The 64317-nt window shown below is 36.0% G+C and overlaps 2 protein-coding genes across 2 annotated transcripts in view; one reads left to right on the forward strand and one right to left on the reverse strand.

The window, feature by feature from the left end:
• The window catches only part of GUCY1B3 (guanylate cyclase 1, soluble, beta 3), a 44029-nt gene extending 40449 nt beyond the window's left edge, over nucleotides 1–3580 (forward strand). The window contains exons 11-13 of the mRNA XM_011970531.1: nucleotides 532–686; nucleotides 1041–1167; nucleotides 2335–3580. Of these exons, the coding sequence (XP_011825921.1) occupies nucleotides 532–686; nucleotides 1041–1167; nucleotides 2335–2358 (306 nt within the window). The 3' untranslated portion in view covers nucleotides 2359–3580. The remainder of the gene's footprint in view (nucleotides 1–531; nucleotides 687–1040; nucleotides 1168–2334) is intronic.
• A 20279-nt stretch (nucleotides 3581–23859) lies between these two features.
• ASIC5 (acid sensing (proton gated) ion channel family member 5) lies at nucleotides 23860–60188 on the reverse strand. The gene is made up of 10 exons (XM_011970492.1): nucleotides 60102–60188; nucleotides 57369–57675; nucleotides 48031–48268; nucleotides 46194–46319; nucleotides 37680–37829; nucleotides 36200–36347; nucleotides 32908–32964; nucleotides 30828–30996; nucleotides 25974–26065; nucleotides 23860–24182 (listed from the first exon to the last, which is right to left on the reverse strand). The coding sequence occupies exons 1-10, from the start codon at nucleotides 60139–60141 to the stop codon at nucleotides 23992–23994; spliced, it is 1518 nt and encodes a 505-aa protein (XP_011825882.1). The 5' UTR covers nucleotides 60142–60188; the 3' UTR covers nucleotides 23860–23991.
• Between the last annotated feature and the right edge of the window lie 4129 nt (nucleotides 60189–64317).

The following is a 64317-nucleotide window of genomic DNA, read 5'->3' on the forward strand; positions in this document are numbered from 1 at the left end:
AGATTCGTATCTTTGAAATCTTCAGATTTCAAATGTTTCTCTTGAGACAGGATATTTCTCTGGGGAGACAGATTTCGTGGAGGGCTTTTGAAGTTGTCGGTAATATGCTTGAAATTCTTATAGAGATCTCTTATGATGTTATATGATGACTCTACATTATTCTGTAATATAAAGTAAGCAAAACTTCATGTGTTACAGGAACAGAAAACCAAACACCGCATGTTCTCACTCATAAATTGGAGCTGAACAATGAGAACACATGGACACAGGGAGGGGAACATCACACACCGGGGCCTGTTGGGGGGTTGGGGGCAAGGCGAGGGAGAGCATTAGGACAAATACCTAATGCATGTGGGGCTTAAAACCTAGATAATGGGTTGATAGGCACAACAAACCACCATGGCACATATATACCTGTGTAACAAACCTGCACGTTCTGCACATGTATGCTAGAACTTAAAGTAAAGTTAAAAAAAAAAAATTCATGTGTTAGTGATGAAAGTGATTGAAGCAAAGCTTGCTTTTTTGCAGATAACAATAGGGATACACACTGGAGAGGTAGTTACAGGTGTCATAGGACAGCGGATGCCTCGATACTGTCTTTTTGGAAATACCGTCAACCTCACAAGCCGAACAGAAACCACAGGAGAAAAGGGAAAAATAAATGTGTCTGAATATACATACAGGTGAGAGAAAATGTCTTGGTATTTACTGATTTGCAAAGAAAATGTGTCTTTACATGTGGTTTAATTCTCTAAGAGATTTTATTGCTTTAACAGAGTTATCACCACCACTCTTCCCTACCACTTGTAGAGTTGTTTATTTTTTATTTGAGAAGATTGTGCATTATTTCCATTTTATATGATTTCACATCATCTTAGGAAATCCTGATATGATCATTGCTTCTAAAACTTCGAGTTACCTTTCAGTACAACTTCAGCATTTGTTCTTGCCATCTCAGTTTATAACATGGTACCTGTCACCTTCTCCATCAAACTTTTGTATGCTTCTCTCTCTACTCCCCTTCCCTTGTCTTTTAGATGTCTTATGTCTCCAGAAAATTCAGATCCACAATTCCATTTGGAGCACAGAGGCCCAGTGTCCATGAAGGGCAAAAAAGAACCAATGCAAGTTTGGTTTCTATCCAGAAAAAATACAGGAACAGAGGTATGAATAATCAAAGTGTAATTTGTGTACTTAAGACACAGTATAAGTATGGAAAACTAAAGCGTAATCACTGAAAATGTATTTCATTTGAAAATAATTCTTGCTAACAGAAATTAACTTTTAAGTAAAGCAGGGGACATAACTGAACATTAACGAGCTGGTTACAATGATAAGTACTTTTTAGGGGATACTTTAGTGACTTTTGTCCTCTAATGAAATTAACCCAATGGACTGGATTGAGAAGGCTGCTTTTTTTCTTGCTGTTGTGGTTGTTTTGCTCTTCCTCTGTAGTCTGGCTCAAAGGTAAGTGGGCTGTGAGGGGCTCCCCTGACCCTTCTTTTCCTCAGCTCTCTAAGTTGGCTCTGAGATCACCAGCATCATTAAATAACGGCTGTAGTTCATGGGAGGTTTCCTAACCATGAAGCTTAAGATCCTTTTAAGGGCCAGGCTATCTTTCTATGGAGTGATTGGGGAATTTTGGAAATCTTAGTCCCTCATGTGTGTTTCTCCTAGATGGATGAGTGATTTTTAACTTTCTAGAATCCGGTTACTTCCTTATGGAAGATTTAAGTTCTTTCTAGTACTGTGGTTATACTCCAGGCAGAGCCCATGTGCTGGAATGGACTTCAGAACAGTGGCACATCCAAAGTGGAATCACACCTCTCATAGAGGCCTTGCACACACTAAGATCATGGCTAGCCTCTTCCTAGCCTTTTGTAAAGTGTGGCATCAGAAGGAGGTTTGATACTTTGTTACCCTGTTGATGTGTTGTTTCTTCATGGGGGATAAGACTACATGCTCATGTTTCTCTTTTGGTATGTATACATTCTCTAAAAATGCTTTTAGAGCATAGCAACTTCTAAAGGGAATAGAACGCCAGGGTTGGAAATATTTATCTTCTTTCACCTGGTTTAACATTAAATCATTTTCCTATGAGGTGGAAATGCTTATTGATGTTCTTCTGATAAACTAAACCGTAACTACCTCAAACATTGGTCATCTTAGTCGTGTGGTCCTGTTTTCCCCAGAATTATGGTGGGAATGATTTACAGAAACTGTAGATGTGAACGTGGATCACGCTCTCATAAAGAGAAAAATATATTTAATTGATTTTATAAACTTCATTTTCACTGTAAATCAATCCCTCTTTTCTTCTGCCTTTTTAAGGAAACAAAGCAGGATGATGACTGAATCTTGGATTATGGGGTGAAGAGGAGCGCAGACTAGGTTCCAGTTTTCTCCTAACACATGCCAAGCCCAGGAGCAGTTCTTCCCTACGGATACAGATTTTCTTTTGTCCTTGTCAATTACCCCAAGCCTTTCTTCTAGGTGTATCTCTCACTATCCATTATTCAACTTTAGCTCTGCTTTTTATTATTTTTTTAGGCTTTAATATATTATCTAAAGTTTGACTTTTGATGTGGCTGATGTGAGCTTCATGTGTCTTAAAATCTACTACAAGCATTACCTAGCATGGTGATCTGCAAGTAGTGGGCACCCAATGAATATTTGTTGAATTTAGTTAAATGAAACTGAACAGTATTTGACCATGTGTATATTTATATCATGGTTTACCAAATCTGTTTAGTGCTCCATATATATGTATATGTATATTTTAATGACTATAATATGTAATAAAGTTTATATCATGTTGGTGTATATCATTATAGAAATCATTTTCTAAAGGAGTGAATTCTAAGTTTTAGGGGAAAAATGCAATTTATTTTCAGACTCCCAAAGTGAGAATTAATATATCATGCCAAGAAAATAGTGACTATTTTGAAGTATGCTACTTTCCTTTTGGAAATATAGAATACCCGTTTCTGTTATTAAAGTATTTGGTTACTAATTCAAATCATGTGGCAATTATAATTCTTCTAAAATGCTATCATTTGTAACTGTATCCCGTGTATTAAATCTCATTAACCATAGGCGGCTGTTACAGAAAGCTGCATTGTTTCACATTGAGCTGTTACATTAGTTCAGGCTAAATGTTGGGAGCTCCAACCACATGCAAGAATAAATCTGGAAACATACTGTGGGGATACTGCTGTTAGAGCCCTTCTTGGTTTTGTATTCCCAGAAATGAGCTCCCTTTCTTTAGCTTAGAAGAATGTGATTATATCCAGGATATCATGTTCAGAAAATTTTAGTTTAATATCAGCATAGAATGCATTACTATTGGAATAATTGGCCTCTAGTTCTTAAATGTCTCAGATAACTTATTATCTTTATAAAATAGACTGCAACTACTTTTATGTAAAAATGTTTGCCTTTAAATTTAGTATTTCATATCAGCACCTCGATATATGTATAAATGTTCCATGTTAATGTGTAAAAGAATCTGCAATAAATTATTTTTTTCACTTGTCTCTATACACTTTTTATTTCAATAAAAATGATATTAACATTATTTTTCATTTTATTAATGCCACTATTTTGTAAATACATTTTACAATTTTGCCTGTTTGCTACCATTATAAATTTTCACTGACTCCTCATAGACAGCATATTCTTAAATGCGATATTTCTTTTTAATACCAACAAAGTGACAGGAAATAAAGACTGGACATGGAAGGGGAAACAGTTAAATACTGAATGTCATCAGCTTACTTAAAGAGCTCTGAATCATTCAGGGATGATAGACATATATACAAGTAATGAAAATATGCGATGTTCATAATGAAGAAATATATTCAAATACAGAAATAATACTTAGAGAAAGAGTAACTTGAAAGAAAAGGGGTAAGTGGGGACAGTTATTATGCCTATTTTGGGGGGAGATTTAGGAATACTCAGAAACTACAATGACACTGACATCTTCCCAGAATCCTACATATATTTATTTAGCATCTACTTTTGGTCAGCACTGCTCAAGATGTTTGAGATGTGTCATTGAACAAAACATCTCTGCGTTTGCATACCTCATATTTCAGTTTTTACATCTTGCAATTCTTAAATCTCGACTTTATGCTGCCGACACTCTCCTAAGTCCAGACACTCATCATGTGTAACCTGAACAATTGCAAGATCTTCCCTATAAATCTGGCTACTTCCTATCTTTGCCACCTCTATTCCACACTCAAATTGCTGGCAGAGTGGTCTTTTACAAATCCAAATTTCTTTCCTGCCTACCATCATTTAAATGCTACTCATTGTCTGTACACCTTAGCAAAGCATGCAAACGTTGTGACCTTAACCAGCCTTATCTGCTAATTGTTACCTTTGTAATTCTATGCTTTGCTCTGTCTGAATACCCTCTACCCACACCCTGCTGCAAACTCATTTCTTGCTAAGACTCAGCTCAATATCCTCTTATTGGAAATGTCCCTTTTAGGCAAGTTTAGCTTCCCCTATTGTCCCAGGATCTTTACAATGGTTCACACATAATCTGTTTATGTATAAGATTCCTTATTAGGCTTTAAGTTTCTTATGGTTAAAATAGTTCCTCTTTCCCCAGATATTCCTTGAACCTTCCACAAAATAGTCACTTGACAATTGAACAAAGAAATGGAGGGAGCAGCCTCTTCGAGCAGTGGGGCTGGAAGCCAGATTTGAAGGGAGTGAGGAATAATAAATGAGACTGTAGAAAAGAGGAGGCACAAAAATGGCACTGCTAAATTTGTGCTTAGAGAAAATCATGCTGACGTTGGTGCAGGGGTTGATTTAGAGGGAAAAAGCCTGGTTTAAGGGTGGTATTAGGGGGCTACTGTACTTCATGCATAGGCTTGCTTTAAGGTGATGGCAGGACAGGAGACTAATTGAAGAGCAGTCAAGATTCACATTAAAAGTGCGTAATAACGCACAGGCCAAAGGGGATGAGAAGAAGGTTAGGGCCAAGTAGAAAGCTTCTGGCTTGCTTAGTGGGTAGTTTTATGATTCCATTACATGTGGTGGAGGATATAGAAAGGTAACTGAGCTTAGAGGAAAGGCGTCTAATATTAGGCATGGCTTTGGCGCTGTGACGAACACATTTTTAAGAAACAATTATTTTCAAGTAGCATTAATGTGTGGAGAGAATAGAACTTCGTTTTTTCAAGTTGGGCCAAACTGCTTTGAGTTTCCAAACAACCTGTTACTAGCTCCATGATATTGGTAAAGTCATTTAACCTTTGTGTAACCTGGTTAGGTCATTGTAAAAACAGAGATTATAATAACCACTCACTAGAGTTGTTGGCAGATCTAATCGAAATACAAAGAAATCAGAGGAGTTGGAACTTTGGCTTGCCATTTCAGGAAGACTAAAAGGTAATCTAAGAAATGCAAATTTACAAATCATTGATAATAGATATTGTTATAGTTGAATCATGGACAGCACATGTCATGAAAAAACAGGAGGGTCAACAAGAAAAATCAATGAACACATTTATCTTTGCCAATTATTGAAACAAACCCAATGAAAACCATGAAAAAATTAGAACCAAATGTGAAACGATAACAGTTTATCAGTCTGAACTGAATTGTTTTAAACTTTAACAATTAAATGCCAATTTAAACATATATATTTTTAATTATATAAGTTATATACTATATATTTATGTATTTATTATATAGTATATATTTATTATATTGTAGATTATATATATTATATGTATTTCAGTACTAATTCACTGTTTCATTTGGTTTAAATCTGTATTTGATTCACCAAATGATATGTTCTATTTCCTTTGTCATTGAAGGGAAAAATAATTTGCTTACCTTCCTCATAGGTTTCTTTCTTTCTTTTTTTTTTTTTTGGTACCACCCTCACTAATGGCTTATAGAACCTCTAGAGGGCAGCAGAGAATGCTGTTTGTAATTGAAATCTGAAAAAGAATTGAAAGGACACAGATTCTCTCACCGGAGAGAGTTCATCTTGTCTCCCAACAGTCACTTCCTGTGTGCAACCTTGAATTCACTCCTTCTACTCTTTCTCAAGTTCAAAGGAATATAATAAAAGTAATTATTTCTACTCATTGTGACCATTCGTATAGCATGAAATCTATCCACACGTATCTTGTTCTGAAATGTCATCCAAGTATTTCCTGCTAATTCTGCAGGAAGGTAAAACATTTGCTAAAACAAGCAATTTATAATAGAATAATAGTTTTGTACAATATTTTTAGGAGCAAACTAAGTTGCTTGTAGCTCATGTTAAAAGTTATTAAATACAAATAGCATACTATTTACTTATAAGGATAAAATTGGAAGAAAAATTTATTTTACATTAATAAAAAATGCTTTTGTGATTCTTCCTTGCTACTTATACCATATCAGAGAGGAGAAATATAGTGCAAATTAATAAAACAAAATTTAACAAAAAACAAAACACTGTACAGAGAATCAAGAGCCTGAGTCCAATTCTGGTAAGGAAATATTGCGGCCTTTACAAGTCACTTAACTTTACAACTCAGTTACCTCATCTGAAAAAAAGGTGCTGGTTAAAGTGATATCCAAAGCATATTATTGCTCCAAAATTCCATCATTTTGTTGGTAAGAATTCCAGGGTTTTTGTGTCAGAAGCATTCTAACCAAAGGGACTCCATCTTTACACAGGGTAGGTAAAATGAGGCTGAGACCTGCTGGGCTGCATTCCCAGAACGTTGGGCATTCTTAGTCACAGAATGTCTACAGTGAAGAGAATAGGTTAATAATGTTTACCGAACAGACCCAGGACTTAACAGACCCAGGAAATGTCCATGTGTCCCAATATCTTAGGAACAAATGTATTTTTAATCTACGAATATATTTTGCTTTAAAGATAATAATGCAGATTCTTGTAGAACAGTAGTTAAGCAAATACTCAGCTGATAAAACACCACGCAGTAAAGAAGCAGGCCGAAACCCACCAAACCAAGAGGACAGTGAAAGCCACCTCTGGTCATCTTCACTGCTCATTATATGCCAATTATAATAAATTAGCAGCTTAAAAGACGCTCCCACTAGCCCCATGGCAGTTTACAAATGCCATGGCATCATCAGAAGTTACTCTATCTTGTCTGAAAGGGGGAGTAACTCTCAGTCCTTGGAATTCTCCACTCCTTTCCTGGAAAACTCATGACTATTCCACCCCTTGTTTAGCATTTAATCAAGAGATAACCATAAGTTTACTCAGTCCAGCAGTCATGCCACTGCTATGGAGTAGCCATTCTTTTACTCTTTTACTTTCTTAATAAACTTGTTTTCAATGTACTCTGTGGACTCACCTCAGATTCTTTCTTGGACAATATCCAAGAACTCTCTCTTATGGTCTGGATCAGTCCCCTTTTCCAGTAACTCTTGTGCTAGGACTTTGGCCTGAACCTTTTGGGAATACAAGCTAAAGTTTTGACAATCTAGTAGTGTTGAGTAGATCGACTGAAAGACTGGAAAGCTAACTTCCAAGAAATAAACAAATCTGAGGTAAACACCTGCTGAGGACTTCTGAATCCAAGCTAAATTCAAAATGACTAAGGTCCTGATTAGTTTATGAGAGTATTAACGTATGTATTTCTACTAAAAGTGTGCCCTATAATATTTAATTACATTAGCTAAATTTAAGTGTTTAATACACAGTTACATTTTTGATGACCTGAAAACAAGGAGAGAATATATGTCGCTATTTCAATTGTATGTCTTCACACAATTGCTGTAGTACAGTCTATCCCAAATAGGACTTAAATATAGGAGCCGGGCATGGTGGCTCACGTCCGTAAACCAGCACTTTAGGAGGCCAAGGCAGGTGAATCACTTGAGGTCGGGAGTTTGAGACCAGCCTAGCCAACATGGTGAAAACCTGTCTCTAATGAAAATACAAAAATTAGCTGGGTGTTGTGGTGGGCACCTGTAATCCCAGATACTCGGGAGGCTGAGGCAGGAGAATCAATTGAGCCTGGGAGGCGGAGGTGCAGTGAGCCAAGATCACCACTGCACCCCAGCCTGGGCGTCAGAGCAAGAATCTGTCTCCAAAAAAAAATACAGATAGGAAGTGTCAGTGAGTATTATATATAGGTTGAGGTTTTTAAAATGTTATTATTATGAAATATATTTCTCAATTATGTAAAGTAGTGACCACAATTGCCTACCAAACACTTTTAGATCATTAGGGGGAAAGGAGTCACATAAAAATAAAGTATTAACTTGGAAAACACTTTAAACTGTTGTAAATACTGCCCCTTTTGTGGTTTTCTGCATCATATGCATAAATTCCAGTATATTAATAATTTTTATATACCCATGAATATAATACCATCATATCATTCTGGACAGAAACAGCACTTAATCTGACACTGTGACTACATATAGTTTTGGATCTACTAGTACAAATAACGAAATCAAAGACATTTTGTTTATTTTTATGTAAAAATCATTACAGTCTAAGGCAGGCATGAGTGAAACCAGCCACTGGGTCCTCTGCTCCCGGGCAACTGGGCTCTGAGGAGGAGAGGCCAGGGGAATCTCTGAGAAGTCTGTGTCCTGGAATCCGAGACAAGGTGAGGGCAGCACCTAAAGAAAATACAAGTCTCAGGGAATATGTAGATTTCAAATTGATCTGACAAAAAACCCTAGTGGTCTGTCCAAAGAAGCCAGTAGCCAGAAGAAGGATTACAGGAGGAAGCATTTTGAAGTAAATTGTGTCTGGCATTGAAAGCCTTTTGCACAGTGCTAGTTCGTATGTGCAGTGATGCTGTTGGCACCTGTTTAATAATTGTATATCCTCAATTGTAAGTATTGGACAGAATATTGAATAATGCGTAGTTGCAGTTCCTTAATATATTAGTATAACCATTTTTTCCTCTAAAGCACGGTGTTTTTAAGTCTGTTTAGAAAACTGCCAGGTGTGGTGGCTCATGCCTGTAATCCCAGCACTTTGGGAGGCGAAGGCAGGCAGATCACAAGGTCAGGAGTTTGAGACCAGCCTGACCGACACGGTGAAACCCCGTCTACACTAAAAATACAAAAATTAGCCGAGCGTGGTGGCACACACCTGTAATCCAAGCTACTCAGGAGGCTGAGGCAGGAGAATCGCTTGAACCCCAGAGATGGAGATTGCAGTGAGCTGAGATCGCGCCACTGCATTCCAGGCTGGGCGACAGACTGAGACTCCATCTCAAAAAAAACAAAAACAAAAACAAAAACAAAAAAACTGCAAGGGTTGTGTCTAACAGCATGGTCTAATGGGAATACAATGTGAGACCCAAATGTAAGTCACATACGACATGTGAATTTTTAAATTTAAAAATTTCTAGGAGCTACGCTTCAAAAAGTAGAAAGAAACCAGTGAAATTGACTTTAATAATATGTTTTATTTAACCCAGTATAAGCAAAATATTATCATTTCAACATGTAATACATTTAAAATCATTAATAAATATTTAAAATCAGTGTGTATTTTAAAATCAGTGTGTATTTATACACTTTAAAATCAGTGTATATTTTAAAATAAGTGTGTATTTATACACTTTAAAATCAGAGTGTATCTTACATTTTGCAGACCAGACACATTTCAAGTGCCCAGTGGTCTCATGAAGCTAGCGGCAACCATAATGGACAGTGCAGGTCTAGATATGCAGGTTATTGATTGGATCTTTCATCCAAAACAATCACCTTAGATACTTGATTGTTTTGTTTCCTTCTTACCAGAAAATTGGATCAACCTTGTTATTTATAAAAACAAAACAAATAGCTAAGGAGTTGAGGTGGTCATTAAATTCAGGAAAAAGAGTATAGGCAGGTTTATACTTTTTCCTCTGATTTACAAGATGTAGTTTTGAATAGATGTTTCTTTTGAACTTTAACATTCTACATAATACAACATAATATAAATAGTGATAAAAAGAGTAATAAAGGAAAATGAGTTCTATATGAGGTATTTCTCGAATAACATTTACAGAAAAGAAAGTGTACTATTTTATAAGTTGTACTATTTTATAAGTTGCTAACATTAGCAACTTCACGATTTGAGATGATTAAGGATCTTACATTTTCACCTGACAATTCTTTTGCAGTCTGTTAATAAGAAGCAATTATAAAGCACTAAGAAGTACCTATTATCTTTTGACAAAGTTAAGGCTCTTTATAAAGATCTAGTTCATCAGTCAGTTACCACCCACATCATATTTCTTTTTTTCATTTGTATTCCTGTTAAAAGTTGTTCTTTCCCTGTCAACCCAACTTACTCTTTTTGCACTTGACAGTAATGTTACCAAAGTATTAACTGAAAGAGAATTATGCAAAGATGACTACCAAAAGATTTGTACCCTTGAATACACATGAACAATTTTTACTTGATTCGTGCTCAGTGAAGTGTATCGGAACGTTCAGGACCCTTCAGACCTCAGGAGGAACAAATGTTCCTGTCACACTGACCATATGTCCTTTTGTGAATTTACCAAAAGTTCTTCCTGATTCCTGAATGTTTGAAATTCAAAACTCATTGCATACAGCTTGTTGGATTTCTTGACATGTAAAGCACTTTCAAAAAGAGTTCTTTTAAAGATAGTGCTAATACTATAATAAAAGTTTTAAAATTTGTTTTTTAAAAGTATATTTCTTTAAATATTGTGCTGTATTACAACTGACCATCAAACAACAGACACGAGAGTTCAGTGATGAACAGATCCCTGCTGCCCCTCAGGCTCACAACTACCAGCATGGCAATCAGGGAGCAATCCCACAGTCACTACAATTCAATGGTGATTTGAACGTTTTACGTGTTTAATCCTTGTAGCAGTTTATTAAGTATATACTCTTATTATCAACTCCATTTCACTCATGAGGAAACTGGAGCACATAAAGTTTGGGGAACTGCCCAAATGTTAAACAGAGAGTGAGTGGGTAAAGCCAGTATCCATACCCAGACAAATGGATTCCAGAACCCAAGCTTCCAACCAGGATGCTCTGATGCATCTCACAACACAATAAGCTAGCAGCTGGCAAGTGGTGTACATCTGGTGGGAGTTTTAACACCAGGTGAGTGTGTGCCAGGTAACAAAGTTCTAGTCAGGCAAGCAGGCAAGGAGTGTGAAGAAGATATGGCAGGTGGTATTGGCCTTAAACTTTATGACTAACTCTGAAGAACAGGAGGTGGAAGGCTGGGGCACAAGCAGTGGGGACTGAAGCAGGAAGGGCGAACATGTTCCACTAAAGATGGATCACAAGACAGCAATGATAAAGGCTAGACTAGGAGAATCCATATGCTGTGCAGGAGGAAAGTCATCTTGATACTTATTTGCCCCTCTATGTATAAAAGGTTTACATTCTTCTGCCTGAAACCCAGATCGGTTCTAGAGTTTACAGATGTGGGGACTGATGAACTCCAACAGCAAACCCTGATGAACTGTAAAAGTAGGAAAAGAATGTCATTGACTGTATCCTTCCATTAGGGCATCTGCTAAGAGAGCAGGCTTGCTGGATGTGGAGGGAATCCTCCATGAAAGTAGACAGACTTAGTCTTCCTCACTCTGCCACCATGACTAGCACTTTAATCTTATTTGTATGGGCTTCTGACAAGGGAAATTTGGGGCAGGGAGAGGGCTCTTTCTAAGCCTTGTAACAGGTTCTTCCAGAAACATAGAAGACATTTTTCAGCTTTCCCAATCTAAGTTAGGTCCGTGCTTCCATAGTATCTGAGTAGAAGACCATTGCTATTCTTCTCTCTTACAATTTTAATGATTTACTACTGTCTTCTTGTCAAATAGACTGTGGGAGAAATCAGGTCAGAGACTGCACATCCCCTCATGAGCCCCAGCAGCCAGTTCCGGAGCCTTGTCACACAGTAGGGATTCAGAATTGTCAGGAGTCCTTCCTCCAAATACTGGAGAACAGTTGGTGAGGAAGAATGGCATTTGTACAATTTGTAAAGTATCTGTGTTTTCCACTTGATGGTCTGTTTTTCACATTGGCTCTAGATTTATTTACTGGAATGGCCTTCCCATCACATACATGTACACACCCATGGCTGATACCATGTTGTAGTTTTTAACAAAGCATTGTTGAACATTTGAAGGATAATATCAGAAGGGAATAGTTGCTCAGAGTATAAAACACTCAAGATTAGAAATTCTTCTGCCTGTAATCCCAGCACTTTGGGAGGCCGAGGTGGGCAAATCATAAGGTCAAGAAATGGAGGCCATCCTGGCCAACATGGTGAAACCCCATCTCTACTAAAAATGCAAAAATTAGCTGGGCATGGTGGCTGGTGCCTGCAGTCCCAGCTAGTTGAGAGGCTGAGGCAGGAGAATCACTTGAACCTGGGAGGCAGAGGTTGTAGTGAGCTGAGATCGTGCTACTGCACTCCAGCCTGGGAACAGAGCGCAGTCTCAAAAAAAAAAAAAAAAAAAATTATTCTTCCTTCTCAAGTTTCTAAATTCCCCTGGCTATATTCAATCACATGGCATCCCAGTGCCATCCAAAAGATGCCTCAGCGAGGAATCTTTTCTATCTTCACTCTTCACCAAGTCCCAGTGCCTCTAAATCTCTCTTGGCCTACCTAGAGGTTTGGTCAGTTTTCTTGCATTATTGATGTCTAGAACTTAACACAATTTATTATGAAGTTAAGGGAATAATTTTTAAATTGTTAGCAATTATCATTACTATCACATAATAAAACATTGTTGATATATGTGAAGACATCCCAGCATTCAAGCATTATGGATGCACTTTCTTCTAAATGGTGCCATAAGAAAGAACGTGATTTGCAGATATTTGCCAAAAGCAACAACCACTCTAAGTGAAAAGAAAAAGTATCTTGCCCCTCTGGTTTTCATTTAGTAATTTAGAAATTACACATTATTTATGTGGGATTGTATATGTTTATCCACATTTTAATGACTAGATTTAAATTGTTTTTAAATTACTATGAATATATTATGTTAATCATTAAAACATCAGTATATCATTAAAAAATCATTTGGAAAGTTTTGCTCCTTTTAAAACTAAAGCATGAATTAAGCTGAATAACAACAAAGTATCAATATTTTACCATCACTAACACCACTGAATAATACTGTTTTCATGACCAAAAATTACCATTTTTCCAAGCATAAGTTATTTATGCTGCCAAATTATACTAAAAACAAATATCAAATGTCACCAAAATATAAAATCTTCATCCATTTTTCTATATGAAATGGCGAGAGAAGAAAGAACCTGATTTGCTCAGTGATTCATATGAATCTGATTTGAGCAGTAAAATTAATAATGACAGTATTGGATTATAGCCCATATAGTTAAGAATACTTCCTGAACTCATAATTATGTAAGTAAATGACTGAAATAATAAATAAATGAAGGAAAAAGGTCAACTCTTCATTACAGAATGATTTCAATAAAAATAATTATGAATAGAGCAGTACTTGGGGTGAGGGAAGGACAGAATTTGGAGAGTTGGAGTAATGGATCTAACATGGAGTGAAATTAATCAACAGGTACCTAGAACGAAACTATTGTATATCTTTGTGAGATTCCCTTTACCATAAAAAGTGGTTTGTGTACTTAAAAATGGTTCTCTGTTACACCATCCTTAGTATAATAGAAAAGTTGGTTTTTTTTTTTTCTCAAAGTATTCTTAGGGAATAACCCCATGCTTATAGTTACAGTATTTTCCTAGTTTTTTTATTTTTTGTAAAAGATTACTCAGTATTGGGTCTTTTTTCACTCAATATCATAGTTAAGCATTTTTCCACATCTTAAGAGATTTCATAGACTGAGTATATCATGTTCACATAAAATTTCATCCTGTAGCTGGACCATGATTTTCTCAACCATTTTAGAATAGTCAGACATTGACACTCAGAAGCTGAGGATGGATTGGGTAGTGAGGCACAGCCCAGTTTTCTTGTGCATTTCAGTTGCCTACATGGTACAGCCCTAATACACTGAAGCAAGACCTACCAGTTCATTCAGCACATATTAATTGAGCTCCCACAATGTGCTAGACTCTGGTCTAAGAGCATGGGTTAGACTGATGGTAAACAAAGCTCCTTGCCCTTAGAGGGCTTACCTTCTAGCAGAGGGGGACAGAAAATACACCATAAATGTATTAGGTTGGGTCAAAAGTAATTGTGTTTTTGACATTAAAAGTAAGTTGCACCAGCCTAATAATATAACGGTAAATTAAATGATAGAGGATGATGTATTCTATGGGGAAAAAATTAAGCACAGAGGAAGGGAGATCAGGAGTGCAAGGATGCGGTGAGGCTACTTGCAATTTGGAAATTAGGAGTTGGGAATGGCCTCGATGAAGAGTGAAGGTGATGAGTGAGTAAACACTGGAATGCTGTGAGGTAGGTATTGCAACTATTTGACAGGAAAGAAGCTCAGGGAGAGACTGCCAGTATTCGGGCTCATGACAGGTTCAAGTTGCTTGTGTTCCAGAAACCAAAGGAGAGTGTACCAGGAGCAACCAAGCCTTTTAGTATCTACGAGTTTAATTATAAGAAAGAAAATATATGTCCCAGGGAAGCTGAGACAGTTCATAATTATCCTTTGATCCAATGTAATAGGGAGATATTTGAAATATCCTGCATGCATTGCTATTCTCACTCATGAAACCTTTTTATGCCTTTTGCTGTTGTCTTCTCCCTGCTTCCTGGTAATGGTTTTTGATGACTATGTATTATTTCATCATATAGCTTATCCACAATTTTTTCGTAACTCTTCTTTTGTTAGATATTTGGATTAATTCCAATTTTCAATTATTATAAGCAATGCTACAGTGATATCCTTGCTAATATAAATTATTTTTAAAGAATATAAAAATAATAACTGGCCAGATGTGATGACTCATGCCTGTAATCCTAGCAATTTGGAAGGCTGGGGCAGAGGGTCACTTGAGCCCACAAGTTCAAGGCTGCAGTGAGCTAGTGAGCTATGACTACACCACTGCACTCCAGCCTGGCTGACAGAAACAGACTCTGTCTCTAAATAAAACCAAAAACTCTCTTTGCAGTTCACAAGTTGACAGTACAGGAAAATGGACATACTCCTAAACTACTAATTTGTCTTTAACTGTGTGAAGAGTAATTTGGAAATACATAAAAAACAGGTTAAACATTATCAAGAAATCCTTGAAATTTGTTCTCTGAAAACAATATGAAATGGGCAAAACATTTTGTGATTAAGAATGTTCATTGAAGTATGATTTGTAATGATTAAAAATGAAAATAAATTTAACTTATAAAAACTGTTAAATTAATGATATATCTATATGTTGAATTATATGGAAAAAGCTCATAGGTAGCACATTGTATATACAATATTGTAAACACATTGTATATTATGATTTTTATAGCCTATTTGTATTTTTTGGTGTCTGGTGGTGGGATGTTTGTTTTTATAAACACTATGAAACACACTTTTGTTTGTTTGGTTTTTTTTTTGAGACGGAGTCTTTGCTCTGTCACCCAGGCTGGAGTGCAGTGGCGTGATCTCCGCTCACTGCAAGCTCCGCCTCCCGAGTTTACGCCATTCTCCTGCCTCAGCCTCCCGAGTAGCTAGGACTACAGGCGCCCGCTACCACACCCGGCTACTTTTTTGTATTTTTAGTAGAGACGGGGTTTCACCATGTTAGCCAGGATGGTCTCGATCTGCTGACCTTGTGATCCGCCCGTCTCGGCCTCCCAAAGTGCTGGGATTACAGGCGTGAGCCACCGCGCCCGGCGAAACACACTTTTAATAGAGATAAAAGTATTCTATTAATGTACACAGCATTTTTTTATTCCTTTATTTCCATTTCTTTTGTAATGTTTCTTGGGGTTGAGCATTTACTAATGAAACGGTGTCCTGAGGGGATTTTTCTTCTTTGTCTTGTAGACTTTTTGACCACCTCTGACCAAATAGACTCATCTATTCTGTGTATTAGAGGTATTTGTGCATGTAATGCTTTGTCCCCAGCATGCCCAGATCACCAAGCTTGATTTTTTTTCTACATTTGTCCATATCATACCTATAAGACCATGCATCATGCAACTGTGTGTCTTTCCCTTCTCTAAATCATGTTAATAATAAGTGTTTATAGACACCTTTAAAAGAATCATTCATGAGACAACAATCATGCAATTTCCAGTGTAGTAGCAGCTACTTGGTTTTCTTCCTTCCTCTCTTTCTCTCTCTTTGTATCTCTCTCTTTCTCTTGTTTTTTCTTTTTTTTTTTTTATCGTTATCTTTCCCTTGTTTGCTGTATATTTTCATATCTCCATGTTATTTTAATACAAATTTTGTGGCTTAAAATAGCATATTCATCTGAGTGCTGCTTCTGTTCCATATAGCCTTGGCTAGAGTCACTCATTCAGCTATACTTAGCTGGCAACTGTCCAAGAAGACTTTAGCCGTTTGTTACACATCTCAATACTCCTCCATAGGACCTTTATAACTGTATGTGACCTAAACATGGCAGCTGGGACAAGTTTCAAAGGGATAAGTCCCTAAAGGCAAGCACTTAATGATCCTCTACATTACATTTGACCCATTTGGTCAAAATGAATCACAATGCCAAGCCCAATGTGGAAGATTCCCAAAGGGTATGAATACTGGGAGGTATGGGTGTCATCAATGTAACAGTCTACAGAGTAACACTTTTTACTAATGGATCCCAGAATGTGCCCAACTTCCAATCTTGAGATGTATGTGTCTCTTCATGTTTTTATGTGATAATTCCTGCTAGAGAGATGTTATATACATATATACATGGTACACACACACACATACACACACAGGTACACCCATACCCACATGCACACATTCTCCAAGAGTAAAATTACTGGGTCCTAATTATGTTTATATTTAATTTGCCTTAAGTACTATCACAGTGATCTCCAGAATTGCTGTACCTGTGGACATTACCATCACCAGTACATGAGAATTCTCATATTCCTATATTCCTTGCCAACATTTGGCACTGTACTGCCTATTTTCCTTTCTGGCCCTAACCACAATCTGACCCACCTCATTCAGGAAACTGCAGTAGCTCTTTCTAAATTTGTGGTAGGGTGAAGATCTTGGATAAGAATTCAAAATCCCCATCTATTGGTATTTAGAATACTCTTTCCCCAGTAACTATGACATTTACTGCGATTATCTTTTCACACCACAACAAAACAAACAACCTAAGAAGCTGCTCAATATCTGTATTAGATAGATTAGCCAATACCTACCTGAAAGTCATGCAATACACCCTCCATCATGTTACAGGGGATAAAATTTAAGTGTGACTGTTCATTCACCCTGTTGACTCTTTTGGTGTCACAATTTCTGTAGCAGGTTTACTATCTTCTGAATCCAGTCAAAATTACACAGATACCTAGTCATCTTTCAGCTGCAGCTTCTTCCTACTTGTCCATGATTTCTTGTTCTCCAGGACATCTCAAATTCCATCTGCCCTTCAATGCCTACTGAGCTCTTATAGCAAAAAATTAATGCTCACAAATTAGTTTGGAGAAATCTTTATCACAAGGTAATGGTGGATTTCTGAATTTTTATGTGCTACTGTTGGTTGTATAAATCGGTACAGTTATGTCAGGGAGCAATTTGACAATATGAAGTCAAGGTAAAGATGCATATACCAAAAAATTTTATCAATTTCACTTCCAGGTACATACTAAAAGGAAATGTATACAGAATTTCATTGCAGTATCTTTGTTATAAGTGGAAATTTGGAACTATGTAAATATGCATTCATAGGGGAAAATCAATCAACCATAATATATGTATGGATGTAATTTTGTGCAATAATTTAATAAACCAGATCTTTACTTGTTAACATGAACATACTTTAAACAGGTAAAATTGAAATTATGTTTCAGGCTAATGTACATAGCATGATTTCATACACAGAAAATAGGATGGAAATACGTCAAAATATATTGTTGGTTAAATCTGAATAGTGCTAGCTATGTCCAAAAATTTCACAGGTTTTTTCTGGCAATTCTTTACCACTTAAACTACATACTTCCTTCCTTTATCCATTATTTGCCTGCCTTTGAGTAGGTTTTGCTAGGGATATTTAACTGCAGATACAACTTTTCCAAACTTAAATTTATTTTTTCCTTGGCATTCAATCTCCATGGATATGACATCAACAAGATTTTCAGGTATTTCCTTCCACAAACACATCTCCATTCTAGGATTATTGTCTACTCCTTTCATTTATATTTAGGTCTATAAGTAAAACTATAAATCTTTTATTATAACATATAACTTCAGTGGAGAGATTAAATTTTTGCTTTATATACCACACCTCAGTTGATGTTATCATGTTATTTCCTAAACCTTCCGGCACAGATTTTCTATATAAGATGCATTTCCTGCTACTATGGTAGTTACCAGAGGCTCATGAAACTTCAGGTTCCATCTGCAATAGGGGGAGCTTAACCATAACTCAGCCTTCAAGAATCAAATTTTTTCAACAACATAAGATTCCAGGTGTATTAGTCCGTTTTCACGCTGCTGATAAAGACATAGCCAAGACTGGGAAGAAAAAAAGACTTAATTGGACTTACAGTTTCACGTGGCTGCGGAGGACTCAGAATCATGGCGGGAGGCAAAAGACACTTCTTACATGCTGTCGGCAAGAGAAAAAATGAGGGAGATGCAAAAGCAAAATGCCTTGATAAAACCATCACATCTTGTGAGACTTACTCACTACCACGAGAACAGTATGGGGGAAACGGTCTCCATGATTCAAATTATCTCCCACTGGACCCCTCCCAATAACACATGGGAATTATTAGAGTACAATTCAAGATGAGATTTGGGTGGGGACACAGAGTCAAATCATATTACCAGGTATCATTATGAAGCACTGACCATCTACCTCCCAACCAATTGAATGTACAATGGGAAAATTCCTTTTTCATTTGCAGCACTGTGGCCAGGAAATAGTAATGTTACATGAGTGTTCTTACCAGAGAATCATTGACATTGGCTTAGTCTGTACATAATATTCCTACAAATGTACTCCTGTAGCTTCAATCTTTATCATCTTGAGCCACTGCCTCCCCACTTTTAAATACACTTTTTTTTTTTTTGATGGAGTCTCACTCTGTTGCCCAGGCTGGAAGGCAGCAGTGCAATCTTGGCTCACAGCAACCTCCACCTCCCAGATTCAAGCAATTCTCCTGCTTCAGCCTACCAAGTAGCTGGGATTACAGGTGCCTGCCACCACACCTGACTAATTTTTTTTTATTTTTAGTAGAGATGGGGTTTCATAATGTTGGTGAGGCTGGTCTAGAACTCCTGACCTCAGGTGATCTGCCCACTTTGGCCTCCCAAACTGCTGGGATTACAGGCGTGAGCCACTGCACCTGGCCTAAATACACTTTTAAAAGCAGTTTTAGGTTTATACACACACACACACACCCCCACACACACACACAACTGAGTAAAAAATACAGAGCTCCCATATACCCCCTCAACCCACCATCCCCAGTTTCCCCTATTATTAACATCTTGTATGATTGTGGTACTTTTGTTGTAATCGATGAGCCAATATTAATGCCTTATTACTAACTGAAGTCCATAGTTTACGTTGGGATTCACTCCTTGTGTTGTACATTCTATGGATTTTGACAAATGCATAATGACATGTATCTAACATTACAGTATCATACGGACTAGTTTCACTGCCCTAAAAATCCCGTGTGCTCCATCTATTCACTTTTCCCTCCTTCCCTCAAGCTCCCATCAATCACTGGTATTTCTAAATTCTTTATGGTTTCCATAGTTTTATCTTCCCCGGCATGCTATATCAGTGGAATCCTGCGGTATGTAGCCTTTTCAGATTGGTATCTTTCACTTAGTAATATGCCTTTAATGTTCTTTCATGTCTTTTCATGGATTGATAGCTCATTTATTTTTATGTTGCTGCCCTATTATTGCAATCAAGATCTTATCAAATCCTTCCTGACTAAGGATATGTGCTCTTTCCCAGGATGTTTGGGAAGTGGATGCTCCATTAGTGTAGAAATATCTATTGTCCCTTGTATCTCTACATTATCTTTTCAGGCAGCTTCCAGTAATGCCAGGTCCCCTAGGTGCTTTATGGATATTCTGTGAGTAGATCACCAGTGATAAATGAATATACAGAAGTATGAACATGATCAACATAATTTGAGGAAAGAAAATCCCAAATTATGATTCCAACTTGCTCTTCTTTTAGGCAGGTCATCAAGGGATACTGATTGATATACTTTTTCAAATAACTCAAACAGAGTTGTTGGGTTAACATCAGAGTTTGCCTTCAGGTCACTTCTCCACTTCCGGGGAAAAGCAAATCCAGGGGTTGTCTCAGCATGGATCCTGACCCATACCCCACCTTGAGAGAACTAAGAGTCTTAATTATCTTGCTCTGAGTCTCTCTCTCAGGAAAAGAATAATAGCATCCTTTCCCATTTGTCATTAACGTGCTCTCTTCCCATCTCTTACAGTTTCTCCCTTTCCATTTTCACCTGTCTCATCTCAGACTTGTCCTCTTCAGGTGAGATTTTTCTCATTCAGTCATTCTACCATCTACAGACAAGTAGCAGAAACAGCCTTCCTTGAACATCCCCTTTTGTCCATTTTCAAGAAGAAATACCGTTAGAAAGGCAAGGATTATAGGACTATCCCTACCAGAGGCAGTGGGTCAGCATTTCCAGTCAGCCCTCCGTTAGTCACATGATATGGAGTCCTCACTCGATCTATCTGTTCCCTTAGGTATATTTATACTTTCTGAAGAATCGGCATAATATTTGCGTGGTCATTCTTCCCAGGATGCAGGGCACACAAATGTAATCCCAGATCTGGTACAACTCGATGCAGTAAAATAAGAAAAATGTTTTTGAGGTGAGAAAGTCAGAGAGTATCCTTGAACCTTCATCCTCATCCCCATATCCCAGAAACCGTTTCAAAGGTGTTCCTCCTCCACTATCCCTCATATTCAGATAAGGTATTTACTCAGGAGTCAGCTCAGCTCTTCATGTCTCTAGCACATCCTTCCCACATTTTAGTAAGGTGTTTTGATTCCAGTTTGAGGATGGTAGGGGATATAATAAGATACAATGTTAAGCTTCTTATCTCATGTAGGTACATACTAATAACAGTGGCATGTCACCTTGTAAATAAAATGTATTTGGTAGAAACCAAACTGATCAACAATCTGTTTTTCCAAACCTTTAAGGAGGCCTAAATTTTAATAATCTCTGTTCTCAGCTAGTTAGCTCTTCCATGACATCAACCCCATATTATCTCTTTCAAGCAAAATACAGTTGCCCCTTGAACAACGTGGGTTTGAACTCCACTGGTCCACTTATACATGGATTTTCTTCCACCTCTGCCACCCCTGAGATGGCAAGACCAACCCTTGTCCTGTCTCCCCCTCCTCAGCCTACTCAACATGAAGAAGACAGGATGGAGAGCTTCATAATGATCCACTTCCACTTAATGAATAGCAAATGTGTTTTCTCTTCTTCATGATTTTCTTAATAACATTTTCTTTTTTCTTGTTCACTTTATTTTAAGAATACAGTGTATAGGCCGGGTGCAGTGGCTCATGCCTGTAATCCCAGCACTTTGGGAGGCCGAGGCTGGAGGATCACCAGGTCAGGAGATTGAGACCATCCTGGCTAACATGGTGAAATCCTATCTGTACTAAATTAGCCGGACGTTGTGGCGGGCACCTGTAATCCCAACTACTCGGAAGGCCAAGGCAGGAGAATGGAGTGAACTTGGGAAACGGAGCTTGCAGTGAGCCAAGATCCCACCACTGCACTCTGGCCTGGGTGACAGAGCGAGACACTGTCTCAAAAAAAAAAAAAAAAAAAAAAAAAGAATACAATGTATGATTCATATAGCAAATGAAATATGTGTTAATTAATTGTTGGTGTTATTGGTAAGGCTTCCGGTCAACAGGAGGCTATTAGTAGTTAACTTTTGGATGAGTCTATAATGATATGTGGACTTTTCACTGCACAGGGACTTGGTGCTCCCAACCCTTGTATTGTTCAAGGGTCAACCGCATATGTATTTGTCGTTTTCTTACCACTGGAGAATTGGAAGATAAATTAGTGAGCTATATGTGATACTTAATACTTCCTAAAACATAGACTTCCTCAAGTTCACAAAATAGCATTTTCTCAATTGTATTCTGCTACTTGACCCATTTTATGTTAGACACAACAAAATTTGTGGAATCCTTCTATGAATCACTCAAAATACAAATTGTTTCAATATTTTTCAATATATTGAAAACAAGGGGAAAGAATAGTATCTTCTAGCTTAATTTTTAAGAGGTCTCCAACCTCTTGACTTCCCTGGGCATCACTATATTCAAGAAAATAGAATTTTCTTGGGCCACACACAAAATACACTAACACTAATGATAGCTGATGAACTGGAAAAAAAAGATCCATGCATAATTTTCATGATATCCACCAACACAGATAAGCAAAAAAGTTATTGCATTCAAAGAGTTGCACATGGCTATAATTAGAACCAATATTTGGATAAGTAGGCTGGGTCTGGAGGTTCATGCCTATAATCCCAACATGTTGGGAGGCTGAGGTGGGTGAATCACTTGAGGTCAGGAGTTCGAGACCAGCCTAGCCAACATGGTGAAACCCCATCTCTACTAAAAATACAAAAATTAACCAGGTGTGGTGGCAGGTACCTGTAATCCCAGCTACTTGGGAGGCTGAGGTAGGAGAATCGCTTGAACCCTGGAGGCAGAGGTTGCAGCGTAGGTTGCAGTGGCTGAGATCACACCACTACACTCTAGCCCAGGTGAAAGAGCACGACCCCATCTCAAAAAAAAAAAAAAAAAAAAAGGATAAGTAGAAGAATTGCAATAAAGTCAGAAGCTGCATGCCACATCGGTGGGAGAATTTCTCCAGAGTATTTACCCATTTACCCAAGATTGGGATTTCTGAGTTATGCGATATTCATATTCCTAATGTTAGTACCATCAAATTGCACTGGTCTCATTCTCACGGAACTAGTACTTGCTTATCATTAAGCTGGAAAACAATATCAAGACTTTCAGGAGTTATTCTCTTACATCTGGAAGAAATTGCAATACCATCGAGAATAAATTAGGGGATAGATTCTTTGACTTATTATTATTTCTTAAATATGTTTGAGAATTCATCTAAAAGTCACCTTTAATTGAATATTCTGAGAGACCGAAAGTAGATCTATTACCCGAAGGGGAGAGAGAACACCGAAACTCCTGAATTTCCCTCTGGACTAAATATGTAAATAGAAGTACTTGGGAAAAAAATGAGAAAATGCCATGTATTTTCAAGATAGCATACACATAACTTTATTTTCAATTAGATAGATGTTAAGTACCACCGGTATGGGAAACACAGATTTCTGTCCCTCCAAAAGTCACTTACAATAGAACACTCCACATAAAATAGAAAAAAAAAAAGTATGTTGAATCTTAATGAAAATAAAAATTCTTTAAAACTTTATAAAGCATAAATTATACATACCATTTCTTGAATAAAGAAATATTTTGTTTCCTCATGTATAGTTTATTGGGTCTAGTTTGCATATTTAGTCATAAATAATGTCTTTTTTTCACTATACCAATATTCTTTCATTGAAAAACATTTATGAGATGTCTTTTATATAATTTTTACTGTTCTAGGTGCAGGGAACACAAAGGTGAAAAACATAGTTCCTATTTCTTTATTTCATATATATATACACACGCACACACATATATGCAGATAAAGACAAATAGAAATATTTATGAAGAGATATATATCTTTAATGGCTTTTATTGAACTCTCGAAACTATGGCAAAGTGATATAACAATGAATTAGTCATGATAAATCTGAAGGTATCATGAAGAGAAAAACAAATTATTTTATTCTAAATGACCATTAACACTCCTCTATCCTATTTTTATTTCCCAGATGATTCTGAGGTGGAGGAGTCCACTGGGTCATTTCAGGTATCTTCAGCAAAAAGAAAATGCATATCCAGTAGAAATTGGTGAATAGATACTCAATAATCTCTATGATCGTGATCAGACTGGCCCCACAAAATAGACCCAACTGACCACCAAGATCTGCTGTAATAAAACCAGTAAAGATTCAATGTCATTATTTTTCATAAAAAACAAATATTATCAGAAGTTAAATTAGTTGAAGCAAAATATCATCATAACTGAGATGAAGATTGGTTAATTGTATTTTAGCATTTGATATGAATAAGTTAATAGCAATTGGTAATATCAAAGCAATATTCCTACAAATCACCATAAAAAGCAGAGAAGAAAAGCAAACATAAAATCTGATTCCAAACATATAACTCTAAGACTTTGGAGGATATAAAATCTAGGTAAATTCATTAGAGATTCTAGATAATTACAAACTCACTTCTAGGTGTGAAATGAAGAGCAGAAAAGTGTCATCCAGATGGCACTACTGGATGATGATGTTTTCCAGAAAATTAATTTCCAAGCAAGTTTTGACATCAAGTGTCAAAACTGTATTTCTTTTTATGCATTCATAATATTGGTTTTAACCAAAATATATTAACACAACATTGCCTTTTTTGATATTTTAAAATTGATACTTATATTTACTGTTTGTGCTTTTTTATTGTGATAAAATATATAAAATATAAAAACTACCATACTAACCACAGTATACAGTACTGTGGCATTAAGTACGTTCACATTGTTATGCAGCCATTCCATCATCTTTATCTATTTCCAGGATGTTTTCATCTTCCCTAACTGAAACTGTATGCATTAAACTTTAACTCCTCATTCTTCCTCTTCTCGGCCCATGGCAACAACTCTTTTACTTTTCTGTCTCTGAATCTGACTACTCCAGCACCACTTTCATAAATAGATTACATTATTAGCCATTATCTCATTGCCCTAGGCCATTCTTAGGACCATTCTGTTTTTGTAAAGTGCAATAATGAAATATAGGCTTCTCCAAGAGCTTTGGCGAATTGACATATTTCCTCCATATTCAGGGTCTCAGCTGCAATGTCTGACTGCTGTCACTTTTGCCTGAGTCTAAGCCCTTCTTCTGTCTCCCACACGGCTTCCTCTAAGATGCGGTGAGATCTAGAAAATCAGCCACTATGTTTATTAGGGACTGTGTGGAGAAGGCAAGCGAGCAGACAGTGGTTGTAAACGAAACGCCTAATTTTGCTTTCTCAGGTTCTTCTTTTTAAGCCACTGTGGGATAGAGCCCTGTGTGGAGGTATACGGTGGCTGACATTTACCCAGGTGTAGGATAGATGAAACATTCTACAAGAGTCACTTGATGAGGGATCTAATGGTAAAGTTTGATGTGAGTGGAGATGAAACACCACCAGCCTTTTCTTTATAAAAGTCCATGTGAGGTTGTACAGTGTTTTCTAGGGAGTGGAAATATGACAGATTTAAATAGCAGCTGAATGACAAGTTTAATTGAATTCTTGTCCTCCATTGATAAGCTAAATCTTAAATATGAAAGAAAAAAACTGATAAAAATTTTAAAAAATAAGGAGCAATTAGGCCAGGCGCAATGGCTCACGCCTGTAATCCCAGCACTTTGGGAAGCTGAGGCAGGTGGATCACGAGGTGGGCAGATCATGAGGTCAGGAGATCGAGACCACCCTGGCTAACATGGTGACATCCCGTCTCCACTAAAAATACAAAAAATTAGCTGGTCTTGGTGGCGGGCGCCTGTAGCCCCAGCTACTCTGGAGTCTGAGGCAGGAGAATGGCGTGAACCCAGGAGGCAGAGCTTGCAGTGAGCCGAGATCGCGCCACTGCACTCCAGCCTGGGCGACAGAGCGAGACTCTGTATCAATAAATAATAATAATAATAATGATAAGGAGCAATTAAATAACACTTACCAAGTAACTCAGGCACACTCACTGCCTTTTGCTGCTGGGTTATCTTATAGTTTAGGTCACTATAGTTAATTTCAATTTTTACAAGATTCTCTCTAGGGATAAAAAATAGAGTTAATATAGCTTAAGATTGTCAGCATTACGTTTAATTCCCATCTAATAAAAGTAATATTCATTTTTGTTTTATACGCTATTTCATGTTAAACTGGACACAGGATTGTTTTTAATAGTAAGCACCATTAGCAGGATGTAGAAGGCATTTTGTCATGTTGGTTTTTAAGAAAAAATAATTTTCCCCAATAATTTTTCTGTACCTCATTCCTGAGAAACTAGAAAAAGGCATTAAATGTAAATATCTACTGAATAAAGTATTTACAAACATTTAAATGTGTGTTTGATTTTCATTCAAATCTTGGTTCTGTCTTTTGTTACTTACATGACCTTCAAGAAATCACATTGTATTTTCTGAATCATGGTTTCCTCATGAGTAGTCAGGATTTTAGAGTTGCGCTCACAGAGTGGTAGTGAGGTGAAATTAAATTATGTATATGCAAAATTGACACAGAGCCTGAAGTATATTGGGTGTTCAATGAATACTAATTATTAACTATATGTCATTAGTATACTTAGGCAAAGACTCTGTTTTCTTAATGTCTGTTTGAAATCTTTATACGTGACCAGAGTGGCTAAACATCTTTTAAAATGATATTAATAGCTCGTTACATGCTCTTGGAAGCCCTCACTTTCTCTCTCTCTAGCCCAGACCCCTACCTTGAACTTCAATAATATATTCAGTTCATTCTTATATTTCTACTTGGATGTCCAATAGATGTTCCAACTTTAGCATGTTCCAAGTCAAATCCTTCACATTTCCCTTATTTATAGCGTAAATTTTCACACTCCATAGCCAGTCCATCAGGAAATCCCATTTTTTGTGTTACCTTCAAAATATATCTGGACTCCTACGACCTCTCACCCCATTCAAAGCTACCACCTTTGCCCAAGCTTTCATGACCTCTCACCTGGATTTTTGCAATAGCTTGCTAACTGGTCTTTCTGTTTCCAACTTTAATGCACCCCCACTTCAACAAGTATTGTCAGGAAGGACTTTCATGACAATAATCCACAGACCTGAGAACAACCCTCCCTGACCCTGGCTTCCCCAGACTGCTTTTCTGCTGCCACTGCCTCACAGTGCTTTATACCATCCGACAAGACTACATACAGTGATCACCCATTTCCATCCCAGTGGACAGAAGCGCAGCAAGGCAGGATTTTTGTCTGTTGTACACTGAGGTATCCCTAATGCTTAGACTACTCCTGAATCTTAACAAATAATAGGTTGTTCCTTAGGTATATGTAAAATGGACAAATAAGGGAGCAAATTAAAGATGAAAACCAATAAATGAATGGATCAATATTACCCTCTCAGTGTTATAAGCTGAATCTGAAACCAAGCACCTTCTGATTTTAAAATGTCAATAATAATAATAGTATCCATTAAGAATGGATACTATCAGCAGGGTTTCCTAAATTATGTGGTGATCTTTAACACACCTAAAGAACATGGCTGTAAATCACTCTCCTTCATGTTTACAATTTTTGAAATCAATAATTACAAATATACTTAATTCAAAATATATCATTAATATGTTTACTTAATTTTCACTGGTTTAACCCTGAGTAACAGGAGAATGTACTATGTTTAAGTAGATAATCAGGGACTGAAGTAATATTTACAAATGATAAACCAGTTCCCAAAGTAATGGAAATAATAAAGTTGTCTAGGAGGTCCAGAAATTTTAGTAATATTCCAATCTCTTTGACCTCCACTGTGCTCCTAATTTGCATGTGCACTGATAATATTGTTTAATTTCCCAAGCACAACATTCATAATCATTTCCAAGCATTATCCACCTGCAATTTTGAGAGAAGATAAATTATTCCCCTGCAAAAATATTGTGATATTTGTTCAACTTCTCTCAGGCAGTTGTTTTGTCCAATCGTTTGTGTCTCACTGAATCTGTGCCTCATGGCAATAGTGAAGTTGTTCAAGATTTAACAGGATTTAACTCCAAAAATATTTGTTTGTGTCAGGAGAGGCACAATTATAAAATAAAAACTAAATTTTTTATTCTATCACAAGATAGTTTTTAAAGAGCTTCCAGATGCTTGAACGGGAGTGCTACATTAGAGGAATTAATTAATTTGGCATAAAGGAAATAATTTTATACAATTTTATTTCAAACTTTGTTAAGTTCAAACAGAACAATTTTAAAAATTCACTTGTTTTACTGATGAGGTTGGCCTAACTTCAGACACAATTTACCCTTATCTTCAACGGTAAACTCCACACTGCCTGCTAGGGTGAAGCTAAGCCTCTCAACATTTTGAGGTCCAGCAGCAGCCTCGTGAGGCCCTGGATTGACCATGAAGTAGCATTTATTTCTGTCCCAGGAAGACACACATGCAGCTTCATGATTAAGTTAGGGGTTGCTTCTTTTAAAATGACTGCTGCTAATATTTCACATTTGCCGTCCTGACAAACTGCATTTCTGTTTTCTGATTTGCCAGTCTCTGATTTCCAGTACCTTTGCACAAACCAGTTATTTAATTATATGTGTGACTTCTAACTGTCTCTATGTAGGAGCTGAACAATCCCTGAATCCAGCCACCTTTGTTCAGCTGCTCACCTTAGTCTTCCTGGTAATGGCCTCCACTATTTAAAACCATGTAAGGTCCCTACATGTACATTATGTGATAAGATTAATTGGAGAACTATTCATAATTATATGGACAGGAAACAGAAAAATACTGGGTAGAAGAGGGCAGTTCCCTAGCAAAGGCCCACCCTCAGGCCTGGATAAGGTGGCTCTAAATGAGAACAGGCATTTCTGGTTTTGCACCCAAAAAGTTGCCTTTTGGCCTACTACACCCCTTGTCTTGCCTCCATATGAAACCCAAATCCCAAGCTCCAGAAGATACCAGCAGACCAGCAGATCAACAAACCAGTGATGGCAAAATGATGCAGCAGAGAAAGAGAGAAGAGGAGGCACATCTGAACACCAAGGGGAATTCAGCCGGGGGTGTAGAGAGAAGAGTCTAGCCATAGGCTGCCTGCTTCCACGCAAAGATCGCAATCCCACTCCATCCCTCCTTCTGGCTCCTGATCCATCTCAATGAGAGCCACCTCCACTACACAATAAAATCTTGCCCTCATCCTTCGAGCCCGTGTGTAATCCGATTCTTCTGGGACACTGGGCAAGAACTTGGGATACAGAAGGCTGTCCCACTGGCCCTTGCCTTTACGATAAGGCAGAGGGTCCATTGAGTTGATTAAACCTCCAGCCATCTGTAGACAGCAAAGCTGAAAGAGATTTGCAACCCTAGGGTTGCAGGCACCCACCCCTAGACACTGTCATGGGGCAGGAGCCCAAAGCGCTCCCCCGGCCTCTGCACCTGCCCCTCTGCATGCTCTCCATAGGAGTTTGAGCTGAGAGGACACCGAACAGGCAAGCCACACCCCTTCTGCACATTCTGCAAGGGGAAATCAGAGAACTCTCCTGTTTCAAGAATAATTTGAGTTTTTGGGGGGGAAAAAAGAAAAAAACAGCATTCCCTAAGATCCTCTTGTTTCATACATGGCTTTCTTTTCTGATTCACCAGTATGTCTCCAAAATCGTGCCTACTTTCTCTGCATATTAAATAATTATGAAACTCAGGAGATTTCCATCAACCAAAAGACACAGGAAATGTTCTTCTAAGTCATATTTAAATATATCAGGAGCAATATTAAAAGCAAATCAGTTTCCCACATTAAAACAAAATATATAAATAGATGTCTGTGCTGGAGTTGGAAGTGTAAACAAACATAATTGTACATTTTACAGCTGTTTATCATTTTATCTGCTGTTTGGAATCACTCCATTAGCCCTGTTTTGATGAAAATCCTTTTTCTTTCTGATCTGTAAAGACCACTTTATTATCTTGGTGTTTACATGGGAATTTTTTTTTTATTTTATTAAAGTAAGTACAAGGCTAACATTGGAATCAAAGCATGCTTTCCAAATTATGTACACATCTATGAAAAGGTACATCAACCTTAGTTAACATATTTTTATTTTAATAGATATAACTACAAACACCAGTATACTATATATATTGCTGCTTCATGTCCTAGTCCTAAAACTACAAAGAAGAAACACAGAGAAATGCTAAAGTTGCTTCCCTGTTAAAAAACAAAGAGTTATTTATGAAGTTTGATTTGTAATTTTTAAGACGCAGTATGGTATAGCAGAAAGAGGACTAATTTAATTCTCAGTTAATCAGGGAACATGGAATCATGTATCTGGGTTGCAAAGACATGGGGACCAGCATCAAAGTTCTCGGGCATAACTTGTTTCTGGGCCCCTGACTACCTTCACAGAACCATTTAAAATACGATGTCCTTCAGTTATCTCTTCTGTAAAAATAGAATATTAATTTCTGTTTCATCTACCTTGTACAGTTATTAGAAGACTCAAAGTGTATAACGTACAGGTAGGAAATTTTCACATTTTAAGGCATCCGTTGTTATCAGTCAACATTATTATTTTCCCCAGTTTGGACAATAAAGGTTTGATCATGAGCAAATTACTCACACAAGCATCATTTTCCTCTTCACACAATTAAAGTAAGGAGTTGAACGATATGATCTTATCTACTTTTAAAATTCTATGGTTTCATTGTTAGTTCAGTGAAAAAAGCTATTGCCTCCCTTGATTGATCAGAATTTCATTTCCTAAGTCTTTGAGGGTTTTCAATAAAGAAAAAAAAACTATGTTAATTATCAGTAGTTTAAAAAGCTAGTAAGATTACCTGATGCATTTCCAGCTTTGATTCAACTTCTTGGAAAGATATTTCAAAGCTTTTTGACTTGGAAAAGAGGAATAAGAAATAGTGGCAGGGTATTCTGTTTCTTCACAAGAAACAGGGCAGCTAGAGTTATGTGTTCCCACTGTACATAACTCCTTAAGTTCAATGTGGTCTGAAATGAAAATCAGGACAGGGAATTCAGAGAAGAGAAATATTTCATCATGGGTAGGATAGTTTTATAAAGTTTATCATTTCACTTTCAATGGTAAAAAAAAGTGGTTACCAACAACAAATGGTGTTTATATGTTACTCTGAATGTAGCAGAGGAGACACAATATAAGGCCTGGAAGTTTTTATCTTTGAATTCATTGAGTCACTGGATTGGGATCTTTACTGGATTTAAGAAATTATTTTCAGGAAGTATCTGGGTCTATTTCTGTAAAATATCAGATATTTGGACAGAAGAAAGATGGAAAGTGTGTGACACCATGTCACTTTGAGAGGGACAGTCAAACAACCCTGCAAACCAAAGTCTCAGGTTTACACTAAACATCTTCAGATTTCTCTCAACACACAGTGGTATGAAATGTGCTCCTGGGTATTTGCAGTCTCTTATTTCTGTTGGCCCGGTCACTTCCAAATCAACCCCCGAGGTTCTCCATTCAGTGTTCTCTCTTGGCTCCTTCAGAGCAACCAGGCTATCCATGCAAACGCATACTGGAAAAAAGTCCCTGCAGCAGGTAGTGTTTGTCTCCAGCTTCCCTTTGGACCACCTCCCAGTGCCCATTCTCACTGCTCCTCATCCAAGCTAGATACTCAGGTTCTTGTTTTTCCTTTGGTTTTGATACTAAAACCCTTTGTTCTCATGAACCAGTTGTTTACCAAGACCTCCCGGTAACTGACAAACTTTGGGTTTGTTTTTCAGACTCTAACTTTGACTTCTCTGGGAGATAACTTTTGCATGCATCTGCTAGTTCTTTAGCACTGCTGGTAAAGACCACCACTCTTCCCCTACACTCACATGCACTCACACAATCCCATACACACATAAGCTCACACACACATACACACACACACACTTACATACATATACTCTCATGTACATAATACTCTCTCACACACACAAACACACACACTCTTCTGACCCCCTTATCCCACAACAGTCCCTGCTGAACTGCATGCATGTTTTTTTCTCCAAGCTCTCCCTCCAGCCTCCAACAGGGATAAGGAATCAGAAGAAATCTGGCAACATCATTTCAAGTCTATTGGTTAGTAATATGGCTTTTGCATGTTCAGTCTGTGGTCTACATAAAAAAAGATTCCTTCTACCTATAGCCATACCTTGAAATATTTTACAACCATTGAAAAGAACCTTTTCAATCTATTCCTGCTATCCTGGAGATATTTCCACAATGGGTTAGAAAAGCACGTTGTGTAGAAGGGTATATACTGGGATTCTGTTTTAATAAAACAACCCATGACTTCAAGTGATATGGAGATGTGTATGTGGAGAAAGTGATGGTAGGATATACTAAAGTGCTAGCAATTGCTCCAGGTTAAGGTAAAAACAAAAAAAAAAAAAGAGTCGGCTCTTTAATAACAACTTGCCCCCAATAAATATGGCATGCACAGTTATAATTACATTTATGAAAAAATTTTATATGTCATGTACATACAATGAAATGAATGAATAAAAGATTACTCCCAAACAGTGAGAGGAATTCTCAGTAATAAAATTTCTACTTATTTTTACGTGATTTCCTTTCTATTCTGTAGTATTTTAACTATTCACAATAAACATGTTTTATTTGTGGAACAATAAAAAAACAACTAGGATATTTTGATTATAAAAAAGAACAAAATTTGAAAATTCAGATGTGTCTTAGTATCAGAGGGTTTTTGTTTGTTTGTGTGTACTGCCTGTGTTTGTTAGCTACTATTTAAGAACATTTACAAAAAGATCTTCTCGTATTTACTATATTCTGTTTAATTTCTGGGCTATCCATAGTTTGACTTAATGTCTTGTATTACTTTGAGCAACTTTAATATAAATCCTGAAAACAAAAGTAAATTAAGCACTTACCAAGTACAGGAGAAACACAGTTGAAGTACTTTTGTAGGTCGCATTCTATCCCATTTCCTTAAAAATAATAAGTGTAACATATAGAGACTTTACATTTTGTAAAATAAGTGATCTAATGACAAAAATACCTTTCTTACCTACATCTGTCCATCCATTCATCCACCCACCCATTCATCTATATGAGCATTTATTCTTTCATAAACAAAACTATGGAATCAAGTTAGTATTCAGTGAAAATATGTGTTGGGAGGAAGAATAATGCTTTCGTTTCTTTCCATACCTCTTTCCGTCTGTCTACATTATTCTAAAATCTTCAAGTGGGAATAATAATTTTAAAATGTGAGTAGTTTCCAAATTTAAAATTATGTTCACAGTTGTCATCTCATTTGACGCTGTTCACAATCCTGCGATATGAGAATCTTCATTTTACAGATAAAGAAACTAAGCCTCAGAAAGTGGCTTGCTCAAGACCACACAGTTAGGGGAACCTTGGCACATTCTGTATATCTTCCATCCTGCTCCCTCTATCCATTTACACACACACACACGCACACACACACACACACACACATTCCTGATAGACTGCCATTCCAGAGGTAGGATGCGAGGGGGGCAGGTAAGTACCAATATTTGTTAAGCACCTATTATAGATTGTCAGATTGTCAGATACGTAGTAAAATCACTATGTATCAGAGCTGGGTTTACTCCTAGGGCTGATTCTAAAGCCTTAGTCGCTTAGCCTTAACACAATATTTGTCTATTGCTATAGTCCATGTGGCTCAGCAGTTAGCCACAATGTTTAGTCAGTAATCTTAAAAATAACCAAACGAGATTGTCCACTTACAGTGTGTGGACAATTTGTGGAATGTTTAACTAACAATAAGGAAGTGCTCTTTATGAATAAAATAAAATAAGTTTAAAAAATCTACCTCCAACACTGAGTTAGGAAAAAGCCTCATTTTTCTGAATTATTTCTTGCTCTGGCAATAATATTTCTTCCATTATAAAGAACAATTCAGAAAAAAAAAAAAAAACAAAGATGGCAGATGGAACACAAAAAAGAAAACAAAAAGAACAAACAAAAAGAGCAATGAAATTTTGGAAATAACCAATATCTGAAAAGCTATTTTGGAGATTGCGTCCTCAAATTGTTAGTGGAATTACCTCAGTGAATTCATTTAACGTTTAGAATCTTCCATTTATTCATATATCAGTAGACTTAAAGGTATGTGTGAGAATCTAACCAAATAAGATCATATTCCTGAATGCATTTGATATATATCTTAAAGATCATACAGATATCATTCTTTGTGTTTTATGTAGCACCTTGCCTAGTTTCTGGTCCACATTAGCCAGTAGGCTTTTGTTTAATAATAATAAATTTTAAAATTGTAAACCTTATTCTGCGTGAAACAATTCAGACTTCTTTCCAGTAACTTTGCCAGTAAATTAGGAAGGAGAAATCAAAGCCAGAGCCAGCAGTTTTACATAGAACAGCAGTTTTTGGAGGGGCCAGAGATCAATAATCTGGATACTAGAAAGAAGGATGTGATGATTCTGGAAACCTCTGAAAAATAATGAAACCACGTTTGCAAAATTTATATCTCAAACAATGATTACAGTGAAAGAGATTTGACGTAACTGACTCCATCTTGTTTCTAACCTCCAACCTGTCCTTGTTCATTCTTGGGCGTTAGCTGAACTTTGGGAGGAACTTAGTTTTTTATGGTTTAGCTCTGAAACAGACAATAACAGCCCTTTCCCAAAACAAACCCTCTTCCTGCCTGGGGACTAGACTGCCTTTGTAGGGCTAACAAATTAGTCACAAGATTAGAAATTATGTTTAGGAGTCATGCAGCTGGAGGGTGAAAGATTCTAAACCTCCCCAAATGCTTCTAGTGGTAACATTACTATTATAAAAGCTAAGATCAGTGCTTGACATATGTTGCAGACCCTGCCTCCAATGATCAGCTGGAACCACTCAGATAAAAAATCCGGCCCATCTGGTTTTGTGACCCCTACCCAGGAATTGACTCAGTGCAAAAAGACAGCTTCAACTCCATGTTATTTCACCTCTGATCTGACCAATCAGAATCCCTGATTCACTGGTTCACTGGTCCCCTTCCCACCAAATTATCCTTAAAACTCTGATCTCAGAATACTCAGGGAGACTGATTTGAGTCATAATAAAACTCCAGCCTCCCGCACGCAGCTCTGCATGAATTAGTTTTTCTCTATTGCAATTCCTTTGTCTTGATAAATCAGTTCTGTCTAGGCAGCAGGCAAAGTGAGCCCGTTGGGCAGTTACAATATTTTGGCAGGTAGATTGTGTTACAATATATCTTTCTAGATGTGCTGTGGGAGGGGGATGTAAGAGACCTGAATAAAAATATCTGACATTTATATAGACTGTATTCTGTGCCAGGCACTATTTGAACCACTTACATACCCCTTTCATTCTTACAGCAACCCTATAAGATGGAATTATTATCCTCTCCTCCATTTGACAGCAGAGTAGAGAGGTTAGGTCACTTGTTCAAGATCACCTAGGGGAGAAATTGTGGAGCTGGCATGAGCGGCCTAGTTGAGATCTGGCTCTTATTCACCCTGCTCGATTGCTTCCTTGAATGCTTGCCTCTCACCCATGGTTCTGGAAAAGCTGCAAATTGTATGAAAAGGAGGCCCCGGAAGGTAAGTTTACAGTCACAAAGGAAACAACATTGCAACAGTGAAATCTTCAGGCTTGGTAAGACATATCCATGATCTAATTTTTCTTTCAAAATTAAGAAAAACTTGGTGTGCTGTTTTAGATATTTGAGACCATCAAATTTTAGCCTTTGGGAGTAAGTATTGGGGCCCCACCCTGATAAAACAATTTTCTTTTCCAGAAATCTCTGCTATGATTTTATAATGTAAAACTTGTCAGTCGAAGTTGTACTTGGCAAGTGGATAATTTTCCAGTGTAGAATTTCATAAGAGTGGAAAACAATTTAGTGACATGTTGATTTGCTATGTTTCAAATTAAGTAAATATAAACATAAAATTCAAAGAAATTTAGGACTGAACTTCTGATGACTTTGTCACTAGTTGTCATTTTAGGCTGCAAAGAGAAGGAACAGGCTTAAGAATATAATAATTTTCTGTGAATGGGTTAGCAGCATCTGTAATTACATTTAATAATACTTAATATTCCATTTGTATTTCAATACTCTATTCCTCCCAGACCCTTTGTAACCCTGTAAGAAACACTTAACTGTCTAGTTAAGTAAGGGGGCAGTTAGTCTTTATTTACCAGGAAGAAGAAAAGGCACACATCCACATTGCTTTTTTATGTGCTGAGCTTTGCATTCCTTCAAGCAACCGGAAGTGCTGTAGTTGCTAAAATTCTGCAGCTTGATGTTAGGATTGCATTCTCCCCAAGGGTATTCTTGATGAACTGTCTTAAGATAAGATAAATACTTGGTTCAGGAGATTTATTTACATCCATTTTCCATCAAGAAGCTGATACACATTTTTATTTTACTCTCAGAGCTCTTGGATTTCCAAAACCAAAACTGGTTACATTTGTCTATTTTGCCTACTCTATTGACCTGAAATTCCCTGAAGCTAAGTATAATAGTGATCCTTAAACATATATCCCAAATGTGAATTAATAAAGTCAGACACATTGAGTATTCTAAAAATCAACTCATATAAGGAAAAAAAGATCACTTACGTAAATGTTATATTAGTGTAGTTATCAGCTCACCTACAAAACAGCAACCAAAATCACATTTTAAAAAGATCCTTTAACAAGCAACTATTATGTGCCAGGCAACATGGTGTTGCAGAACTTTCTCCTTAGTTCAGCTAAAACTGAGCTCTTGTCACATGACCAGGAAACATGAGGCTCGCAGACACATAGAAGGGTAAGGAAATGGAATTTATTGGTTAAAAAGGAAAAAAAAAAATGACTCTCAGCTAAGTGAGAGAGAGTCTTGCTGGTAGGTTTCCCACCTCACAGATTGAATCTCAGGTCACCACACAGATACAGGAGAGGCCAGGCTCCTCCCCACTGCAAACAATGTAAACTTCCCAAGGCTCCACCCCTTCCTCCCAATGTGCAGATGGGCATTTTTCAGAAAGAATCAGGTGGGAAAGGGCAGACTTCATCTGAGACAAGCAGTCTAGTTTTTCAGCCTTCAGACTGTTTTAGACTTGAAGGTGGAGTTTCACCAGGGGCCGTTGGCTGTCTCTTGTGTCTATCAATGATAAGTGCTTTCTTTGCAGTACTTCACTTAAACTTCCTTACTATGAAAGGAAAATATTACCCCTGTCCCATTTGTGCAGAAAGGAGATGCAAATTCAGGAAGAAAGTTAAAGAAAGTTACTGAGCAAGTAAGTGGTTGGCAAACAGAAACCTACCAGACCAGCCTGACTCCAAGATTCCTGCTTTTCCCACTAGTTTTCTTCTTCCCAGATAGTCTCATTGAAGAATCATGGCTCAGCAACTTAGGTACCTTTTTATACTTAATGACCCTTTCCATTTCTAATGAAATGTAAAGTTACTTTGGATTTGATAGGCTTCCCAGCTTTCACTTATATAGTTTCTGTTTCCACTAATCATGTACCTTCAGATAAAGGAAAAGGATCTGAAATGAAATTTTGGAATTTCTAATGGTGTTTTACAGGTATGGGAGAAAGGAATTTCTAGTGAAAAGCATTACTTATGTGTTTGATGCATTCACTACCCCACCTAATTTCCTCAGACTCAACTTCTCTGCAGTATTTACCTTCACTTGGCGGATGGTTACCCTTGTGTGCATTCCCACAGGTGACAACAAGCCTAACCCATCAAACTGTGGCACCGTCTTTGGTGAATGGATAGCAAAGATGATCCCAGCATCAACGAAACCAAGGGCTGGGTTATCAGTGAATGTCTCCTGAAACAAAAATAAGTTTTTGCCCAAATTGCAAATTGACTATATCAGTTCTATACAAGTTTAGGATTTCGTTTTATCATCTCATGATAGCATTTGACTAATCCTAAATATTTTATGTTATATTTCAACCTCTTTTTGTCTAAAGTGTGTGAAAATTAAACATCTAAGACATATTTTAGTGGTTGAATCTGTGAAAGGAAAATATCTTGGGTACCTTCAAGCTGGGGTCTACTCAGGGCAGTCCTGAAATAATTGAGGCTTGTCTCATTATTTTTCTTGATTGACATCTGGTAACCACAAAGGGATCCTGAGTGAAGGCAACCTAGCCCGCAGCAGCTAGCCTATCGGTGCTTGGTACCAGCTTGGGTACCTTATAGCCCAAACCAATAGGATGATTGCTGAAGTCCAGGAATTCTTTCCTCCAGGGATCCCTGATCATCCATTGTTTTTCATTTGGGGGTCTGAGGTTCACTCGCTGTTCAAAAAAAAAAAAAAATCCTTTTGTTGTGGGAGTTTCCACTCGCTTCCATCAAGGAAAGTGAACCTGTTGGCTTCTGCATCGGCAGAGAGCAGTTTTCAGCTTGGTCCCCATCACTAGGTGAGAAAACTGGTTTGGGATTCTTTCTTGCAAATTCTTTTTAAAGAACTAAAGTTAGCATTAACAACCAGCTGGTATTAATTTCTGCTTAAACTTAGAGCGCTCAGAAATCATACAATTTGTGTTATCATTGTTAGTTTTGCTTAACTGTTTTGTTGTTTGTTTCTGTCTTGTTGGGTTCGTGTATGTGTTTTAGTTCTTCCTCTCATTGGATTTGACCAACTCAGAATCCTCTAACTCATGAGTATGGAATTTTCCACTCCAAAGAAATAGAGCACCTTGCTCCCCTAAGCCTTTTGGGGCATTCTCAGGTGACTGAGAATCACATGGGGGTGTCTGGGAGGAATGCTCCCTAAAATGTGTAGTGGCTCTAAATAAGTATCCCCCTTAGAAGAATATACTTAGGGTCTAATCTCAGCTGGCAGGTGCATAGTAGGAGCCGACCCCTCCTACATCTTGAGCCCCTGACACACTGTGCCAGGGAGCTGCAACACAAGAGGACCAATCTGGTTCAGGGGGTAACAGCCCTGAAAAGCTAGGTCTGTTAGCAGCACATTTTGGGTCCAACGCACGTCTCAACTTGGTTAAATCCAAAGGGGAACTCTAAATTATGGGGAACAAGACCTCTGAAGTGGAAAGAAAATAGCAATCAAAAGGGAAAAAAAAAAGGAAAGATTTTTGATTTTGACTACTAAAGGGGCTTTATTTAAATAACAAAGTCACCTTTTTATCAGCCAGACCAAACTGAAAGAGCAATGGCTGTACTTCTGAAATAGCAGCATTTTGTCCTAGCTGAAATATGGTAATGAGATCTAAAAAGAATTTTTTAAAGGAGGTCAATGGTTCAAAGTCAACTAAATTAAAGGTTAACATCCAAGATGTGTGTGTGTATGTGTGCATGGGTGCATGTTTGTATTTAAAAGACCTTCAGGTTTTTGGGTTTTTTTGTTTTTCTCTCCTAAGACTTTGTCTATTTTTTTGAGCAAAAGTTTTTTTTTTTGTTTTTGTTTTTTTTTCCTTCAGTTGACTGAATTCTGTTTTCATCTGACCTTTTGACTAAAATAGTTATTGCAACAGAGGCTTCTCTTGGGTTTTTAAGGAAGAATGTAATTAGACACTCAGAAATGTCTTTGTTAAAAAAAAATAAGCACACTGTAAAAGCATCACATGGTCTAACCTCAAAATAATTCTACCTTTTTTTGGAGACCCAGGATTCAATGTGAGCTCTGCTCAGAGCTTAGAGAGCCAGTTAAAATATAGGTAGTCCTTATCTAAATAAAACTGGTCTCGTTATACAATACTATGGTAGAGTTCTATAAGTTTAGGTTAGATTTGGCTCAAAGAAAATTAAAAGCATCTCCCTCTAGCACCAACAGACTTTTTCTCTCTGTACCTTATGATACAAAGTTTGCTATTTTATTTTCAACTGAGTTGTTTCATTTAATAAGCAAATTTAAGGCTATTTAGCTAAAAACTGCCTAGGGTTGCAAAACAGGTTATCAAGAATCTGAAAGTCTAAGATAGGAAAAAAATAATAAAAGGATCTTTATGTATCTATAAAATGTACCTTTATTGGCATACCTAACATGTCTATGTATTTATATGTCATGTACACAGTGTTTCACTACAGAAAATATATAAAAGGGCTCTAATTAACTGGCTTAAAGAAAAATAAAAGTGTTTAAATCAAATATTTTATCAGGAAAAAAGAAAAGAATAGTCGAATTATTTTTCAAGTTTATGTAACTTAAGTAAAATCTTTAATAAAAAAAAAACTAGCTTTAAAATTACTGGTAAAGTAATATCAGAAATGTCTTAAGAATTGCCAGCATACTTTTTTTGTTTATATTTATTAATCAGGCAATTTCAACTTATCCCTGCCAAACACTATAAAATGTCAAAATTTGGCAGAGAGTTTACAAAACTATAAACCTAGCCCCAAACAGAATGATTGCTGCTTATGCAGTTTTTAATAAATAAGATACTGATATTGGTTTAATGAAAATAGCTGCAGCTTAAATTTTCTAAGATTACCATAACTTCCAATCTTGTAACTTTAGGCAGCCTATTCCACAGGCAGTAAGGAGGTTTGTTGTGGAAAGGACTGCTATTGTCTTTGTTTCAAAGCTAAACAATAAACTAAGTTCCTCCCAAAGTCCAGGAATGAACAAGGACAGCTTGGAGGTTAGAAGCAAGATGCAGTCAGTTAGGTCCTATCTTTTTTACTGCCTCAGTTATATTTTTGCAATGGCAGTTTCATAACTTTAAATCATGACTGTTGCAGTTTTCATAAATAATCTAGGTGAACAATTAAAATAAAATAGGTAAGGGATAAATACTTGTAGAAAAGTTATCATAATTTAGAATATAAAGTTATGTTAATTTAATAATAGATATGTCATTATGTGGGTATTTTCCAATAAATATATATTATAGAAAAACAGTCTTGTTAAAAAAAAAGGGTGTCCTTTTTAAATAAAGATAAACAAATCTTGTCTAATTTAAAGCTTATCTAAAGGTTATGTATAACACAATTTAAAAAGAACAAGGAAACAAAAAGGGATGTAAAGAAAATTATAAAAATAAAGAGGTTTTTTTGTGGTAAGACAGCTTAAAGAGAAATAATATGGTAAATTTAGTCCTAAAATAAAATGACTGGTTGTTTAAGAAAGGAGAGGTGTTCAGGACAAGCCAGAAAGTCCAAGCATGTCATTAATAGTCAGTGGAAGTCACAATAAAGATTTAATTTTTTAAAAAACCAAAAACTTTAATATGTTCAGTTGTCACATTATTATTAAGTTTTGGTTTGCTTAAGAAAAACACTGAGATAATTTTTTTTTAAATTAAGGTTATTACATCCATGTATCTTCCTGTATGTGCTTTTATAATCCTTGTGACATTAAGTTACAGGGCTTTGACTCCAGGGTCTAAAACGGACACCAAGTCCTACTAAATCTTAAACACTAACAGCAATTAAAGCCTCAACTTCAGGCCCCATAGCAGACTCCAATCAAAATAAAATGCATTCCTGGCCAGCACAGGAACTCACATCTGTAATCCCAGCACCTTGGGAGGCTGAGCAGGTGGTTCACCTGAGGTCAGGAGTTCCAGACCAGCCTGGCCAACATGGTGAAGCCTCATCTCTACTAAAAACACAAAAAATTAGCTGAGCATGGTGGTGCATGCCTGTAGTCCCAGCTACTTGGGAAGCTGAGGCATGAGAATCACTTGAACCCATTCAGCAGAAGCTGCAGTGAGCCAAGATCATGCCACTGCACTCCAGCACTCCAGTTGGGGTGATAGAGTGAAACTCTGTCTCAATAAAAAATAAATAAATAAATAAATAAAATGCATTTTTGAGACACAGGGCCAGAAATTAAAGTCATTCAACTCCTCAAGGCCATGTGCCTATTGAGGAAGAAGTGGGCATGTGAGATTGCAATGGATGACATTAAGAGACAAAATAAGTTCCGTTTCTCTATAAATTAATCATGAACATCAAAGGCACAATGATTCAAGACCAGCATATTGACTCCTGTGTCAGATTAACAAGGTTTTCTTGAAGCATTAACTAACTACTTAATAAAGGTCATAAAGGTTACAAAAGGCTTATGGAAGTTATATTTTATGGTCAAGATTAAATTTTATAGATTGTTTACAAAATTTTGAAAAACAAATTTAATGGCTTCATGCTGTTTTTATTAAGGCTTCTTATTTGGAAAATTAAGTCTCCTCTCTCAAAGAATGAAGCTTTTTTCTTTTTTAAAAAAAAATTCTTGAGTTATCACTTTGGTTAAATGAATGACTTTACAATGACCTGTAATCCTATTTCATAATATCAAGTGTTTTAAACTTTTGATATTTGATGATCTTTCTAAAATCAAATAATAAATGTCTTTTTCTGACCTAATTAATCCTTTAAGATATTAGTTTCCCTAAAGTCCAAAAATGACATAATTTGGCTTACTTGGTATAAAAATTACACAGGAAGCATTATCAAATATGAAATTGTGTTTAGTTTTCATTGGGCTGTATATAAATGTTATTGGTATGTGTTCCAGAATTAATGGAAAGGCCTGTAATTCTGATATGACTTCGTGTACATTATCAATAATAATCATAATCGTTATGCTAAAATTATTGTTTACCACCAAGGTAACAAATTTCCTTGTCAATTGTGTCTTTGACTATGTCTGCTCTAGAAACTTTTTTCATCCAAGGACAATTGTTCTCATGTTTTGGTCCTTGTTAGAAGGTGTTTTTATAATCAGCTATAAAACTCTAACAGGTGCCCTTAAATGCAGGTTTCTTTGGAGGTTGTAACATCAGAGAAGAGGAAAAACTTTCAGTACTCATGGAGAGCTAAAATGTTCACGAGTATTAAGCAGAACAGGAATGAACTGCATGGACTCAAATAATCTTTTTGACTTTTTACTTAAAATGTTTGCTGATCCTTTGTTTTGTTTTTCAGAGTCTTAAAACTTTTATTTTGAGCTACTGACAGCTTTTAACAATTTAGTATACTCCTATGAACAAAATGTGGAGCATAGTTAATTCTCTCGGCCTGATTTCTCTAGAATTTGGAAACTATTTGTGAGTATTCTTAACTTGTGCTGATACAGTTATTTGCATAAGTGCAATTTGAATCTGTTTTCATTTGTAACAGGACACAGTTGGGGAAATTGGTTATTTTACCAAGGCTTTTACTGGAATGGTGTGCTTTCCTTTAAGGACTCAAACTTGGCTTATGAAACCAATAATGTCCTTGGAAAAACTGACCTCATATTTTGTGTACAGAGTCTCTGTACAGGGTTTCTGACCTGTGGTAAGTAAAGAATGTCACTTTCTGACAGGCCCAGAAGCTCCAAGTTTATCTTGGAACCTCAAGTGGAGAGGAAATTCACCCAACTCATAGATACTTGATGGCAAAAATCCATGGCTGGACTCGGCTTTTAAAAAGTCTTATCTGAGATTCCTTCTATGGAACAAATTTCCACCAAAGGCAATTTAAAAGCCTATGTAAAAAATAACTATTCTTGCTGAACTGTATACAAATAATTTGGCAAAATAAAATAAAGTAAACTAGTCTTAACATGATTTGTCTTTAGCAAAAATGTGAAACTTTATGTCCTAATTAATCCTTTAATTAGGATTAGAGAAGACAGAAAAATTATGTTTCCAAAACTGTAGTACACCTGTTGTTAGATTCTAGTCTTGCCCAGTGTTTTTCAGTTTTTATTGTTTTCTACAGTATGGACCAAATAATTTTTCTTGGCTACAAGCCTTCAAAATAGTGTTTTCAATTTTTTTCTTTCTTCCCCCCATTTTTCCTAATTTGGAGTCCCTGAAAACTAAACTGTACTTTCTTAACGTCCTGCAAACTGAAGCCTGTCAACTTAAACTTTAGAAGAAAGTAACAGCAATCTATTTACATACATAGCCACTTTTCATACCTAGCTACTGATGTACAGACTTCAAAGTAATGTGGACTATATTAATTTTTCCAGGATTGTTCTTTTGTTTGTTGTTGTTTTTCTCCCTTCCTCCCCCTATTTTCTCTTCATAGAACATGAGACTTTGTAATCTTCTAAAAATAAACTTTTGGGACCTACCCATCTAGTAATAAACCATCCTAACCATGAGAAAATCAGATGAAAACTGAGACCAGAGACTCATGTTCTCCTAAAATGCTTTCTCCTGAAGATTTTTTTTAAAGGGAGTGGTTTAATGGGAAAGGAGATTATCTTGGGCCCTTTGAAACTGGGAGCTGCCTCCCATTCTATTCAAAGTTATTCCTTTGCTCACTGAGACAGATGCTTAGTCTGATTGCCTCCTTTGGAAAAGCCAATCAGAAACTCAAAAAAAAAAAAAAATGCAACCATTTGTCTCTCACCTACCTATGATCTTGAAGCCTCTTCCCTGCTTCGAGTTGTCCCCACCTTTCTGGATGGAACCAATGTACATCTTAGATATAATTGATGTCTCATGTCTTCCTAAAATGTATAAAATCAAGCTGTGCCCTGACTACCTTGGACTACCTCAGGACTTCCTGAGGCTATGTCACTGGTGCCTGTTCTTAGCTTTGGCAAATAAACCTCCTAAAATGATTGAGACTTGTCTCATCGTTTTTCTCGATTGACAATCATTGCTCAAGACCTCTATAGGTTTCCATGGATCACATTTCATCTTAGATAGGTGCAGGTAAGTATTTACAATTACTGTTAATGATCTTGTTTCCTCTGGCCTTATCTTCACCTAGTTGCCTTTTGGTTGCTTCCTTCTTGGCTGCTTTCTTTGACTCATTTGCATAGAAAATCGTTTGGCCCTCTTCATTTTGCAATCAAAATCCCTGCCTTTATGTAAAATTCAAATCGAAAGTGAAGATTTACACTATTTCTTTAACACTAATGTTCTTTTTAATAAATCTTAGGTCAGATGAAGAAATTTAAGACTAAACTTCTGGTGACTTTGTCATTAGTTGTAATTTTAGGCTATAAGGAGAAGGAACAGGCTTAAGAGTATAAAGAATATAGTCTATGAATGAGTCAACTGCATATGTAGTTACATATAATAAACATACTATTCTATTTGTAATTCAAAAGTCTATTTCTCCTGGCCCTTTTGTAACCCTCTAAGAAACACTTAAATATCTAGTCTGGAGAAATATCTCAATGTTATTTACTTATGGAACATTGCATTGAATTTATAGATTTTCATTGAATTCTAAAAATATTTGGAAAATTCTAGTTTGTAAAAATTGATAATATAATGTTCGAACTGACCTTATGGCTAATATTTGAATGACTCGAAAGTATTAATCAAATACATTACAACTATAGGTAGGTACATGCATTAAAGTTTTCAATGTTATGTTTGGATATAAAGAAAAATATCTTGAATGGGATACAAAAGGAAGCTATGAAGAGTACATTACTGGAAATTCTTTAAAAGTAGCCAATGGCATGATTCACTTGGATTGGGAGGTGAATGCAGGAACACCAAGTTTGTTTTTCATCTTTGTCATTAATTGTATGATTTTTGGATACTTAATTTATCAGCATTTTAGAATCCTCTTTTATAAAACCATCATAATGAAGTAGAATGCCTTTAAATGTGTAATACTAGAAGTGGTTATGTAAGACAAAAGGTCAGAATTAACTAATCTTGGGTGGGAGCTATACCAGGAAACCTTGAAGGAAAACACACTGCATTTCTTAGGTGTTTGAACATCTGCCTCCCAGAGCTAAACACTTAGAACTTATTAGGTCAATTACAACTTTCCAAAAGCTGGGCTCGGACAAAATCTATTTACATAATATTCCTTATATAACCAGGATGTTTTCCATCACTTTTCCAGATGTACATCCTATAGTTTGTTAAATGTGTATGTAGAGTTTCTTTCTAAAACATGTTGTCATATTTACAATAACATATTTCTAAAATTATTGTTAAATGCAAAGAGTTCTCTTAAAATAGCTACATACATTGCAACTTAGAATCTCTGGGTTTCATTATTTTGTGGCATGAACATTCCCTGGAGTCAAAAATTTAAGTCAATAAAAATCTCCAGTTTATGCCTCAAAATTTTACCTGTTTAATTTCTAAGCCAATAGTTATATAAAATTCATAGGAGTCTAGACTAAATTAACAAAAACTGAAATAATATCCAATGTATGGGAGCTATCTGATATGGACCAATAGTCTGATCAAGTTTTTGGAACCTCCACCCATTCTTGTTTGTCTTGAACCTGGAGAAAATTCAGTACCTGATTCACACTGAAGAGCAAGCTCAAGCCTCTTCCAGAAACACTCACTTTTCTCTTTGCTTGGATAGTTTCACCATGATTAAAAGTAAAACAATTTCCATATTCAGTGAAGACATGTCCAAAATCCTCCAATATGTAAATGAACCAAAAAAAATCATCAATTTGATATTTTTGTCACCTCTGAAGTTTGCTATAACTTCTTTTTTAAAAAGCATAAATATCTAACAAGACTGCAGAAGTATCAGAGAGAATAGTCTGATTTATATGTGTTTTCAATGATAGTTTTTTTTGGTAATATACATTTGTCAACTTGCATGTGATTATTTAAAGGAGACATTTTTATATAAAATTAAGCATGTATTTAAAACATTTTTAAAAATTACTTTTTTTGTATTTTCCTGAAGATGTATGGAAATGTGTTTTTACCTGTGGAGCACTACTACAGCATCCTTTCTTGGAGGAGCTACGCCTTCTGTGACCTGTATGGTCACATTGTGGCAGTCAATCATATGACCCTGCTCCTTTGACCCTCTTTTTCCAGCCACTACAGAGGTGTGCATGGGACACAAGCTGGGCCAAACTTAAACCTCACCTTCTTGCCTCAGTGATTGGTTCATGAATTGATATGTGTCCCAAGTAGAGCTAATCAGAGTCTTCAGTGAGATTATTAAGTGGATACTGGAGTGCCAAACTCTGATAATGAAAGTCTAGGGGCAGTCAGCAGCCATTTTGGTGAGATGGGGAGAACTCATACAGAAACAAGCCAACCAGAATTATGAGATGGAAACAAAGTCAGAATCTTAAAGATAGTCTTGGAGACCATTGGTTCAGCATTTTTCTGAAGCCAGAACTACTGTGGGAGTTCCTGCTTAATTAAGCCAACTCATTACTTTTAGTCTTCAGTTTACTAGAACAGAAATGGGTTTCTATAATATGCAATTGAAAAATTTCTCTAACACGAAATTTCTTGGTAGTGAGTTAAACATGTTGGTGAATAAAAACAGCATAAAAGAGCTTACTTTCCAAGTTAAGAGTTTAGGTCAGAAACTCATCTCTGTGAAATGTCTCTCAGGCATTTTTTTCTGCTTACTGTGTGCTAAGGTGGCCTACCAAAAACATAAGAAATTGTATCCAAGAACCAAGAATTTGTGTTTACTTAGACTCCCCTAACAACACAGGCTACGGAATTGCTGATACAGGAAATATGGCATCAAATTGCCTATGTAGTTATTTATTAATAGATTGCAGATATATCTAGTACTTTATCTTAAATGTAGATTAACTCTATAAACAATAACAGGATTTTGTATTTCTTATGTATTTGTTTTCTATTTGTTATGAGTGAGTGTATGTTATATAATATATAATAGTTATTATTATATATAATATGTAATAATACATAAATTTTTCATAGTTAAACGCTGGGATCCTCTTATTTTCTATAGTCTCTAATGCAATACCATAAGCATATAAGCAGAGTGATGGATATTTGGTGATTATAAAAATACTATGTTGGAATAGGTTGTTTGTTGATGAATGGAAAAACTTAAAATATCCTCTTGTGTTAAATTGTTTTTCTTTTGGAAAGACTATACTACAAGAAAGGCAATCAACTTTTCTCTTTTCTATCTTTCCTTATCTAACTGCTTGAAAGAGGAAATTTGTCTCATGTGTATTCCATACCCCCAATATCATAAGGCTGAGCTAATGAAATAGAATCTGTAAGGAAATTTGGATTGATTCACCATGGGAGTAAATGCTGTGGGAGCTCAATGTGAAACAGTGTAGTAAAGGAACTTATCACTTTGATTATATTTGAAGAATAGAAAATCGTTACCTTTGGGCTACATGGCTTTCCAAAAAAATCACAGTCCAACAAAGTGCTGTTGTCAAGATAAAAACCTTTGTTCCTGATAAATTCTGCAATGCTGAAGTTTTGGTGACTTGCAGCAAAATCAGTAGCCTCTGTAGAGCCAGTGGAATTGGCAGTAATTTTTCGAAGATGGAGGACTTCGGATACAATGTGCCATAAGAAAAAAATAACACCAAATTTGGCTACAGCATCTGTTTGGAACCTATTAGCAGGAATGAAGGCCATAGTTAGAATAATGAAAACGTATAATTATCTAGAAGAGAGATACCAACATCTGGATTCTATTAGCTTCTTCTTATCTCCTACACTCTCCCTCATTTGCAAGACATTTAAGCAAAATTTGATTCCTAGGAAGTCTTTGACCCATTGTGCAATTAATCTTTTATTTGCACATGTAGTTTCGTTTACCTAGAATATACCCCAGACCTTGATCTGGATTACACCTAATGGATCTTCAAGATTCAATTTAAAGGAAGAGGTGGGAATGTATAGTTGTTAAAAATGCATTTAGGAGCCAGATTTCCTGTGTGTGGCCTTGTCCTGTGTCAGCTTAGCTAAATTAGAACTGCATTTCCCAGCATTCCCATCCTTGTATATATATGAATTTCACTGTCGTGCAGGAGCTGTGGTAGCTCACCCACACTGCAATCCATCTGCTGACTCAACTTGCTGGTATTGGGCAGCAGCCGGGACCACAGCTCCTCCAGCTCCTTTGTGACCTCTTCCTTCAGCTTCTTCAAATACTGGGTTAGGTAAGAATGCAACCTGGTAAAAATGACAACTATCCTGCAGGTCATTCACACCATCAAGATTGGAGGTAGTGAAAAAGAGACCTACATTTTGAGCGTATTTGTTTCCCCAACTTCATATCCATTTTCCCTTCCTTCTGGCCCTGCTTACTTCAGCCCCAGCACTAGGAACAGGCGAACGACTGTACAAAGACTGCTTACCCAGCTCCTGCAACGAAGTGGGGCTTAATCCCTAGAAAAAAGCCCTTTATTCTGTCATTCATGGTGTTCCTGTTTCTCCAGCTAGGTTCTAATTGTTACAGCCATTTAATGGTATGACTTAGTTAATTTTTTCATTTCCCTGTGACGTAAGTTTCCTCTCTTGTAAAATCTGTATATATTAATACAACCTACCTCAAAGTGTTGTTTTAATGATTACATTAATTATTCTTCTTAAAATTTTTAGATAGCTGCCTGGAATATAGTGAGTGTTAGGTAAGCACTTATTAAATAAATGATTCATTCTGGCCACCAAAGCAGAAGTAATCTATTTAACTTAATGACTGTATCACTTTCTAATTCTCTTATCTTGTGGGGCAATTTTGTTTTGCATTCCATATGGTTCTTTATTTGCATGCCTTCCATTCCTTTACAAACATGATCAGGACTTTCATATTTTGGATATTATAAATTTTGAAATTGAACAAATGTTCTCTCTTTAAATTGACTGCTGAAAGCATAGAACAGAATGTATATTCCACTCTTGGTAAGTATATGGGATATGTGGTTCGTATGTTACACCTGAACCTCTTTTGTATCCCTGATTTTATTTCTATTTTCCTTTATATTATATATCTTATTTAATATATAAATATATATATCTATATGTGTGTATATATGTACAGATAAAGAGAGAAGAAAATAAAAAATATTTACTCTAAAATATATTTTTTGACATATTTTGAAATGGCTGCTGCAGGGTCAGCTAATGGAAGTAACCTTGCAAAGCTGTCTTTTATGTGGAAAATTTGCATCTGTAGAAAATGTCCATTAATGCAGCCGGGTCTCCTCTTGCTAGGCATTTGCTAGGTATAGGAGATATTGAGATTCTGACACCTTTAAAAGTCTAAAAAGAAACATTTGCCATCTTGTCTCTCTGAAGAAGTCATCATCTATATAACAAGGTCACCTTTGCTAGGCAAGCCTTTTCCTTTCTCCCTACTATAACCTGTATAACCTGTCTTGCTGTTAAAACCTGCTTTCAGTAATGTTCTGAGTCCACATCCTTTCTGTAATCTCATGATGATAAATAAGCCTCTGTATCTGGTTGGGATGTTGGGCTTTATTCTGAAGGCTCATGTGTATACACATTAAATATCATTGTAAGCCTTTTCTTCTATTAATCAATCTGCCTCATGTCACTGATTTTTCAGCATATCTTTAGGGGGCCAACACTCATGACCCCCACAATACATACATATAATTTTTCTTTCAAATTCAAGCTATATTAAGTCCTTTCTCAGTCAAGGTAGGGCATACACAAAACACAAAAATGGAGAAACAACCTCAAGCCAACATTACATACTCTTTAAGTGATGAAAAACTGTTTTCATAGTCAATATCTAATATTGTAGCTTACTAAACTGGCTCTGATCCTTGCAAAGCTAGCCCAGGTCCTAAAACTCTGTAAATCTCCTCCTCAGACTTCCTGATTCCAAGGCACTATTGGTCGTCTGTCATGGTGGTATTCTGTCTAACTACAGTACATCTAATAACCCTGCTTTTCTTGGTCAAAAGTATTTCTTGGATCATTAAGAAATTAAGAGTTTACATCAGCAACAGATTTGGCAGAAGGATGGTGTAAACCCTGTATTGAGAGATGGACCTCCAAGCTACTACAGGTCTCCAACTCCCAGTGATGGACAGGTTCCCAGCAATCTGCTCCAAAGCCCTACAACTGTGAAATCCTGCACAGTCAGAGCCAGTACTCCCTGATACATGTTCATTGGATTATATTCAAAATCATTATGCAGAGAAGTAAAGGAATTACTATACATATAGGAGGAATGAATACAACCTACAAAATGGTTAAATAGGAGGGCATCTTAAAATATTTTTAAGCTTTTTTATTATACTAATAATATTTGAGACCATGAGAGTAATTTATATGGATTAATTAAATTTAATAAATAAAGCCTAACCATATTAAGCCAAGGAAGAAATTTTTTTTGTGAGAAATACTGTTTTGCACAAAACAAAAGTGTTTTGCACTGAGTTTATTTTCAATTTTATTTTATTTTTTGAGACAAGGTCTCAATTTGTTGCCCAGGTTGTAGTGCAGAGACACGAACATGGTTCATTGTAGCCTCGACCTTCTGGGCTCAAACAATCCTCCCACTTCAGCCCCCCACGTAGTTAGGACTACAGGTGTGCACCACCATGCCCAGCTAATTTTTGTATTTTTTTTTTTAGAGACAGAGTTTTACCATGTTGTCCAGCCTGGTCTCGAACTGCTGAGCTCAAGCAATCTGCCTACCTTGGCCTCCCAAAGTGCTGGGATTATAGGCATTAGTCACTGCATCTGGCTTATTTTCAATTTTAATTTGAACTTCAAAACTCTTCCAAGCTTTCCTTTCAAAAACCTTGCTTAGCTAGAATTTGCCTTACTCTTTAATTTAACACAACTGGTAAAGAGCCTAGTAGAAGAAAATAACACGAAAAATATATTAATTGGTTTAAACAATTTAACATCTGGTAACCAATTAAATCTGTCCTTCTTATGTATATCAATGGTTCTAAATGTACTTCCCCAAATTATGTCACCCAAATGATTAATTTTCATCTAAAATCCAAGTTGATGCCTGACTCAGGTCTTATTTGAGTCCTGCCAAAACAGACCCATTTCTTGTATATTTTACAGTTAATTTTATGGAGAAGGAAAATGAGGAACAATGTCTGCCTTTTGTATTCTTCTTTGAGCAAATTTTAACATCTTACCTTTCTCCGATTAACTAATGAAACCTTTGATATGTCTTTATATTTGTATGAGAAGCAATGATTTTACTTTTGGTTAAAAATCCTTGAGCAATTTTTTCTTGCATCAAACAAATTTGAAATAAACAAAGAATCACAGTGATTATAAACATGAAGACCCAGTACATGAGTTCTCATAAACAATGGATCAAATAGCATCAGTAGTCACTCCATCCAATTATTATTTCTGATTTTAGTGGAAGAAAATAAAATTCTGAAGTTTTTACCAAATGAACAGAAATTTTTGATGAATTTTGTGATAAACATATTTTAGTGAAAATTTCAGACACAAAGACATTTGAAAAGCACTAGAACTGATACCAAAGAACCAAGTCACAAATATTATTAAAATTTCTGGAATTTTTTGTGAAATGTGACTTTTTATTAATTTCTGCCAATTGTATTCTTAGGAGTTTGTCTTTCTGTATAACCATTGCTTTGTGTGAAAGAAACTTTTCAAAATTAAAATTAATAAGTATTCTTTAATCAACTACAGGTAAAATTAGACTAATATGGCTGTGCTATGGAACATGAATACATGGATAAAGTTAATTTTGATGAAATCGTTGACAAATACTTATAAAGAAAGGCTAAAAAATGGAAACACAATGCTATTATTCATTTCTGTGTAAAACTAAAGAAAATATCTGAGGGAAGCCCCAATCATTTTAGAGGTTTATTTTGCAAGGTTGAGGATGAGCCTGGGGACAAGAAACAAAATCACAGAAATATCTGTGATCCATGATTTTTCCAAACAGGGTTTGGGGACACAATATTTAAAGCGGAAAGAGTGGGCAGTAGGGGAGAAAGGTAAGAACAAAAAGGGGAGGGTAGATTATGGAGGCTAGCAGTTGCATTCTTTTGAAGCTTTGATCAATTTCACTGAATTTACATTTTACCTGTGAAAGGAGTGGGTAGTGGAATAGTCAACTACGTATTTGTCTGGTGCTCAGTGAATCTTCATTTTTATATAGGATAAAATAAACATAGAGTAGAGGAAGAAGTCAAATATGCATTTGCCTCAGGTGAGTAGAGGGATGACTTCTAGCTCTATCTTTGTCTTGTACCTGTGAAGATAAGCTGTTGATTTACATTCTCAGGGTGAAATTCAGTACAATTTCATTTTATGATAAGGATCTTGGGGCCCACAGGATATTTCCTGTGAGAAAATTGTAATAGTGGGCGCCTGAGAAGGTATGTGCCTTCTATCTTTGTGGTTATCTGTTTAGGAACAAAATGGGAAGCGGTTGTGTGTGACGCAGTTCCCAAGCTTAACTTTCCCCTTTGACATAGTGAGTTGGAGGTCCTGAGATTTTATTTTACTTTCACAACTGGAACAGATTTTAAAACCTTTTTTTAAAAAAAAAAATATGTCAGTGTCCAAAAAGTATTAATGCATTACTTTTTCTTATTTTTGTATTTTTTTAAACATTTTTATTGACTTGAATATACATAGGCCATTTTCATTATTTGTTTGATTTCATGACTATTACCAAAAATGATTTTGTCACATAGAGGAGGGAAGTATTATAAAGTGATCTCTGACATACACTTGGTACAGGCTCCTGGTACCCATTGTGAAAAGTAAATCCTTTCTGATAATCCAAAGTCATTTGGCAAAGTTTCCTCATCTCAGGTGTCCATTTTCCAGTCACAAGGTGGTTTAACAAAAAAAGCATAGAAATTGGGATCTATCAGCAGACTTTTCCAGTTTCTAACTTGGTAAACTCTAAGTAAATTACAGCGTTAAGCTTTACTTTTTTTTCAATAGAATTAGAGACTATGCAACTTAGAACAATGGCCTTCAAACTAGAATGTGCATATGTCTGAGTGTTCTCCTGCACAGAGAATTTTAAGGAAATAAAAGTTCCCATCCTCTTTTTACAGTGGTTCATCTCCCATGTATAAAAAAGTGTTAACCTGTCACCCATCAGAAATCTTAACATAGAATGCATACTGGTGTATAACAACCTCAGGGCTCCTAATACGGGCATACAAATTGTATTTTGCTTCAGGGAAAGACTCCTTTAAGAATTAATCAAAGCTCCTAAAATCTTGTCTTGGCCTGTCATACACATATTTGCAGCCAGGGTGAAGCTCTGCATTAGACACAGGGTATTTGACCCTTGCTTAAGACTAAATTGACAGAGTCTTAAGTAGAATAATGAAAGTTGTTATTTTTAATGTAACTAGACTGTTTGTTAAGACTTCCAGATTTGGGGTTATTTGAATATAATCCACAGATAAAAATTTTAAATAATTTCTACTGGTGTATTTTAGTCAATAAAGTAGTTAAAATCTTATGAAAATACATGAAATGTTTATTCCTATTACAGTAAATCCTTATCCTATTTTATCTCATAAATATAATGATATATAATACTTACATTTGTGATAATATAATTTGATATAAAATATAATATTTTTCATCTCCTAAAAATAATGAATAAATTATTTAGGGTTATGGCTAAAAATGTAGACATATGCAAGTGCAAATGCAAGTTAAATACACGGTTTTTCAAATTTTTTTATATAGCACATTAACTAAAATGTTTGAAGATCATTGCCTCTGAGAACTGAAATTATAGATTTCAGTATTGCTGAGCAATGCTGGGTATAATGTTTAAAGCGGGAATCTGAATTATCTTTCTGTAAAATTGTACTTTGGGAGTTGGAGATATCTCTAATGCCTGTAAACTGATGTTGTTTTAGTTTCTTGTTCCCTAAGGAAGAATAATTTTCTTATAATTAAGAATTTTCCTGTTCTATCATTATAACCTCTAAAATATTAAATCTTTTTTTGTTGGTCTGGATACTTATATCTAACTGAGCTAGGATATACAATCATTTTTTTCAATGTCGTCTAACACAAAAGCTATAATCATTGATTTGAGATTTGAGCTATGCAAAATGGATTAGGTTTTCATACCAAAAATTATAAAAGTACTCAGATCATAGGCTATTAAATATTTTTAGACATCTTTTTCTTTTAATTTAGCTGTTTTCAGTTACAAATTTCCCTATAAGCACTGTTTTAGCTGCATCCCATTAGTTTGCTATTTTGTGTCTTCATTTTCATTCATCTCAAAGTATTTTCTAATTTTCTTTGTGATTTCTTCTTTGATTTCGTTGTTATTTAGGTGTGTATTCTTTAATATTTACATATTTGTGAATATCCCAAATTTATTTTGATTATTGACCTCTAATTTTATTATATTGCGATTGATAAACATATTTGAATAATTTAAAATCTTTTCAACTTACTTTACCCTGTACATGGCCTTGTATATGGTCTATTCTAAGAGCATGTGCCATGTGCACATGGAAAGAATGCATATTTTGCTATTGTTGAGTAGATTGTTCTAAGGATGTTTGCAAAGTCTAGTAGGTTTATAAGGATGTTCAAGTCTTCTATGTCTTCTGTTTCATTGTTTATTCTCTGTCAAGTTGTTCTATTGATTACTAAAAGTGGGGTATTGAAAAATCGAACTATATAGGTTAACTTATGTCTCCTGATAGATTGATCATGTATTCAACATAAAATGACAACTTTTTATATCAAGTAACATATATTACTTTAAAGTCTATTTTGTCTGAGATAAGGGTATCTACTCTAGCTTTCTCATGGTTGACATACCTTTTTCCATTCTTATACTTTTAACCCATTTGCATCTTCAAATTTAAATTATCTCTCCTGTACACAGCATATAGCTGGATCTTTCTAAAAAAAAATCCATTCTGATAACCTCTGCCTTTCTACTGGATTGTCTAATCCATTCTAATTTAATTTCATTAGTAATATAGTTAGATTTGCATCTGCCATTTTACTTTTTGTTTTCTCTGTCTTATGCCTTTTTTCCTAAATATACCTTGACTTGTGGCAAAACTATATCAATCTCTGCTTCTATTTCACATGACTTTTCCCTGCTGTATCTCTGTGTGTTCTCTCCTCTCCCTGTAAGAACTTCAGTCATTGGATTTAGAGTTCACCCTAATGTGGTATAACCTCAACTTATCTAATCATATTTGTAATGACCCAATTTTTAAATATGATCATTCTGAGGTTCCAGTAGACTTGAATTTGAGGAGATACTATTGAAATGTTTCTTTTTTAACAGAAAAGTTTGCCTTTTAAGATAAATATTTTTTCACCAGTTATGGTTGGTTTTGTAGGGGATAGAATTGATGGACTTCCTCACTTTGCCATCCTGGAAGTAATATCTACATTTTCATTCAGTCAAGGATAACAGCAACCAATCTTTGTTTTTGTTAGAACACATGCTACTTAAAATAGTATGAGGCAATAGTATTGAAAATCATTTTTGGGCGGGAAAGGATTGATTTGCTTTGACTTGTTAGGACCTGGACATGTATCTTGAGTTCTTGAAATATTGACAATCATACAAACAAGCTGTAACATCTACTGTATATTGAGCACCAGTTCTAGAAGTCCCCCAGGAATGAAACACAATGGAGTACTTATTACCTTATCTAATGTAACAACAAATATGTGAAGTAGATGATATTATCTTATTTTATAAATATAAAAATTGACACTAAGAAGGCTGAGTGACTTCCCTAATAACCAAGTGGTGGGTCTTAAGAAGCCCTCCTTTCTCAGGCAAAAATCCTATGTGTGATATTTCAGGCTTCACCACAGGCAATTACAAAGCATTGCCTGGAAGCCTAGTGGTGGAAAGTTGCCCTCCTCTCAGCAGATTTGGTGTACAGTCAATAGACTGCAGTTTTCTGGAATAAGTTGCAGTCAAGGACTCAAGACAGTGGCAGTAGAGCATTGAATCAAATGTAACCCTCTTCTAAGCTCAGGGTTCTTTGCAGCTGCACTGATCACAGACCCATGGAGCTGGCCTTGCCTCTACTACATTAAATAGCTCTTCATGTGTACATCAGAACATTTTATATCTTTATGTGTTTGCAAAGTAGCTCCCTCTTCCAGTTCTTCTTCATCTCCACTTAGAAAGCTCTAGTCATCTTTTAATACCCAGATTTCCATAACACCCACGATGGAGACTATTAATCTGTTCTCTGGGATTTCAGAACCCATGCACATTGTTTTATTTTATTGCACTGTGATCGTTGATATTTGTCTTTTCTGCCAATTAATTAACTTCTAACATGCAGAGATCAAGACTTTTACATTGGGCTGGGCACAGTGGCTCACATCTATAAGTTCAGCATTTTGGGAGGCTGAGGCAGGTGGATCACTTCAGCCTAGGAGTTTGAGAATAGTCTGGGCAATGTAGTGAAACCCCCATCTCTTTTACATCTATTTAATGATAGGATTTGGGATGGTACCTAGAATATGATTGTGGAGGGAAGGAAGAAAAGAAGGAAAATAAGTGAAAAAAGAAATTAGTGAATTCTTTGCTCCCTTAAATTTGTGCTTTTAAGTGCAATTTAAGAACTTCAGTGGTTTTACATATGATAATTTCCACATGCGAAAACTCTTTGTCAGTCATCCAAGAAAGATTACACTAGCAAGTTTATAGGAACTAATTATTTTTAAAAAACTAATTTTACCTGTTCAAATTACAAAATGTCACAGCTGGGAACTCCATCTTTTCCACATACTGAACCTCAATGGACGTTGTGGTTGGCCATGTGAAGTAGTTGAGCAAGCGACTGTAGATCTGCCATGTCACGAGTGAGACTGAGCCCAGAACCACCACCAACCACAGCACCTTGCGAATTTTGCTCCGGTTCTGAACAATATTGTGTATCCCATGAAAGGAAGTGGAGATGGCAAAGTCATGGTCAAACTTCTTTCGTTCAGTGGGAGATAGCAGTGGTTTCTTTGAAAGGCAAAGCTTTATCTTTTCTAAGAGTCCTTAAGGTTTTGCCCATAAAAAGATTAAACCAAAAAAAAAGTAATTAGTTAGGAAACCTTAATGCTATCTGTAAAAAAACACAACTCACATAAATTAAAGAAGTGACTCTTTTATGTGTAATTCATAGAAACTAAAAATTCATCTTTTGTTGCATGATTTATTCAGGAATCAAGAAGTGTAAGTGTTGACTACATGGGTTTATTGAGAAGATGCTAATGCTATTCATAGAATGGCTATTATTAATGCAAATGTATTAGTGGTATGGTATTAATAGGTGACTTCCAGCTTTAAAACCAATTCACCTTCAAGAGGTTGGTTACAACAACTCATAAACTTTAAATATTAATTCTTATTTTTTAAATATTCTTTCTCTTTGAAAGTCCTTTAGAAGTCATGAACAAAATCAGGCTTATTCCTCTGAGAGTCATAAGTATGGCTAAAAGGAATCTGTTCTTAACTAATGTTTGTCCTGTGATGGTATAATTTATGATAAATGTAGCTTTCATTCTTGTATTCTTTAATGTACGACTATTTTAATTTTTGTTGGTTGTTTAGTCAGAATGTTCAGTGTTCAGTTGTAGTGTTAGTTTAGCAATCTATTTTCTACCTCTTCAGGGAATGAATTCATCCTTTCAAATCTATCAGGAATCAATCAATAATATTTATTGATATTCATTTGTGAGAACCAGGGAAGGTAACACTACATTTTTTTGGCAATATATGATATGTTGAAAATTTTCTTTTGGTTAAATTTCTTTCCATTTTTTCATAGGAGAAAAGGCAAAGAATCTCTCTGTTGAGGGAAAGGTGCAATACAAGTAAGAGCATGAGATGGGCTTCGCAATGGAAGATCAGGCTTCCAGCCCATTCCTAGCCTCTTATAACCTGCACATCTTTGGCAAAGTTTCTTAGTCTTATACCTTTTATGTCAAATGGCAGCAATGGTATCTGCCTTATGAGTTTGTTGTATTAAATATGATAATACCTGGAGAGAGCTAAGCACATTATCTAGATCATAATAAGTACTCAAGGGTATTAGCTATATTTATTATTCTGCTAATTTAGTGGTGATGTAGTAAATGGCAAAATATTCAGGAATTTTAAAAAACTTTAAAAGTGTCTTAAAAAATTAGTTCTTAATGGCTTTATATATGTTCATAGTTATGTGAATTAACTTTTATATCCTTTGCCCAAAATAATACTTTTGGAATATAGGTATTCAACTATCCAGCATTAATTTACTTACAAGAAGTTTAAAACTCCATTTATTATTAAATCATTATTTAATACAACATAAACAACCAATCAATTAGCTAAGCTTTTTATTCAGTTATAGGACACATGCTATAAAAAGGTGTCTATTAACATTTTCTAAGGGAGTTCATTTCATTCACTTACAAATTATATGATTATTTTACAAATCATATTGTGATTATTATTCACTAAGCAGGAGAGCTTGTATTAATATAATTAGCTTGAAGTTGGACTAAAATCTTAGAATAGCACCCTCATTAATGTTGTTTTTAGTATAAAATTAATGAACATGTATCAACTAACTGGCACAATCCCAGAGAAAAATCAGAAACAAGAAAAAAGCTATTGTTACTAATTACCAAAATATATTTAAATATGCTCTTTTGTGTATTCTTTAGTCTTTGCACATATACAAACATATGTGAAGAATTTACTCTGATAAAAAAACAACAGTCTCTGGATAATTTGTACCTTTCCTACAATAGGGATCAAAGCTATTAGAAGGGGAAGACTAACCTAGTAACTAGCTACTGACAAGCAAAGTATGACTAGTTGCAAGCATTACCCAAAAACATTTAACTTCCAAGTTTGCCTGTCAAAAATCAGCCCATTTAATATAGATCTAATCCTTGACAATTGGTTTGGCCTCTCTGGAGAAATACCAGCTATTTTCTAGTGTTTTAATAGAGTTTTATTATTATTATTATTGTTTTAGGTGAATGTATGACTATCAGGAAGATTAAAATTGGTTTAATAAATGGTCCACTAGTTTTCAAAGCAGAAGCTTCTTACTTTCCTGACTGAAGTATATACAGTGTAATTATGACAGGTAGACCTTGCATTGAGTGCTGATCAACATAAAAGCATTTTGAGGAACATCAAATACGTTTTGTTACATTTTAAAAATAAAACCTGCAGGCCTACGATAAATAGAAACCAAAAGAAACAAAACAAAACAAATAAACACAATCAGATTCTAGCATATAGTAATACTTAAAAACTATTTTTGAGTCCCTCTTACAAATAACTTTTTTTCTAAGTAACTAAAACTATTCATTTTTGTAACATTGGAAATAAAATTTCCCAATAAGAAAAAAAATCCCTCTTTTCTTACTTCTGGCCTCTAGAAATGAAAATTATTACTGCTCTGAGGAGTTCACTCTTTACTCACCGTTCTCAGCATACGCTTTTGATTTTTCCGTCTGCTCCATTTGTGATTTCAGTTAAGCAAGAGTCTTCAAGGTAACCCAATTTTCATCAATAACAGTATTCATTTTGTGGCCTTTATATAAAATACAGCAGTTGAGGTTGTAAAACATGGAAGCAATTTAAATGTTTGTGTTGCTATGTTTGGCCTCATAAAGCACATAATCTGAACCAAAAATGTTGACAGAACCAGGTATGGGCATTTATGAACTGAAGAGAAGCTAACCCAGAGTAAAAAGCAAAAAGTATCATTAAGAAACCATTTTCTCACAGTTAAAGGGATAATTCCTATCAAATATCTGTAGTTTAACAGTGGCCCCTGACCAGGCTAGTTGAAACTCCAATGACTCACCTGGGAACGTCTTCTTAGCTTTTCTTTTTACCTTTGTCTTTATTCAACTTCAAATCAAAATGCAGCTGGAATAAATTTTTTGTGGGAGAGGTGTCTTCTCTTGTTGATGTTTCTTTCTTAGTATCAGAAGCTGTTTCTAACAGAAATAATAGCCAATAAATATGAAAAAATAAAACACCAAAAAATATCTGCTCAGGAAGAAATGATTACTGAAAACAACAACTTACTAAAACATAAAGGCTAATTATTTTTTATATGAGCACTTTTGGAAAATTGTTAGAATTTATTATATTGAATAATAAACTGAAAAATGTGCATTATTGTGCATAAATGGCACCATCTCTTGACAGAACTCAGTGATTGCATGTATCTCTACCTAATAGAGGTTGTTAGAGTCACCATTTTATAAGCATGTCACCATTAATCATTAATATGGTTATGTATATTTTGCATATATTTGAAAACTTGTAAACTCAGCAGTGTCAGTTCAAACTAGTCTGATATGGAGGCCAACTAATTCGAAGTGATGTAAAGGAACCTGGCTAGAGGTCCTCAGTCATCACAGTAAAGATTTCAGGAATAGAATCAATTTCATGATGTATGAATTTCTCCATTAAAGAGCTCTTCTTTGGGGTTAAATTATGTATTAATCTGTTCTCACACTGCTAATAAAGACATACTCGAAACTGGGTAATTTAGAGAGAGGTTTAATTGACTCACAGTTTCACATAGCTGGGAAGACTGCACAGTCATGGTGGAAGGTGAAAGAGGAGCAAAGTTATGTCTAACATGGTGGCAGGCAAGAGAGCTTGTGTAGGGGAACCTCCCTTCATAAAACTATCAGATCTCGTGAAACTTTTTCACTATCACAAGAACAGCATGGGAAAGACCTGCCCCCATGTTTCAATTAACTTCCACGGGGTCCCTCCCACAGAACACGGGAATTATGGAAGCTATAACTAAAGATGGGATTTGGGTGGGGACACAGCCAAAACATTTCATTCTGCCCCTAGCCTCTGCCAAAACTCATGTCCTCACATTGTTCAAAACAAATCATGCCTTCCCAAAAGTGCCCCATCTTAACTCATTTCAGCATTAACTCAAAATTTCACAGTCCAAAGGCTTACCTGAGACAAGGCAAGTCTCTTCTGTCTATGAGTGGGTAAAATCAAAAGCAAGTTAGTTACTTCCTAGATACAAGGGGGTACATGTATTAGGTAAATACACCCATTTCCAAATGAGAGAAATTAGCAAAAACAAAGGGCTACAAGGCCCATGCAAGTCCAAAATCCAACAGGGCAGTCATTAAACCTTAAAGTTCCGAAATGATCTCTTTTGACTCCATGTCTCACATCCAGGTCATGTTGATGCAAGAGGTGGACTCCCATGGCCTTGGGCAGCTCCACCCCTGTGGTTTTGCAGGGTATAGCCCCCTCTTGGCTGCTTTCACGGGCTGACATTGAGTGTCTGCAGCTTTTCCAGGTGCATGGTGCAAGGTGTTAATGGAGCTAACATTCTGGGGTCTAGAGAACAGTGGCCCTCTTCTCACAGCTCCACTAGTGAGTGCCCCCATGGGGACTCTATGTGGGGGCTCCAACTCCACATTTGCCTCCTGCACTGTCCTAGCAGAGGTTCTCCATGGGCCCTGCCCCTGCAGCAAACTTCTGCCTGAACATCCAGATGTTTCCATATATCATCTGAAATCTAGGTGAAGGGTCCCAAATCTCAATTCTTGACTTCTGTGCACCTACAGGCTCAGCACCACATGGAAGCTGCCAAGGCTTTGGGCTTGCACCCTCTGAAGCCATGGTCTGAGTTGTACCTTGGCCCCTTTTAGCCATGGCTGGAACAGCTGGGAAACAGGGCACCAAGATCCTAGGCTGCACATAGCAGGGGGACCCTGGTCCTGGTCCACAAAACCATTTTTTTCTCCTAGGCCTCTGGGCCTGTGATGGGAGGGGCTGCCATAAAAGTCTCTGACATGTCCTAAAAACATTTTCCCCACTGTCTTGGTTATTAACAAATAATGAAAGGAAAGAAAGCTTCTTCTTAAACTCCTTTGCTCAAATTTATTCCTCTCTTCTATGATATTTAAAAACAATAAATGTATCTGCTCTTTCTCACACAAATCCGGTAACTCTTCATCTCTCTTTTACTTTAAAATGAGCATTTAAACAGTTTTCTCCTTCTCTATTTAGCTTTGAAAGTACTTTATTCTCACTTCTACCTTATTGCTGATTTTGGTGAATTTAAATTCCATATTCTCTGTTGAGTTAGGAAATCTCCTGCCATTTTCCCTCATTTCCCTTATTTGAAATCAAACCCAGTGTCCTCTTCAGAGTTATGCCTTGCTTCTCCTTTGTGATCTCAAGTTTCTTAACTTTCTAAGATATTTCATTGAAAATAAATATGGAAGTGCCCACTTTCCTTCCTTCTATTTCATGTGCTCACTAAAGTTGTTTTGAATAGCAAATGTGTTTGACAGATGTAGATTTTCATTGAGAGCGACTTGTAAAAAAGTAATAAGAAAAAAAATTTTAAAAGAGAGATTTCAAATTTTCTTCCTCTCTCCCATACCACCCAAATACTTATACACATAAAGGTAGGTAATTAAATGAAAAAACCAAACCAAGTGAAAATCTAGAGAGTTCTGAAAAACTATTTTCCAATACCTCTGAACAGGTAGCATCAACAACAACAACAACAACAACAACAACTACCTATTAGTGTTAATAAATGCAAAGGATGCAATTAAAAAGCATGTATAGAAAAACAATGCAACCAACCTTTTATCTGACCCTGCAATTGAAATTAGACCCTACGCAACATTAAAAACAATATGCAGTGTCTAGAGAAGTATATTCTTTCTGACCCATTACCATTTTATAGATACATAAATGTGTGTTAGTCAAATATTTCCTGTTAATTCTATTTTTAAAAAATTCTTATGTGTTTTAATATAAATTTTGCTTCTGTTAAATTGGCATGTATCTAAAGGTATAAACAAACTTTGACTACTATTTTTTAATTTAGCTTTAAATTAAAATTTTACAGTTTTTTTCTATTGGGGGTGATACATGACCATTAATAATGCTACAATTAATGTTTTTAGATTTAGACAAACAAGATACAACCTACAAGGCCTGTAAACAAAGACAATTTAAGTAATGCTTTTTTAAACATCTGAAATAGATATTTTATTCTTAATCTCAGAAGGAAAAACAAAAGCAACCTCACAGCTTAGAATGTTTTTAGAGTAATAAATGGTTCAGTGGTGTCTTGCTTTGGGTCTATAATAATACAAAAGACAGAACTAATAGGGTCATTTTCTGTTATGACTATGCATAAGTGTTGTTGGTTAGCGTTTTTATTACAATATTTTTATAGAGCTCTAGGTGGAAGAAATTAGCCAAGGTATATATATTCAAAGCAAACAAATTCATGCATCTGAAATAATTCCATGTAGTGAAGAGAGAGACCACAAAATATCAAATCCAATACTTCTTACCATTCCCCGCCCTCATCCATTTAACAAAGGAAGCTCAGAAATAAGGAGAAAGAATGTAAGTTCTACAGAGGAAGGGCTTTTTGCCTGTTTTGTTTGTTTATCTATCCAACTGCAAAGAAATATGCTGGTCATTGAATGAGTCAGTTCATCCCTGGACTGGGTGTGGTAGCTCACACTTGTAATCCGAGCACTTTGGGAGGCCAAAGTGGGCAGATAACGTGAGGTCAGGAGTTTGAGACCAGCCTGGCCAACATGGGGAAACCCTGTCTCTACCAAAAATACAAAAATTAGCTGGGCCTTGTGGTGCACACCTGTAATCCC

This window comes from Mandrillus leucophaeus, unplaced genomic scaffold, assembly GCF_000951045.1.
Source record: "Mandrillus leucophaeus isolate KB7577 unplaced genomic scaffold, Mleu.le_1.0 Scaffold95, whole genome shotgun sequence".
NCBI lineage: Eukaryota > Metazoa > Chordata > Mammalia > Primates > Cercopithecidae > Mandrillus > Mandrillus leucophaeus.

Bases quoted from the DNA above. Each gene is read 5' to 3' on its own strand.
- ASIC5 (XM_011970492.1), bottom strand. From the start codon at position 60,141: ATGGAGCAGACGGAAAAATCAAAAGCGTATGCTGAGAACG. The intron at 32,965-36,199 runs GTAAATAAAGAC...ATTATTTTTAAG, and splicing joins TGTGCCTTTTCTTCTTCCTG to GAAATGGGATAGAATGCGAC. The intron at 26,066-30,827 runs GTAATCTTACTA...TTTTATCCCTAG, and splicing joins CAAAGCTGGAAATGCATCAG to AGAGAATCTTGTAAAAATTG.